Raw genomic sequence first — 72,089 nt, forward strand, 5'->3', positions numbered from 1 at the left:
TAGCAGATAATACAAGTTGAAACATTTTAAAGACATAGGGGTTGATGTAATGAAAAGGGTAAAAGTGCTGAGTGGTTGTTGTGCTAATAGACATAAAAGTCTAGTTTTAGCACATGATTTTGGACCAGACTACCAATTGCCATAACCTGAACTTGCCTCAGTGCATTAAAATAGACACCTGCAGGTTTAGCATTCAAATGCAGATTAGAAGGAATTTCCATGGAACAGTTTATATGGCCTCCATGCACCCACTTCCACAGAGGATATGGAGTCTGCTGGCTGATTCAACAGCTCAGGAGCCAAGGGAGAGAGGATGCACAGGTTTCTTGGACAAGGCACAAGGTCCTGGTGGAGAGAGATGTCCTGTACCCAGAAGGGGAAGTGGAGGGGGTAAAAAGTCCACCTTACCCATCTGTCCCTTTCCTTTGAAGCAGCTGGTACAGTTCTGACAGCTCACCATCATCTTCTCAAGGACAATTAGGGATGGGAATAAATGCTGGCCTTGCCAGCAATGCTCACATCCATTGATTGAAAAGAAAAAGTCTGGCAGACAAAAAAGTGAAGTAGAGACCACAGCTTGAATATATTAGACAATGAAATAAAGGTCATGAAATGGTGTTTTAAGGGAAAATAAAACATTAAGGCAATTAAATCTGAATGAATGCACACTTCCTTAGATGACCCAAAAAGCATGAAGTTAGTTATTTTTAGCAACGTTTCACATGCTCATCTTCCTGATTGGTATTCTCGTACGGCTTATTTCACAATATTTATGATGGGTAAAAATGGGAAACATTGTCCTTTAGCTTGGGAAGTAAGAAAATAAAAATGATTGTTAAAAGCACTCTGGCTGCTGAAACACTGGCTTTTGGTTAGGCAGTCGATATTGATTCTATGTGTCAAAAATTTTAAGTGAGTATAGAAGAAAGTATACCCATTGAATGTTATGTTGAGAATTGTTTACTGTTAGATGATATACAGTCTACAAAAACTATGGGCAAAATCATCCCAGAAATTGGCATAGTCCGATATTGGGTGAGGAAAGCAGCGTTTGATCCGCCAACTGCATTGGCGGCCCTTTCCACCATATTGAATGGCACTTTGTTTAAAAAATGCAAAGGCATGTGTTTCACGTTGGATCACTGGTGAGGCAGCCTCTGATTCGTCTGTCTAGCCATCACCTCAGGCCATCAGTAACCCAGGTGCCAAATTTAAAGGGTGCCCATGCACAGAGCAAGGACTCTCTAAGGGATCAGGAGCTGCTGAAAAGTCATGTCTGCAAAAGGGAGGAAACATGCTGCCCCCAAATTTAGCAACACCTGCCTCGAGTGCCTACTGGATGCAGTGGACACCCGCCGCGAAGTCCTGTACCCCAATTCTGGACGAAGACCAGCAAGTAAGGTCACCAATCCTGCATGGGAGGCGTGGCAGTGATGGGCAGTGCCAATGCCTTCCAAAAGAGGATAGCCATCTTGTGCCAAAAGAGAATGAGTGATCTCCATTCTGCCAGGGTCTTCTCATCACTCTTAACTCACAAACGCACTAACCCATCACATATCCACAGGGATCTCACTCACTGCCAATTCATGGGACATCGTCATTCACCCTCTCACACATACCTTCGTCTGCCCTGCGGATTGTGTTTTCATTCCATCCATGGCACCACTCAGCACCCACAAATGCCAGGCACGCTTCTCATCTAGCAGGTGTCCTGTTTACATTCTATCCAAGGAATCTTGCACACACCTGCATAAAGATCTTTTTGTGTTTGAACACCATCTACACATTAATGGAGTGGAAGATTTTGCAGTTAATGAATACTCAGGTGATCTGAGGGTGCCCTGATTGCCTTTTTGTTGCAAATTTTTGATTCTGTAATTCAAGTGTTTTAGAGATGTAACTCATGGTTTTAGGTATTAAAGTGTTAAATGTAAGATAAATGGAAGCACCTGATTGAGAAGCTGGTAAACAATCCTGAAATAAGTATAATTCAAACAGACCTTGAGAAATTACAGTTCAAAGTGCTTACTTAATGAGGTCATAATTACAAGGGAGAAAACTCATACAATGGATGACCCATTTTTGGGCTTTTGGTTGGGACAGCAGGTCTACAGTTATTTCAATAAAGGATTTGGATTATGCATGTAGTTTCCAGGTCAAAGAAGCTAAAAGTGCCTTTGTACAGAAGTTTCTTTGTGGCACCAGCAAGTCTGGAGAAGAAGGCCGTTAACTCCATTGGAGAGATAAATTATTCATGTGGGCCACAGAATCAAAGTGGCTGCTTTGAAGGTAGACCACAACAAGAATTAGCTTACATTTCTGTTTGGAACATCCCAAGTATGCCACACTGCCATAGAGATGGACTGTGGGGGTTAGGAGGTTCCTTTGTTTAAATTTATCTGTGTTTGTTCACAGAAGCAGGCAGTCATCAGTTCAAGTTGGGAACAGACAGAGTTCACTGAGAGTCGAGGGAGCAAATATAAATAAATGTTAGCCAGGCCTCCACCTTAAGTAGCAAAAGCACTAAATTTTTCAGTGTGCAGAATACATGTGGGAGCTCTTACTCAGTTTGGAGACAGAATTTGTGAGGGATAAAAAGGCTGGAAGATTTACCTAGCTAAGAGCTAGAGAAAGAAATCTATAGTAACCATCATAGTGAAAACAGTTAGCTTTGAGAAGGCAGAAGCTAGGCAGTGGGGGACTGCCAGGAGCTGTGTCTTTCCAAAGCCAAAACAAGGAGCAAAGAGGTCATTAGGAATCAGAGATGTTCCTGATTTTCAAATCACTGAGCACAAATGTAGTGAGGCTCAGTCTTGAGCTAAGGAGTCCATAGTCAAGAAAACTTGGAGTATCACTTAGCCAAAAGCTAATGGAAGGGTCCTCATGAAATTCTTCAGTTGTTCACTGGGTGTTCAAATCTCACTTTAAATTGTAATGGTCTCTACGGGGATCATAGCAAAGTGTGTGCAAGTGATGACACACTGCACCTGTGGAGACATCCAGAAATGTAAACCTCCGTCCCCCCTCATTCTGATAGGCATTAAAGAAGGAACAGCTGACATAATTGCCTGCCTGCCATACAAGCCACCTGTCTTAGGCATTTCGGGGTCACCAACTGGTGATGTCTCCAGCAGAGATCTGGAAGGATCCAAAGACAAAAAAGTTAAGAGTGGTGGTGACTTTGACAGCCACTGGTAAAGACACTGTAGCCAATAGTTTCAGCAGGTAGCAGATGTCCACCAAGGAGAGGAGGTGGTGGCGTAGTGGTAATGTCACTTGACCAGTAATCCAGAGACCCAGGGTAATGTTCTGGGGACCAGGGTTTGAATGGCCGAGTCCTAAAAGACACAACTGCTAGACTGGGTCTGTGGCAGGTGGTGAGGGAACCAACAAGAGGGAAAAACATATTTGACCTTATCCTCACCAACCTGCCTGCCGCAGATGCATCTGTCCATGACAGTATCAGTAGGAGTGACAACTGCACAGTTGTGGAGATGAATCCTGCCTTCACATTGAGGATATCCTCCATTGTATTGTGTGGCACGACCATGCTAAATGGGATAGATTTCGAACAGATCTAGCAACTGAAGACTGGGCAACCATGAGGTGCTGTGGGCCATCAGCAGCAGCAGAATTGTACTCAACCACAATCTTTAGTTGGCATATCTCCCACTCTACAATTACCACCAAGCCAGCAAATTAACCCTGGATCAATGAAAAGTGCAGGAGAGCATGCAAGGAGCAGCGCCAGGCAGACTTAAAAATGGGGTGTCAGCCTGGTGAAGCAACAACACAGGACTTCTTGCATGCCAAACAGGATAAACAGCAAGTGATAGACAGAGCTAAGGGATTCCACAACCAATGGATCCGATCTAAGCTCTGCAGTCCTGTGACATGCAGTCTTGAATGGTGGTGGACAATTAAACAACTCACTGGAGGAGGCGGCTCCACAAATATCCCCATCCACAATGATGGGGGAGCCCAGCACATCAGCGCAAAATATAAGGCATTTGCAACAATCTTCAGCCAGAATTGCCGAGTGAATGATCCATCTTGGCATCCCAAGAGGTCCCCAGTATCACAGATGCCAGTCTTCAGCCAATTCAATTCACTCCATGTGATATCAAGAAATGGCTGAAGGCACTGAATACTGCTAAGACTATGGGCCCTGACAATATTCCGGCAATAGTACTGAAGACTTGTGCTCCAGAATTTGCTACGCCCCTAGCCAAGCTGTTCCAGTACAGCTACAACACTGGCATCCACCCGGCAATGTGGAAAATTGCCCAGGTATGTCCTGTACACAAAAAGCAGGACAAATCCAACCCAGCCAATTACTACCCCATCAGTCTACTCTCGAACGTCAGTAAAGCAATAGAAGGGGTCAACAACAGTGTTATGAGGTGGCAGTTGCTTAGCAACAACCTGCACACTGACGCTCAGTTTGGGTTCCACTAGATCTACTCAGCACCTCACTTCATTTCAGCCTTGATTCAAGCATGGACAAAAGAGCTGAACTCCCGAGGTGAGGTCAAGGCAGCATTTGACCAAGTGTGGCATCCAGGAGCCCTAGCAAAACTGGAATCAATGGAAATCGGGTGGGGGGGGGGGGGGGCAACTCTCTGCTAGTTGGAGTCATACCTAGCACAAAGGAAGATGGTTGTGGTTGCTGAAGATCAATCATCTCAGTTCCAGGACATCACGACAGGCATTCCTCAAGTTAGTGTCCTCGGCCCAACCATCTTCAGCTGCTTTATCAATGACCTTCCTTCCGTCATAAGGTCAGAAATGGGGGTGTTTGCTGATTATTGCACAATGATCAGCACCATTTGTGGCTCCTCAGATACTGAAGCAGTCCATGTCCAAATGCAGCAAGACTTGAGCTGACAAGTGGTAAGTAACAAGTGCCAGGCAATGATCATTTCCAACAAGAGAGAATCTAACCATCATCCCTTAACATTCAATGGCAATACCATCGATGAATCCCTCACTGTCAACATCCTGGGGGTTACCATTGAGCAGAAACTAAACTGGACTAGCCATATAAATACTGTGACTACAAGAGCAGGTCAGAGGCTAGGAATCCTGTGGCAAGGCAGTCACCTCCTGACTCCCCAAAGCTATTCACAATCTACAAGGCACAAGTCAGGAATGTGATGGAATACTCTCCACTTGCCTGGATCCGTGCAGCTCCAACAACACTCAAGAAGCTTGACAACATCCAAAACAAAGCAGCTTACTTGATTGGCATCCCATCCACAAACATTCACTCCCTCCACTACCAATGCACAATGGTAGCAGTGTGTACCATCTACAAGATGTACTGCAGGAACTCACCAAGCCTCCTCTGGCAGCACCTTCCAAACCCACAACCACTACCACTAGAAGGACAAGGGCAGCAGAAACATGGGAATACCACCATCTGGATGTTCCCCTCTGAGTCACTCACCATTCTGACTTGGAAATATATTGCCGTACCTGGCAGGGGAAAGTCCTTGATCACGTTTCTGCCAGGGAAATGTCTTCAAGCAAAGGCTATGACCAATCGAACCCCATACTATGGGGTACCTAACACCATCCGAGTCATGGTGAAGGGCAGCGAAGAAGGAGCACCTATTGATCGGGCCTTTTTCACCAAGAGGATCCTGTTCAAGGTGTGTGGTTTTGAAGCTGCGGAGATCTACTGCCTGCAGGACTTCCCCAGCGCTGGATATTTTGATGTGACGTTCAAGCGAGTGACAAGCTCTTGAAGGTGTTCGAGGAGAAGAGAGACCTGCCAGAGATGAAGATCCTGACAGTGGAGCCACTCTTTGCTCTGCCGTTGCAACGGGACCGGATGGTGATGGTGCATCTTTACAACCCCTTCGCCCCTTTCGCCGACGTGCTCACCTTCCTCACCAAGTACTTCGATAAGGTTGGGAGCTGCACCGCATTTAGAGACGATTTGGGGATCTGGACATGCAAACACCAGGTTAAAGTCACACTCAAGACCAACGGTAAGGGTGCCATCTTCCACCCTCCTTCCAGATTCGCTATCGGGGGAAGCCGTGGCTACCTTGTCTACACTGGGCAACCCAAACTTTGTCGCTCATGCGGCAAGGCTGGTCATGTGGGGGCCAACTGCAGCGCCGTTCTCTGCAAGAATTGCAAACAGGAAGGGCACCAGACAAAAGACTGCAAACAGGCTAAGTGCTGCAACCTGTGTAGTGAGGCAGGTCACCTCTACAGGACCTGCTCCAAACGTTGCCGTATTTGTGCACAGGCAGCCAAAGACAACGAGGAGGAAGCAGAAGAAATGCTTCGTGTCACTCCAACCACCAAGGCCCCCAGGGAGAACAACGGGACAAAGGAGGACACATAGAGAGATAATGTGGAGGAAAAGATTGAGGCAACAGACAGCCAATCAACAGCACTGCCCCCTGAACCTCCCACTCCTCAGGAGAGCGAATCAATGGAGGAGGAGGAGGCAGCGGTGGAAAAGCAGCAGGGGGAGTGGTAGACGATGAAGAGACCCAAAAGGAAGAAGGGGCTAAGAAGGAACCAAGCTATTTCCCAGACAAGTGGCAAGAGGCATTTCCCATCCAACATGGATGACAAGGACAGCAGCTCTTCAGACGAAGAAGGGCCAGGCGGCACCGACAGAAGAAGCGGCAAAGCTCTAGGGAGTTGGAGGACGAGACACCCAAGCTCCAGAACATTGGAGACAATGAGGAGATCAGCGCACCCCAACTTTGCCTACAACCCGAAGAGGCCAGCTCATCACAGCCCCAGGAATCTGGGAGCAGTGAGACGCTCAGCGCACCCCAGCTGCGGGAAGCTGGGAGCAGCAACGCCCCAGAGGGGGAGAGGATTGGAGAAGCTTCTCCAACAAAGGTCATTTCAAACCCCGCTCTCTGCACGCACCCCCAGATGCCACCCAAGCAGAACACTGCCAATGGGGAGTTTCAGGGCAGTTTCCTCAGCCCATCCAAAATGAGGCAATTAGAGCACACTACGGGTATGAAGGAGCAGACTAAAGGTCTGGAACTCTCAGAGTCAATAGGTTTGGTAAGAGAATAAATGCTTTAAAATGGGTTTAAAGATTGTATCCATAAATGTGCGTAGCATTAAATCTACTATGCGATGTGTTGCAGCCTTGGACTACCTTGCCAAGGTCAAAGCTGACCTGTTGTTTCTGCAGGAGTGTGCGATACCGCACCTCAGCTCTTACAGGCAATGGTTACGGTGGTGGTCCCACGGGCCATCAATCTGGTCGGGTGGAAACGACTCTCGTTCCTCCGGCCTGGGTATTCTGCTGCGGGGAGGCAACTTCACCGTCTCCGAGGTTAAGGAGGTGGTGGGCTGGCGCCTCCTCATAGCAGACGTAATGTACAAGAATGCTCCAATCTGTAAATTAACGTGTACGCCCCGTCACAAGGGGCTGAGCGGCTCCAGGTTTTTCAGCAACTCCCACTGCTGCTGGCGACCTCCAGGCCGCTCATTCTGGGCGGTGAATTCAACTGCATCATCGATGTGGCTAGACGATCCAGCAGGGCCGACAGCAGATCGGATGCTACGTCCAGATCCCGGATGAAAACAGCTAAGGATGCCAAGCTGCATGACGTCTTCAGCAACCCTGCAGATGGAGCGCAGCGTAGATACACTTGGTCGCGGCCAGACGGGTCCATCCGTTCCAGGACAGACTTCCTGTTTGTGTCCCGTGCATTCACAGTCAGATCCACCGACGTCAAGCCGGTGTTTTTCTCTGACCACTGCCTCCTACTGGCTGACTGCCACTTAGAGAAGGACCAGAGGGTGGGCAGGGGGGCATGGAAGCTAAACGTGCAACTGCTGACCCCAGAGAACATTGAGGAGCTCAAGAGGGACTACAAAGGTTGGAGAACCGTGAAACCACCCTTTGAGTCCCTGACACACTGGTGGGAAGCGATCAAGAGAAACATCAAGAGGTTTTTCATCCTCAAAGGCACCCAGAAAGCTAGAAAGGAACAGAGGGAAATGTCCCGACTCCAGAAAAACATGCAGAATCTGCTCCGGCTGCAGTCGATGGGGATTGATGTCAAGGAGGAACTCCAAGAGGTGAAAAGCCAGCAAGCCTCACTCTTTGCCTCGGAGGCCTCCAAGATCATCTTCCATTCCAGAGTCCACTCCGTGGAGCAGGATGAGTTGTGCTCACGTTTCTTCTTCCAAAAGGTACACAGAGAGCTCTGTGATCAACAGCCTGAAGGAAGAAGACGGCTCAGTAAAGTCATCACAGTCCGAGGATTAGCAAATCCTTTTATGCCGGATTGTAAGATGTGAAGCCCACAGACAGCACGGGCTCCCAGTCCTTCCTGTCCTCTATCACGGAGGTCTTAGATGACAGTACACGGGAGAGCCTGGACAAACCACTAACTCCTGACGAACTGACTAAGGCCCTCGAGTCCTTCGAGAAGAGTAAAACTCCCAGAAGCGACGGCTTGCCGAATACAAATTCGGCTCTGTGGGACTGGATTGGCCCAAACCTGCTAGAAGTGTACGAGAGTATGCTCCTGGCCGGCAGTATGTCAGAATCCATGAGGAAAGGCATCATCACCCTCATTTACAAGCACAAGGGGGAAAGGGAGGAAATTAGAAATTGGCGACCCGTTTCACTGTTGAATGTGGGCTATAAGATTCTGTCCAAGGTCATCACCAATTGGGTCAAATCCGCTGTGGAATTGGTGATCCACCCTGACCAGACCTGCACTGTGCAGGGCAGGAAGATCTCAGACAACCTCGCGGTGCTCAGGGATAAGATTGCCTATGTACAGGACAGGGATGTGGATACCTGCTTCATCAACCTGGATCAGGAGAAGGCCTTTGACAGAATATCGCACACCTACATGGTGGTTGTGCCCTCCAAAATGGGGTTTGGGGATGGAATTCGCAATTGGATCCAACTGCTTTACACTAACATCAGTAGCGCAGTCTCAATCAATGGGTGGGAATCAGATAGCTTTCTGATTAAATCTGGAGTCAGGCAGGGCTGTCCTCTCTCGCCTGTTCTTTTCGTGTGTTGCATAGAACCCTTTGCTAATTCCATCAGGAAGGATCCAGGCATAAGAGGAGTGACGATCCCAGGCAGTGGAGGCACTCAGGTCAAAGCCTCCCTGTACATGGACAATTTTGCCGTCTTCTGCTCGGATCCGCTGTCTGTGCGCGGACTGATCCACATCTGCAACCAGTTCAAACTGGCCTCGGGAGCCAAGGTAAATCGTGGGAAGAGGGAGGTCATGTTCTTCGGGAACTGTGCTGACCGATCCTTTGTCCCTTTCACTGTCAGGGCTGACGGCCTGAGGGTGCTGGGGATGTGGTTCGGAGGGACCAGGGCATGCGTTAGAAACTGGAAGGAGGGATTGTCAATGGTGAAAAGGAAACTGGGCATGTGGGAGCGACGATCCCTCTCCATTGCGGGTAAGAACCTAGTCATCAGGTGTGAGGCACTCTCGCTGTTTCTGTACATGGCGCAGGTCTGGCCCATTCCACACTCCTACGTGGTGGCGATCACCTGAGCCATCTTCCACTTTATCTGGAGGTCGAAAATGGATCGTGTCCGCAGGGACGGGATGTACAAGCCTCTAGATAAAGGGGGGAAAAACATGCCCAACACCACCCTCATTCTGATGGCCACCTTTGTGTGTGGCTGCATCAAGTGATGCATAGACCCTCAGTATGCAAACACCAAGCGTCACTACGTGCTGAGGTTCTACCTGTCCCCAGTGTTGCGAAGGATGGGTCTGGCCATGCTGCCGTGGAACGCTCCAAGTAGTTGGACCGTGCCATACCACCTGTCCTTCATGGAAAAATTTATGCAGAGAAACACCTTTGACCACAAGTCCATCAGGCAGTGGTCGGCACATAACGTCTTAGAGGCCCTGGGGGAAAAGGAGAGGGTGGATCCGGTGGGATGGTTCCCCGAGCAGACTGTCAAAGTCATTTGGCAGAATGCCTCATCGCCAGAACTTTCCAACAAGCACCAAGATGTAGCTTGGCTGGTGGTGAGAAAGGCCCTCCCCATCAGATCCTTCCTACACGCTAGGAGTCTCACCCGCTCGGCACATTGCCCTCGAGGTGGCTGTGGTGGGGAAGAGACCGTTGTTCACCTCCTTGTGGATTGTGCCTTTGCAAAGAAGGTCTGGAGAGAGATGCAGTGGTTTCTGTCGAGGTTCATCCCGAGCCGTTCTGTGACACAGGACTCTGTGCTCTATGGGCTATTCCCAGGGACACACACCGAGACAAACATCAACTGCAGGTGGAGGATCATCAACTCGGTGAAAGACGCTCTTTGGTCTGCCCAAAACTTGTTGGTCTTCCAGGGGAAAAAGTTGTCCCTGACTGAGTGTTGCAGACTGGCACATTCCAAAGTCCAGGACTACGTGCTGAGGGATGCACTAAAGCTTGGGGCAGCTGCCGCAAAGGCGCAATGGGGAAGGGTCGCTGCCTAAGACCTTTCTGCCACAGTGCGCCAAGGGACTGGGAACTGTTTAAATCCCCTCAGGCTGTACAGCTCAAAATGAATGTCTTCAAATTCATTTATTGTATCGATGCATTTCATGATAAACGTTGTAAAAGTTGAACCTGATTGTATTTTTGTGATGGTGATTTTGAAATGGTTTGAAATGTTGTTGAAGATATTTTATGAATAAAGTATATTTTTGCAAAAAAAAAAATACTAATTTGGGTAAGTGCAAGATTTTCCATATTGGATCCAGTACGAAACTTTATCAAAACTTGTATTTATATAGTATCTTTAACATAGTAAAAATGTCCCAAGGTGTTTCACAAGAGTGTTATCAAACAACATTTTATGTGAAGGCATTAGAGTGGGTGGAGCAAAGATTCATGAGAATAGTTCAAGGGATGAGGAACTTCAGGTAAGTGGATAGATTGGAGATGGGTTAGTTTCCTTGAAGAGTTGGTAGAGGTGTTCAGGTAGTTAGGGATAAACTGTTCCTATTAGCAGAACGGTCGAGAACCAGGCGACACGGATTTGAGATGATTAGCAAAAGAAGCAACGGTGAGGAAAAGTCTTTTTTATGCAAGCAGTGCTTAGAATCTAATGCACTGCCTGAAAGTGTGGTGGAGGCAGGTGCAATTTAGAGGCCTTCAAAACAGAATTTGAAAATTATCGGGAGAAAAAATTTGCAGGGCTAAGGGGAAAGGGTGGGGGAGCGCGCCTAGGTGCGAGCGGGCACGGACGCAATGGGTCAAACGAAGGCGTCCTTCTGCCTTTTTTTTTTAACCATTCTCTGAAATAGATTCAGTCTTTGATCCTTGGAAGACATCCTCTCTTTTTGGCACTGTAACATTCTCCTTAATGACGAGTGGAGCCGGCACTAAGAGCGGGGTTGTATTTAGGAGACATTTGCAGGGCTGTCTGATTAAGATGAGTTGTGTGGTTATTGGCAGATGCTCTGTGTTGTGGGGTAGCCTGTGTTGTGTACAATGACCTAACAGAGGGACGTGCCACTCTCCACGCTGTACTGAGCGGAGTAGCCGCCGGTGCTGCAGGTGGCGCCCTCTTCCTCTGTCTGAACAGCCACTTCTGCTCGGTGCGGGAGGGAGCAGTTTGCTGCCGTCTGCTGCTCTTCCCGCCGCTTCTCTAGCAGCGCAGGTAAACTGGGGTAAGGTTAATGGAATCGGTAATTTTACGCGGGGGTTTGGAGGACACCGCAATTTCCGCAGCTGGTTGACCGGGGAGGACAAGGGTGACCAGGGGGCAGCCTGTGGGCCGCGGGACCTCGGGCTGGATCTCGGTTCCCCGCCCCCAAGCTCGAGTCTTTCAGGGACATGGCAAGATCCGAGTTGGCCCCTTGACATGATCATGTTAGAGTGGACCTTTAAGACACAGTGGTTCAGTCACACGCAGGAACAGGAACAACTTCAACCGCACCCCGCACTCTGCCCTTGTCTAATGTACTTTCAGCTCCTCCTCCCCCCCCCCCCCCCCCCCCCCCCACACGCTGGAGTGAAATCACCCTGATTCTGTCGTTATTGAGGATACAGCAGGAACTTAATTACTTGTAAGGTTTCTTTTTATCGTTTTTTTTTGCTTTAAATTCGTTTCTCTTGTTTCAGAATCAGCCTGTAATTGCAATGATTCTTCTTAAGTTCACCGCCAGGAAGCTTGTTTCGCAGGTGGGAAATTGCTTTAAGCGACCTTCCAAATTGCAAGTGACCCAGATTGAAATGAACCGCCAAAGTTCAGGTAGGTACTTTGTTGAGAGCAGTAATATAATGAGGTAAAACATCACGTAAAGCTGCGTCATGAAACATCTAATAGTTAAATAATTATTTAATGTAACTGAATTTCTCATTTATAGTGGGTATTGGGGCTTTGGAAAGGGTGCAGGGCAAGGCTTCAGTTGCTCAAAATGGCCTAGGTCTAAATAATTTAGTGACATGTAGCTTGGGGATGATTTAATTGAAATTTATAAAATAATGAAGAGGTTAGACTGTAATGTAGATCATTCATTTCAACTGATTAGGTTACAAAAGACCACAGGTTCACACTTACAAGTTGTGCATGGATAGAGTCAGATTGGATGGCGGGCAACTTTCCATTTTCCCAAAAATCTGAACTTGTGAAATAGGTTTTTGGCTCATAATGAACGTTGACTCACTGAATCCCTTCAACTAAGAGTCGAGGCTGTTCTTCGCCGGTGTGGAAATTGTCTCGTGCAACCAGAACAGAGGGGGTATTCTTATCAAGTCAGATTCAAACAGGCTGCGGTTCTTTTCTCTAGAAAAGGAACAGTTTGAGTGACCTGGGAGTTCTTTAAGATTATGAAATGGTTCAATGGCATAGACAAAGTGATGTTTCCACTTGGGGGTGGGACTGGTCCAAAACTAGGGACCATAAATTCAGTAAGGAATTCAGGAGAAATCTCTTTATCCAGAGAGTAGTGAGAATGTGGAATAGCACAGATGTATTTAAGAGGAAGTTAGATAAATATACAAAGGAGAAAGGAATAGAAGGATATAATGATGGGGTGAGAGGGGGCTCTTGTAGGGCATGAATGCTGATGCAGATCATTTGGGCCAAGCAGTCTGTCTGTGCTGTCAACTCTATGAAGTACGTATCCTGAAATGTTAACTGGACTAATTTGATGTAAACTACTTTTTATTGCTAAGTGTTGTCAAAAAAAGACTGCAGGTTTTTTCCCTAATTGGCCTGCGTTATAATTGTTTTGTCTCTTGGGATCATTATGGCTCAGGGTGAGGATTGTGTACACTTTGGTGTTTAAATCATTACACCCGTATAGGACATGCTGGTTGAAACAGTAGTTAATCATTTGTGTGTTTCGTGTTTGGAAAAAGTGCTTGAATACTAACTTAAATAATGGGTAGTTAGTACAGTAGCTCAGGCGGTGGAACATTTAAAAGTGAATTAATTGGTTGCTTTCACCTGACTGGGTCTAGGGAGAGCAACGCTTAACTTGCCTCTATGTGCAGCACTCTGTCTTGTATTGATGTTTGGTATCACTCTGTATAGATGAGTTGGAAGATTACTTGAAAGGCTGAACTATGTTCAGCGTGTTTGTAAAAGGAATGTTTATAAAAGCTCCTGCAGACTAGACAAGAATATAATGATCTGGGTTAGCAGCATCAGTGCATCAATGCAGTCAATGCACAGGCATTGGTCCCAAAATGACATGCAACAGACTGTGAATCAATGCAGAGGTGATTTATTCATCTGTACTTGTGTTATGTTATTGAATTATGCCAAAATATTGAGGTGGACAAGCAACTGAATACTTCTGGTGGGACAGAAGCAGTGAAGGTTAATCTAACAGCTGAGCACAAAATTCACACAATGGTTCTTAAGGGTTGTGTAGGCTCTAGAAATCAAGTTTATATTTGGGAGTACCACCAATGACAGAAGGAATATTTTGCTGAAGTTGATGGAGATTTAAATAATAATTAACAAAAAAGAAACTTTAGAAACTGGAGAGCACATTGTATATAAGGGACAAAACTTGTATTTATGAAATGTCTCCTAAGCATCTCAATGTGTAATCCAGCCAATGAATTATGAATGTAGCCACTGTTTTGTAGGTAAAAGCAGTAACAGATTTGTGAACTGCAAGGTCTCTCAAACAGTGGTCACTTCTGGAAGGTTAGCCTGTTTCACTGGTTAGTTGAGATCTAAATGGTGGCCAACAGCAATAACTTGCATTTGTATTTTCTTTATAGCTGGGTTAGTCAAATAACTGTTAATTGGTAAATATGCAGTTTTGCAAAATTTTGTGCAGCTTGGACACCACCAAAAAAGCAAAAATGAAGCTCAGATGTGAGTATGCCACTTGGACTTGGGGCAATTTAACATGCACTATGACTTGTGACCACGTAGTCGGAATCCTAGCAGCAAAATAATTTATTTATTCTTGAGTGGCATCAGAAAGTATTCTAATATCTCTGTCCTATATGACCCAAAACTGAGCTTCAGGCTCTGCATACTACTCATTACCAGGACTTTATTTACATCCTGCAACATCATTAATCTCTCCCTTGGCTCCCACTCAACTTCTACTGAAACATTAACCTCTACTGTGTTGACCTCCTTCCACCTTGAAGTCTTGATTTATTCAGAACTCCATTGCCTATATCTTGTTCTGCACAGTATCACAAATCACTTATTTGGCTGACCTCCATTAGCTACTAATGCCTCAGTTTCAAAGTTCCTTCAAATTTACTTAGATGGTTTTGTTCCACCTGTCTCTGCTAGCTTCTCTAGCCTCATAGCCCAGATGTGCTTAGGTGATGCATGCTGGCCGTGAATGTGTCTTCCACCCTGTCCACTCCAGCAACAGTGGCAAAGTCTTCAGTCATTGGGGTTCTATACACACTTGTATTTCTAGTCTCGGCTTTGCTACCTCTTTCCTTGCCTTTAAAATTGTTCTTAAATGTGTCTTTTCAGCCACGTTTTTGGTCAGTTCTCTCCCCTTCCTTCTGCTCGCTGTTTGTTTTCGCATATGTGAAGAACTTTAGCACTGATAGGGGAAAATTTTGACCACGGGCAGACTCGGCGGGTAGTGGCGGTCGGAAAGCCAACCGTCGCCTGCGATTGAGGCTGGAAGGTGATTTCACACTGGTGGGCCAATTAAGGCCCGTCCAGCGTGAAAGTCGGCTGGAGAACCTCTGAGAAGGGGTGGGCGGGGGCCTGTTGTCCGCCGGGTCCAATGGCAACCTGGCGGCCAACTCAGAAGCAGCTCAAGCAGCCCGTCTCGCAATAGCGACGTGGCTGCGACCCAGGAAGGTGAACACATGTGGGAGGTGAGGTCAGCGGGGCAGCCACCCCCACCAAATTTCCCCTACGAGTACCTCGCTGCCCTCCTGGAGGTGGCTGCCAGAAGGGACTCCCTTGTCTCCAGAGATGGGAGGAGGAAGCCATCGCACCTCACCAAGGTGGCATGGGAGGAGGTGGCAGCCATGATGTGGTGCGGCGCACCTGGCTCCAGTGCCAGAAGTGCTTCAATGACCTGAGGAAGGATGAGGATGTGTTGGCATGGGCCAGTGTACTAAAGTGTTTTGGGCTGGCAGTTCCCTGTGGACCTCGGGTGCTAGAGTCTGAGTACCAACCGTCAGTGACGCCGGAGTTGGCCAAGGGGGTGAGCCCTGGTTGCTTGGACTGAGTGCCTTGCAGTTCAAGGGCCACAGCTCAGATGTGCCCTGTGAGGTGTTCCTCAGGTGGGGTTGGCCAGGCTGTAGTGGCGCTGCAGGTGGAGAGTGGACTATTTAATGATCCTCTGTCCTTTCAGGAGAAAACATTCCACAACAGTATTGAGAGGTCGCGGACTGGGGGTGGGACCCCCACAGCACCTCATCCTCTCCTGTTATGAACGAAGTGCCTTGGAGCTTGAGAGGCGCCATGCACCACGGTCTACTGACCGCGGTGAGGTTGCGGTGTCAGGCAAAGGTAAGAGTGCAGTGCACTGAGGTGAAAATTTCGGCTTGTGCAACCATTCTAGTGTAGTCTCTTCATTGATGTGAGCCTCGAGTCCCCATTGATAATTGAAAGATGAGGGCATGATGCAGATCTCCGTTCTCTCACCAGGGTGCCTGGCATGCACAGTGAAAGTGCGATGACTTTCACTAATGACATGTTCTTCTCCCTTTTAGGTTCACCAGCAGGCATTCGCACTCCGGATCCTGAAGGGCCTCTCCTGACCCCAGAGAACCACCATGCTCCCCACGCACCTGCGTCACACCTTCTCTCTCAAGCAGGCACTAGTGCAAATACCAGCACCTCAGTGGGCATTAGTTCACTGTCTAGTATCTCGGTGCACGTTGGTGAGGGCACCAAAGTCGCTTGAGGTGCAGGCAGAGTGCTCAGGGCGCTGGCATGTGGAGGACTGCTGATGACCAGGACAGTGCTCAGTTGAAGGCTGATGATAGGCCACTGGAGTCGTGCATTAGGCAGCAGATGCTGGACGTCCAGCAGGGTGTGTGGGAGGATCTGGCGGAGATCCATGAGGGTATGCGTGCCATGGTCTCAGTTTTGGAGGAGCATGAGTACTGCGTTGACCCTCGTGGCCGAGCGCACTGCCTCCTCCATGGAGAGATTGGCAACTCTCGTGGAGATGCTGCTCCAGGAACAGAATCAGGTGCAGAATCAGACCTGCAAACCTTCACATAGGCAATGACCTCAGGTAGTCAGTGTCCGTGTGTGAGATGGATGGAGCATCCAGTATCCCAGCTAGATGCCCAACCATCAATGGTGAGCAGAGAGGTCCAGAGTGACCTCACATTGGGACACAAGCTGCTTGTCGTCTCTGCAGGTCCTCTCAAGGCACTCTGGATGATGGCTGCATCCTCCGCCCTTCTGCCAGTGACCGTGGCATCTGATGAGGTTGCGGCAACTGGAGAGATGTCAGCCATAGCACTGGCCGCTCCCTCCCAGGAAAAGCCAGCACTGGCTCCACTGGCCAGAGGATGACCGCCAAGGTCATCAAGGCCAACAAGACAGCAGAGTCAGAAAGCTGACCCCAAAGCTGGTGCTAGCAAGGGGGGGTACTTAGACGTAGCACCCGTAAATGTAAGTTTAAAGCACGTTAAGCACAAGAGGGGCTGGTCACGGGCGATCTTTTGTTTCCCCCCATTTAGCTTTTTGTTTTTTTTTAATGGTGCGACTACCAACACTGGATATTGTTCAGTTCAAGAATCTGAGAGTTCCAACATTAAATAACATTTGATTTTGTGTTATTGGCCTGAGTATGCTTCATTTGTTCTGTAGGTGCAGGGTAGGGCAGTATTTAATGCTGAACGTGGGTCTCTTGAAAATTTATTGCACAGGCACTCAGTGTATCTTGGGGGGCCAAGGAAAGTGTTCTTTCTGGGATCTAGGATGGAGGCTGCAGCCCTGGCATGTTGTGGTGGTTCTTATTTGGTAGCCTAGCTGAAGGAGCTTTGGATCAGTGCTTCCCTGGTGTCCCTGCCTCCCTGGAGGTTACCGAGGTCTGGCTTCGCACCCTTGGAGTTCTCCTCACCGTGCTTATTTCAAACTAACCACTGGACTCATCAGCCGTGGCCAGTGGAGCTGCGTCAACATCCTCTTCCTCAACTGGGCCCCCTATTGCCAGTGCCAGATTGTGGAGAATGCAGCATGTAACCACTATCAGTGACGCCCACTCATGAGGATATTGCAGTGCTCCCCCTGAATGGTCCAGGCTTCGGAAGCTCATCTTGAGAAGACCAATGGTCCTCTCTACCACCACCCTTGTGGCGGTGTGGCTCCTGTTGTACCGCTGCTCTGCCTCTGTTCTTGGGTGGCGTAGAGGCGTCATGAGTCACCTTTTCAAGGGAAAACCCTCGATACCCAGCAGCCATCCATCCTGTCAAGCTGGAGCACTGAAGAGCCTCGGCACCTGGGAGTATCTCAGGATGTAAATGTCATGTGAGCTGCTGGGGTACCTTGCACAGACTTGCAGAATCTGCAGCTTGTGATCACACACTATCTGCACGTTCATGGAGTGGAATCCCTTCCTGTTGACGAAGGCACCCAGCTCATCTGCAGGCGACTTGATGGCCATGTGTGCAGTCGATGGCATCCTGGACGCGGGGGAACCCAGCACTCGCTGCAAAGCCTCTGGCTTGCTCAGCCTGGCTGGCCTCGTCTATGCAGAAATGAATGAAAATCAATGTACACCTGAACAGAGCTTCTGTAACTAGCTTGACGCAACTGTGGACAGCTGCTTTTGGGAGACTCCACACAGATCCCCCACTGAGTCCTGGAAAGAGCTGGAGGCATAGAAGTTTAGGGCCGCTGTGACCTTCAGAGCCACTGGTATGGGGTTTCCGCCCACACATCTCAGGCTAGATCATCTGACAAATGGAGTTAACGGTCTCCCTGGAGAGCTGGAGCCTCCTTCAGCATTGCATCTCAGACATATTGAGGTAGCTGCATCGCCGCCTATAAACCCTGGCAGCAGGAAAGTGCTGCCTTCTGTGGCCTCTCCCGCCTTGGACTTACTGCTGGCCCTCTGCCCCTTGTGCCTCTCCTCCCACAGGTCCCTCCCCTGGAAGCTGCATTGGGACACCTGGCCTACTCTCCCCTCTGCCCTTCTGTTCCTCAGAAGAGGTGCCTCCAGCAGAGACCACAATACCCTTTACCAGGGTAGTGGAAGGCTGTCTGATACCTGGAAGGGCCCAAACTGTCCGAATCCTCCAGGGACCTGGAAGTCCTGAAACGAAGCCTAGAAATGCTCAGAACCGAGATGGAGCGGTCCAGTTCAAATAAGCAACCAGCGGCAGCACGATCTCCAAAACTTCTCATTACTCTCATTGACAATGCCGCTGACCCCCCCCCACCTTATCCCGGTTGTGGATGAGCTTTGGCAAATTGTGGGCTGCTCGCCTGCCTGTTTTGCACATGCAACGGGCAAGAAATCACACTGGCAATGTTAAATCGCCAATAATTGGGGTGTCAAGGGCCTTAACTGGCCTCTTAATTAATGGCGGGTGCGACTCCATGTGTGTGCCCGCTGACCAAACTGTTGTGTGGGTGCGCGTTGCCATCGGGCTGCTCACCTGACGGCAATGTGTGTCATTTTAAGCTCAATCGGGTTGGGCGCGCACCAGCCCACAGAGGTCAAAATTCTGCCTATAGAATTTTACAGCACAGGAGGCCATTCAGCTGATCAGGTTTGTGCCAATTCTTTGACAGAGTTAGTCCCACTTGCCTGTTTTATCATTGTCCTGTTTGTTTTTCTCTCAAATATCCAATCCCCTTTCGAAAGCCACTATTGAATCTGTTTCCGCAACTCTTTTCAGGCAATGTATTCCTGATCTTAAAACTAGCTGCGTTTTATATATGTTTTTAAAAAAAAATTCTCATCACCACACCTAGCTCTCATGCCAATTATCTTAAAACCTCTGCCATGTGGTTACTGATCATTCTACCACTGGAAACAGTTTCTCCCTATCTATCCTTATCAAAGCCCTTCATAGTTTTGCAGACCTCTGTTGAATCTCTCCTTCACCTTCTCTGTTCTAAGGAGAATAATTCCAACTTCTCTGTCTTCATAGCAGCAGTCCCTTATCCTTGGTAAAATTCCTCTGCAGTCTTTAAAGCTTTGATGTCCTTTCTAAAATCAGTGCCCAGATTTGGACACACTACCTCGCCTAACCAGGGACTTATAAAGATTTAACACAACTTCCTTGTCTTTCTATATTAAGAGGTGAAGAATATTTTATAGGATGGAAATATTGTTGAGTTGTGGGAGAAGTTATTCAATGTGACTCGAATTGCTTCCTCCAAATAAAAGATGTTGCTATGAGAACCTTTGTATGGATCCTAGCCAGGCCTGCTCTATTGTGGGATAAGAAAAAAAAGCTAGCTTTTACATCACAGGATGCCCCAAAGTGCTTGACTGCCAATGAAGTACTTTTGAAGTGTAGTTACTGCTGTAACTTTGGAAGTACAGTAACCAATTTGCCCACATCAAACTCCTACAAGGAGCACTGTGGTAATAACCAGATAATCTGTGTTTGTGATATTGAGGCATAAGAATTGGCCAGGACACTGGGGATAATTTCCCTGCTTTTCAAAATAGTGCCATTAGATCTTTCACATCTACCCCAGAGGGCAGATGAGGCTCAGTTTAATGTCTCATCTGAAAGACAGCATTTCCAACAAAACAGCACTCCACCAGTACTGCACTGGAGTGTCAGCTTAGATATGTGCAACATTCTTTATTCCAGTCCTACTTGGATCCCCTTTTTTTTTTGTTCCCAATACATTGAAGACTGTATTGAAATCAATTTCTGCTCCCATCCTGAATGGGAATGTTTTGTCAACTTTGCTTCTCATTTCCATCCTTGCCTTCATGTGGTCCATCATTGACTCTTCCATTCCCTACCTCAACTTCTCTCTCCATTTCTGGGCCATCAGCCAATATCCACTATAAGCCCATTGACCCTTGACTCCCACAGCTACCTGAATTGCACTTCCTGAAGCCACACACACACACACACACACACACACACACACACACACACACACACACACACACACACACACACACACACCCCCCCCCCCCCCCAACACCTTGCAAGGACTCTATTTTATTCTCTCTCTATCTCCTCCTCTGTCGCACCTTCCATACCAACGCTTCCACCATGTCTTTTTTTCCCCTCCTGCCTAGGTTGACTGTGTTGATTTCTTTTTCTGCTTTCACTGCCACAAAACCTGTCTTGTTCTTCACTTCCACTCCTCCAGTCTTCACCTTCAACAGGTCATTTTCCACCACCTAGTTTTGAACACTTTCCTCTCTCACATCCCAAGTGCAAATATCTTTTTGTTTATCCTTTCAAACCCTTCCTGATTTTTTTCCATAGAGAAAAGGGCCCCAGCCTCTTCAGTCTTTCCTGATTGTTGTACACTCAGTTCTGTTATCTTCAGTTCATTTCAATATGACAAATGCCATATTGTACTTTGAAAGATAATTCAATACAACATCATTAGAATTGTGTAGTAGATCTACTACTGGAGTTTCCTAAGTGGTTCTGAACATAAAGGCAAAATCCTTTTTTAAAAAAAAAATCCATAAACGCACTCTTAATCTTTTTGATTTTTTGACATCATTTGCAGGAGTACATCCACAGAGCAGAGGTAAGCTGAAACTGGTATGAGCAATGAACCTGTACCATTTGTACACAGAACTGTAAATTGATACAAAACATTAATTGTGATTGGGACTTTCAAAATGCCAAATGGGTAATTTTGAGTCTGCTGCCAACTGTGAACCTTGCCTGCTAGAAGTCATTAGCAGCAAGTGCCTGAATATTTGATGCACTTGGCATCAGATGTGGCCCCTCCAAAACCGTGCAGCCTCATGAAATTATGCTTTGAACCTTTATTGTACAACACCTGTTTCTTGATTGGAAATTTTATGATTATTTATTTTTTTGTTTAAAGATCTGGCCGAATTTCGGGAAGTCTTTGCAAAAGCTAAGCACATAACCATTCTCACAGGTGCTGGAGCTAGTGCAGAGAGCGGAGTCCCCACCTTCCGTGGAACAGGTGGCTTCTGGAGGAAATGGCAAGCTCAGGTATGTCCCTGTGATCCACAAAACTAGTAACAGGATATTATAATACATTTGGTAGCTTCATTTCATGTTAAAATGCAATCCTTGATGCCTGTAAATATCCCAGATAGCTAGTTAATTTATTGTATATAGATTGCTATAGCAGCACCATTTCAGCAACAATTGGGTGTGTCTTGCATTTGTGAGAAGAGACTACAAATCCCCTGACATGAAGGAAGGCTGAGGATTGATGTTATTGCTATAGCTCCTATCTTGAGTTTATAAAACCTAGATTAGTATCTTTATTAATAATTGGACGTTAACTATTTGCATTTTTGTAATGTCAACAACCTTTTATAAAATAGATGCTGTTTGACAGGGAGGAAAAAAATGTACATGCGCTGCAGCTTTTATCTGCCATTGTTCAGTGGGTGATGGGCTAAAGTGATGTATACATTTTTTTTCCTCTTATATCCTGTAATGGAAGTGATGCTGTGCAACCCTTGATGAAACATCCAAAACCTTGGAACCAACTCTGTGACCATGAGCTGTTAACTTGTGTTTCAGCACCAATGGAGTTAAATATCATTTGGCTCTCAGACTATATATTTTGTTGGAAATGATGGTATTTTGCGCTGAAATTTAAATTTATAAAGTGCTGGAAGTGCATAGCAAGAAGCTGAAAGAGTAAAAATAAATGAACTGAGTCCTTCTTGTGACTGCTTCCAAGTGATAATGGTACCCTTTCCATATATTTGCTGCAATTTTCTCTCTCTTTCAGATTCCAGTATTTGTTCTTTTGACTTCAGAATATATTTTGTCAGGTTAGCAAGTTTTCCCCTAGGTTTGTGATTTTACTATAGGATAGGATGAGGAGGCAGGACCCGAGTCTATATCAGCCAAAACAGGGATCAAACCTTGTGCTGTTGCCGTTACTTTGAACCACAGGCTAGTCACCTAGCCAACTGAGCTAACTTAGCTATTTCACTTTAATTAAAACGTTCTTGATTTAAGTTTTTAATAAAGTGGCCAAATTGAATTTCATGATTTGAGATGTTGTGTTTGTGCCTTTTTTAGATATGGTTTCCAAAATCAGGGCTAGACTGATGCCATAAAATCTTTGTAAGGTGCTATACAAAATAATTTTAGGGAACCCTGACTCAGGGTTATGGTTGTCCCACAGCAAACATGTGCCCCAATTTTTCACTGAATTGTGAGATTCACCAAGGATTGGCTGTAATGATTAATTCACACGGGACAGAACTTTACTAGTGTTGAAGGGTGCAACATTACAGAGAGAGGATTTTGCACCTTTTTTATTCCTGGAGAAAAAGTAACAAACATTTCTTCAAATTACTGCCTGTTACCTGTTGAACACAAAAAAAACTAAGTTGTCTAAAACATTCAAATTGTAGCCTTATTACTGTGGTTAAGTATTATAAAAGTCCAGATGTATTTAATCTGCCTTTTTCATGGTCACTGTTTTGGAGAAACAGTAATTTTCATTTGCTGGAACAGATTGCCTGCTTGGTATAACATTCAACTGATTGAAATTGGTCAAGGCAGCAAAGTTTACTCACACGAAGTTTACTACTTTGTGTAAATTGCTTATTGATTTGTAGGATATTAAAGCATGTTTGAAAATAGCTTATAATTTACAGGGTTGAAATTTGCTTGCAAGTACCCATTCAAAGCAGTTGTGTCCAAGCTTTGTCTCCAGGGGCCATTTTGCTGCATACCTTGGAACATTAGGGCCACCTGTGAAGTTCAAAACTGGCTTGGACCAGTTGAGTCAAACATTGTTTCTGCACTGTAAGTTCTATCTTCCAGTTAATTTGCATGTGTATCAAGTTGCTGAGATTAACAATTTCACTGTTCAGATTTAGAATTTGTCAATGAGACAGCAATACTAAACAGCACTTTCCTAATCTTCAAGCCCACAAAGCACAAACTGAACAAACCAAATATAATTTAGGTGACTGGCCCTCGTGAGCTGCATGTGGCCAATGGAGGCACCAGCTCATACACCCCTGATGTGTATTCTTAGACGAGGAGTGTTTTGCATGTGTACTTGTCTATTAACAGGACTTGGCTACCCCAGAAGCATTTTCAAGAAATCCTTCTAGAGTATGGGAATTCTATCACTACCGCCGTGAACTGATGCTGAGTAAAAGCCCAAATTCTGCACACATTGCTATTGCTGAATGTGAGGCTAGACTGAGCAAGCAAGGCCGAAAGGTTGTGGTCATCACTCAAAATATTGATGAACTTCATAAAAGAGCAGGATCAAAAGATATATATGAAATTCATGGTATGTGGCTGCTTTGTACTCTGAAAGACTTGATTTGTAGTTATTGCTATTCATCTTTATACTTGTAATGTCTGTCGTGAGGGGGAAAAAAATAAACTGCATTATTAATAAGGTTGGTGACAGCACAAGTTGATTAATGACCACAGTGAATCTGAGTTTTGCTTGGGTACCCTAGCAGATAAGTGACTAGAGCAGGAAATCCCAATTATGTTCCAACCAGGGCTGTTTGCCTCTGTCACCAATTTGACCAAGGTTCAGATTGGATGTGATTGTTGGTTTTCATACTGATAGTTGGAAAAGAATAACACACATACACATGCCAGTTAGTCTTCCCTCTTTATTTTACTTCATTGCTCTTTCTGCTGCTCTTTGCATTCTTCCTTTTCATCCTTTTTCTTTGTTTCTCTGCTTTTTGCTGAATTTCTTTCATCTCTTTCTGTATTTTAGCCCATTTTTCTTCCCTTATTCTCTAATTAGCTCTTTTATTCTCTGGTTTTTCTGCATGTTTTCCTTTTGGGTGATATTAATAAATTGCAGGCAATCATCTGACACAAAACTCATTGGCCTGGATGATCTTGTCAACAGCGAAGCTGTGGCTTACACTGCTGACTCCACAAAAGAAGCTATCTTACCTGGTTTGTAGTTTGCAGGGGAAACTTTTCTCCTGCAGCAGGGCCTACCATCGGAACAAGAGATGTGGCCTTCCAGCATGGCATAATGCAGGCAAAGGACAGTTTTCAACTGTTAGAAACTATGACTGGAATTTTCCAGTCCCGCCTGCAGCAGAAATCGTCGCAGGTGGGACAGAAAAATTAATGGACCAGTGAAAGGTCTATTGAGTTTGTGCAGGCATTTCCTGCCTGGACCAGAAAATCCCAACCTATAAATTATGCTTAGCACTTTTTTTCACAATTTTTAAATTTGAGCAATGTAACCTTCAAGGTGACCAGTGAAAATCCATTCCATAACAAGGTGGAGTTCATGCTTTTGAATTTAAAGTATCATTTACAATTTACTTTTTAATTTTATATACTAATAATTATTTAGTCATCCATATATCTAGGCAGTTTTTCTGTGTTTTTTAAATCAGTGAAAATTTGTGTGGCCATAACATAAGTTTTAAAACTGCAATTAAAATGAAAAGCTGTTCCACTTTACTTCAGAAAAATATGTGTAACTGGTGCCAAACTAATATAAAAGCAAAAAACTGCGGATGCTGGAAATCCAAAACAAAAACAAAAATAGCTGGAAAAACTCAGCAGGTCTGACAGCATCTGCAGAGAGGAATACAGTTAACGTTTCGAGTCCATATGACTCTGGTGAAGACTTGAAACGTTAACTGTATTCCTCTCTGCAGATGCTGTCAGACATGCTGAGTTTTTCCAGGTATTTTTGTTTTTGGTGCCAAACTAACCCTGAGGAAAATTAATTAATTGTTAATCTTTTTGCTTGAGTGACATAACTGTGGTGACATGATCTCCATGGTCATATAATATAAAAATATGAAATGTTCACAATGACAGACAATTCAACATGTTAAGCAATTCATCTCAACAGCCTTAATGTCCAAAAATGCATTCAGCTTGAAGTTTGTTTTAAAGCAAATAGAAGTTGTTTGGTTAGATCATATTTATATTATGTTGTTCTTTTCTTGATTATTTTAATTTGGTAATTGGTGCTTTTCAATTAAATTGGTGCTTTTAGATGGCGTGGATTAAATAGATGGAGCCAACCAGATTTGAAGATCTGTCACTTTTGTAGTGTACAGAGGTTGGCATTGATCTGGGTTGTTGATTTGGGTTTAAAGGGAAGCATTCCTGAGCAGGCTGTGCACCTGCTAGTAACGGCCCTAAAATGTTTCCAAAAAAAAGTGTAACTTCTGGGCAGTCAGCCAAATTACAGGTCTCTGCCTCTTTAGAAACCAGCCTGACAGAACCATCAGCACGTGCTCCACCAGAGCTCATTTGAGTGCAACTTCTAGTTTTCAACGCAAGTACAATCGCTGGAAGTTGCAGTGCCATTGCAACTGTGAATAGTGGCAAACGTCTCACGACTTTGAGTCTGCAGTCTGTATTGTCAATACAGGACAGAGCCTCCTACTATTAATATAATTAGTATTGTGAACACCTTTCTAATCTGACGATGATCATTTCAAAATTTAAGCAACTAAATGATGTCCAAATTAAATTCGTCTTCAGCAATTATAAAAATTGCAAAAGTCCCATTTTAATTCCTGCTACCCTTTATATTGTTGTTCCAGTTCTTCATTTTTCTCCTATTTCCCTCCTCACAGCCTGCATGTTTAAGAGTCAGTGGTATAAGATGAATACATGCATTAAAATATTTAGTAAAATTAGCAATAAAGTACATGAAAGAAAAGATCAACAATAATTGAGGCACAGACAGTGCTACATTTCTCTTCCCCTACCCCCCACCCCAGCAGTCTTGTATTTTTCTGGCTGCCCTGATTTGACTCTCATTCACATTATTTGCTTCTCATTTGTTCACCCTGGATTTTTTCTATCCTTAAATTTAATCGTTTAAGAAACCATTAAACTTGATGTTCAGGACCTTCCAGGTACACAATTATCAATGACTACATCCATCAGTCTGAACCAAGTTCGCTGTGCTAATCAGGAGATGCACAGCTCCAGCAGTTTCTGGGGTGTAGCAATCTGCAGTGATACTGCTTTCTCTGACTACCTTCTGAAACAAAATTATTTTTAGAAGATAGGCGAATATATATGATGTGTTCCTAATGTCAGCAAATATTCTGTGGTATCTCCTGCATGGGCAGAGGATAGATAAGGTGTAATTGAAGTGTATGCTGCATATTTAGTAACTGCCCATGGTCTTGCCCACAGTCATCAGATGAATATTTTTTCAATTCATGGATACATTAGCAGCAGAGTTGCGCGGAAAGACTTCAGAAATATTATCTGCAGGGCCAGCTGGTGGCCAAAATACTCAAACTATGTTATTAAAGTTGGAATAGTAATATAGAACAGTTGATTTAGTAATGTATAATGGAAAATACTGGCCTAAAAGCAGGACCAAAACCTTTTATAACAAGATGTAAAGTTTTGCATAGGAAGTGCATGCCCAACACTATTTATCGTGCATAGATAAATTATTAGAAACTAGTAAAATTTTCCATACTTCTATCCATCTTGTACATATACACTATCCCTACGTAAGCCTCTGATGGAACCACTTCAATGCAACTAGTTTCTACAAAATGGCTTTGGGTCTATGGTGTGGTGTGCTATCTAAAAAAAAGCTCAACAGTGGAGCATTGACCTTTCCCTAGGCAATCTGTCTGTGAATCCCACTCTTAATTGATGCACTGTCTAGACTTCCTAGTCTGGAAATCTATTGCTTGGAAAGACCAGTTGTCTGGAAATCTTTTGAGCAGACCTAAGCAATTCATCGACTCACCAATCAAGTATTCGAGTGCTGCAACAAAATGAGAAAGCAGGCTCATTAAAGATAATGAGCATGTAACTCCTTATTGTAGGGCACAATATTTTTGGATGCGCAGTTTTGAAGTAAGAGCAGGTATGAAGTACAGTATTAAAATATTAAACATAATTCAGAAGATGATTTGTTTAGTGCACCATTGTATTATCCAGAAAATTCTGAAATCCTGAAATGACTTGACCCCAAGCATTCCGGACCAGAGAGATTACTGTTCTTGCTAATAGGCTACCAGTTAAAATGGCAATATCCTGTGAAAGTGGTGTCACCATACTTGTTTGTAGTTGCGCTGGCATATGAACCCACCATGTATTCACCCATCTTTCCTCTGATCTTTAGGATAACTGTGACTTATTCATTGGAGGAAAGGAAAAAAATTTAACATTAACTCAGCAGATGTATTTTTTTAATCTGTTTCTTCAATGTTTTGCTGCATTTGTAAGTTGATGTTTTGATGTATATTTTAAACTATTTAATTTTGTTCCTTTAGGCAGTCTATTCAAAACACGCTGTACAAACTGTAAGCACGTAGCAGAGAATTACAGAAGTCCAATATGTCCAGCGTTAGCCGGAAAAGGGTAATGACTTAATAGAACTAACTTTGAGATGTATGTGATGATTCTTTAAAGCTACTGAACACAGTGCAGCTAAGAAACCCAAATTGCGTCTTGACTGTTGTTTGTACTCAGCCTTCCTTCAGAGTTGGAATGCCGATTTTTGCCGGCATGTCTGAGGGGTAAAAAGATTAAAAACCAGCTTAAAGACTGGGAATACTTTTCACTGCCTTGTGCATGTTCTATCGAGCTACTGATTTCTCTTGATATCTGTGGTTTGCAATGTCCTACCTAACTCTAACCCTGGATTATTAACTTTTGGGAGTGAAGTGAAGAAAGATATGACAAATAATTTCTTTGGAAATTGGATTAGAACTTGTTTACTGGAAGTAAACATGAGAAATTGCTGTAAATTTTGGCAGGTGCACATTGAAATACTGTGTAGAAAAGTGCTTTAAGGAAGCTGAAAATGTTGCTATAATATATTTACATGTATATTTCTTATTTCTAGTGCACCAGATCCCAATACAGAAGATGCCAAAATTCCAGTTGAAAATCTTCCCAGGTAAAAATTTCTGTACCCTGATCATAGAACACATTACTATACAAAATGTAACGACACACCAGAATTAGGCTCAGGAGTAAGCTATTCAGCCCCTCAAACCTGCTCCACCACTCAATAAGATCATGACTGATCTGACTGTGGCCACAACTCCACTTCCCTGTCTGCACCCTATAACCCTTGACTCCCTTGACAATCAAAAATCTATCCAACTCAGACTTGAATATATTCAATGACTCAGATTCCACAGTTTGCTGGGGAAGAGAATTCCACAGACTAACAACCCGCCGAGAGAAGAAATTACACTTCCTCTCAATCTTAAATGGTAGATCCCTAATTTTTAAACTGTGTCCCCTAATTATAAACGCCAACACAAGGGAAACACCCTCTTGGCATCTATCCTGTCAAGCTCCCTTAAGATCTTTTATGTTTCAATAAGATCACCTCTCATTCTACTTATCTTCAGTGAGTATAGGCTCAACCTTTCTTCATAAGATATCCCCTTCATCCCAGGAATCTATCAAGTGAACCTTCTCTGAACTGCTTCTAATGCAGCTATATCCTTTCTTAACTAAAGAAACCAAAATTGTACAAAGTACTTGATGTGATCTCAGTAAGGCCCTGTACAGTTGTAGCAGCACTTCCCTACTTTTATACCGTTATGGCATGGTGAATGGTAAATGCCGAGCTGCTTAAATCCCAGGGGAAAACTTGAAACAGCTGCCAAAACGTTTTTTTTTTTTTTGCAATTTGTATATTATGAAGAGTGGTTCTGAAATCGAGAAATGATTTCCCCAACTAATTGTGATGATTTTATAGTAAAGATTTATTAAAAGAATGAAGGAAAAAAGACACTTACATTTAAACACAAGAATGGCTTCACACAGTAAACAGTACTTTAAAACAGTTCCACAAATCTTAACTACTTTCAGAGCTAACCTCTCCCTTTTCTGTTAAGCAACAATCCTTATAGATTTAAAATCTATAGCAGTCCAGTAATTTTGCCAGAATGCTATTTTTTCTTGGGGTGTCCCCTGAGGCTGACAGCAACTGATTCTTTGTCTGGCCTTGTTCACACTGTCTTCTGGGAGTTCTGGCCAGCTACCCTCCTGTCTTCTGGGAGATCTAAGCAGCAGCAGCAACACCTACCCCCCCACCCCCAACCTACCCACATAGGCTTCAGGATTTCCTTAAATGCATTTCTTCCCTTTGATCTCGTCTCAACCAGTCTCTTCAGAAATGCTTTCTTCCCAGAATTGATTAAATCGTTCTTTACTTTAGCTCTTAGACTTGTAAAAGCAAACTTACCCTATATTTACCTCATTTCCTTATACCTTTTTACAACCTGCATATACCCGCCTTTGAACTAAAACAATACAATCAAACTATTCCTGTTGTTGCTTTTATGTCAAACTCTGAAGTTCTTCTTGGTTCATTAACATATCAAAACTTCTTATTGTTGACTTTAGACCCTTGCTGTCACTCTAGCTCTTAATCAAATTACAGCCCAACTTCCAGTATATAAGAAAATATGCCAGGGTTATTACTAGAAGAAAAATATTACAATTTCTTGTTTTCTTGACAGTACCCTGTTTTGCTTGCAATAATCACCAACATTCCATTTGCCTTTCTAATCACTTGTACCTGTCTACTATCTGTATATATAAAAAACAACTTGCTGACAAAGAACAACTTGAATTTAGGTGGCATCTTGTCACATCTCTTGGAGCTTTTCAGAATGAATTCCTTTTTTAATATGCTGACTTGTTTAATATAGACTTGATCCAGTGTAGTTTTCAAGTATCCTAATGGAGCACCTCCATAATTCAGTTTTGCAGGATTGTTAAATCTGTTTACCCTGCAAGGAGGGCAAAGTGCCTCTTGCTGCTTTTGCCTACCTCAGGAACGGAATTGGCAGAGCCCTGGGATATTTGTTGCTTGGCTAGTTGGCTGGCAAAAGGTATATGATCAAGGGATGATAAAGATTAAGGCAAGGGAGGAAAGAGCATTATCTGCGAGAAACAAATTGTTAATTCTGTGTTGATTGATCAGAAGTGCTGGGTGAAAGGTATGATCTACAATACTATTTCTCTGCACATTTTAGTCCTCCAACCCCAATTTGGTTTCTGCTTTTCTCAGCCTCATGTATTATAGACGAATGTGTGGAACGTGTTACAAATGCACAAGGAGGAAGTAATTTTAATGGGCTTTTTTTTTTAAGGGGCAGGACTATTGGCTCAATACATTGAGGTGCCACTAAAGAATTGGACATAGGTTTTGTCCCTATTCTGCTCTCGCTTTACAATAATCCGTGTGCTGGATTTCCATCTGTTAATTTGTGGTGGTCTTCCAGGGTCTTCTGGAAGCTGGTACAAAAAATCTGAGTATGGAACAGCTTTTCTCTACAAATGGAATATCAAAACACCTATATATGATGCTAAAGAACTATTTGTTGAAGAGTTTCATTTTCTATGTTATTTCTTTAGGTGTGAAAAATTTGGTTGCAATGGTCTACTTCGTCCACATGTGGTGTGGTTTGGAGAGACCCTAGATTCTGATATACTGATGGAAGTGAACAAAGAGCTTGAGATCTGTGACCTCTGCCTTATAGTAAGTATATATTTTCTTCAGTTACTGCATAGACAGGATTGTTTTCTGAATGTGACCCCATTTCAATGGGAATGATAAGCCAATGTTCCCTTAATACTGAAAAATATTAACAAGTGCAAGAGCAGGTGGTTCACGTTTGACTCACTAAACAAGTAGCATGGTGACCAGTGCCTGTTGTAGCTGATAATTGCTGAGACTCCACATTTCAGTAGCATAACTTGTAACTGGCATTAAGTACTATGAAACCCATCCTAGAAATTCATGTTTGTCATTTATAATTTTCGCAATGCTTGCTTTTAAAAACTCAAATCAAAGACAGAAAAGGACACCATGAAGTTATGCAATGACACAGCTTTATTTCTGACTGGCCAACTATTAAACAGGAAAGGGTCTTTGGAAGGTATCTTCCACATTCAGTAGCCGAAACCTCGTAGGTTCTGGATAAGGTAAACACAGATACAAAGTGAAAAATGTCTTCCTTTCAAAATCAAACTGATCATCCTACAAGATATTGCTGATATTGGAATACTCCCCCAGGAATTAATAGACATCTGCTGCAAACCAAGGTCTGCCTTTGTTCATTCAGTGCTCATATTATCTTCCCAGTTAGGAGTCTTTATGGAAATGAACTACATATATGTCCCTTCCTTCCTATTTCCTTTTTTGTTACAGAGCAGACTTGGAAAAACAACCTCCACCATCAATGCCAACAGAGTTTTTGAATCTGGTATTGCATACTTGTCTGTCAAGCAAAATGCCCCCAGAAATACTTTGTTGGTCCACTTTGTTTCAGCTAGACAAGTCAGTGAACTGGTATTGAAATGGAAGACTGATCAACAGTGATGTTTCTCAATTTCATTTCCAAGATGTATACTATGTGCACTTTTCAGATGGCTCAGTGAATTTATCTAGTGAATGTTGAGCCATACAGAGCAGGTAGATCCTGATGTTTCATTCGACTAAAAGGTGCAGGAAAATAACTGACTTGGATTGTGTTTTTTTCATCAAGTGAAAACTAGAACTTACTGTTGTGACAACGAAGACTTAGATTTGAGAGAGATGGGATGTAAAGTAAATATAAATTATCTCTTGGACTTAACATATGAATTGAATAGTGATTCACTCTCAAGCCTGTTCTGTCATTCAGTTAAATCATGGTTAGTCAGTATCTTAACTCAATTTACTTGGACTGGTTCCATATCTCTTAGTCTTTGTTAGACAAGAATATTATCAATCTATGTTGAAATTCAATTGACTTAATTTCAGCAACTTTTTATGGGAAAGTTACAGATTTCCACTTCTCCATTATAACATCAGAAGAAATAGTTTGTCTCCCTATCAATTCTTCCTTTTAATCATAACCTCAATTAGATCACTCTTTAACCTTATATTTTCAAGGAATTACAAGTGTACTCTATGTAACCTATCATCAATTTAACTCTCAACTCCGGGATCATTTTGACAAATCTGCACTGCACCCTCACCAAGAATATTGCTGAAAAAGACATGCTATCAAAGCTGTCTTTTTCAAGACAGCTCGTAAGAAATTACCAACAGTAAAGGGGGAACTGTAATTTATACTGCATGTGTAGAGTGCTGATTGGTGGAAGTGTTTCCATGGAGGATGCAGTATGGAACAGTTAACTGCCCAACTTTGTTCAAATTCAAACCAAACAGATTGACTCTGATTAATCAAGGCATTGCCTCAATGAATGAACCAGGGAATGACTGTTCCCCAAGCTTTTGTTTAGTTGAAAAAGGCTCAATGTGTAGACATGTTCCTTCTGTCTGCAAAGAACAGGGCGCTATGTGTGTAATCCACACTGCAAGCCTGACTGATGATAAATTGTTTTTCAATGTAATTCTTAGCACAATGAGGATTGTTTAGCAAATGTTGTCCAGTGGCAGAATCACATCTAATGTTGGACAATGTATTTTGAATTTTGCAAACACGGGCTCCTTGGGTATAGTCAGTACTTGCTTGTTACGAACAGCTGGAAGAACGCGCTGGTTGAAGCGATCTGCCAGTTGTCGGGATGTATAGCCTATATACCTGGCATCACACCAGCACTGAAATTTCTATACAATGTTACTTATTTGTGTGATAGGCAGAACATCTTTTTGGCTTAACAGCATAGTAACATCATGCAACAGCTAGCTTCACGAGTTGTTCAAGTTACCTTTGCTGCGGTGCAATGCCTGGAACTGAACGCAAATGTGTTCTAACCAGAGCTTTACACAACTGTCGCATAACTTCCATCCTTTTATTACAATCCTCTTGATGAAAGCTAACAGTTAATTAGCCCTTCAATTTTTTTTAACCAGTGCACTAATTTCTGTACATTGACTTCTAAATTTCTCTGTTCATTCACGGTCCCCAGCTCCTTAGCACTTGGATCAGAATATTTTCTCTCTTGAGCCCAAAGTGGATGACCTCACACTTCTGCACTTTGAGCTCATGATTTTGCCTTATTGTTCAATCTATCAATGTTCCATTTCCACTTGCTGCTCTCGCCTACATTGCTTACTGTGCTAGCTACCTTGGTGTCATCATTTGGATAAGTAGTTCTCTCTTCCTTCAGCTAATTATAAAAATAGTAAAATCTGAGGACTCAGTACAGATTTGGGAGACATCACTGGTCACATTCTGCCATCGAGTGTACATATGCATTATCAATACTGTCATCTATCTCCGAACCAATTCCCTGTCCATAGCAATAAGTTGCCTCCAATTCCATGGGCCTCCATTTTTTCTAATGGTCTGTTCTATGGAACCTTATTGAATCCCTTCTGAAACTATAACATTGAGAGACATTACTATAGTGGTCTCTTCAAATAATTCAGCTAGATTAGACAAACGTGACTTGACCTTGACAAACCTATGCTGGATCTCTTGAGTTTATATTTGTCAAAATTCTCTGGCACTCTGTCCCTAAAGCAGACTTAGAAATATTATTGCAAGGCTAGGTTAACAGCCCACAATTTCCCAACGACAGACCTTAAACTATAGTCTATAGTTTCCTACTTTCTGCCTCCCCACTTTTTGAAATAAGGGTGTTTATATTAGCATTTTTCCAATCCACTGGAACCTTTCCAGAATCCAGGGAATTTTGAAATATTATAGCCAATGCATCCATTATCTCCGCTGCCACTTCCTTTAAGACCCTGGGATGTAGGCCATCAGGTCCTGGGACTTGTCACCCTTTAATCCCAATAGTTTGCTCAGTACGTTTTCTCTAGTAATGGTGATTGTTCTGAGTTCCTCCTTCTCTATATCCTCCGCACTACCTATTACTATTGGGGTGGTACTAGTGTCCTCCACTGTGAAAACTGAGACAAAATATTGATTAAGCGCCTCTGCTATTTCTGTGTTCCCCACTATTAACTCCCCAGTCTTGTCCTCCAAGGGACCAACATTCACTTTAGCTACTCTTTCCTTATATATACTTGTAGAAGCTTTTGCTATCAGTTTTTACATTTTGCACTAGTTTTCTTTCATAATTTACCTTTGCTCTTTTTATTATTTTTTTAGTAACCCTTTGTTGATCTTAAGTTTCCCAATCTTCCAGCCTGCCACTGACCTTTGCAATTTGGTATGCCTTAGTTTTTACCTTTAAGTTATCTTTAACTTCCTTGCTAAAGAGATGTTTCTTGTATGCTTTCTCTTCTGTGATATACCAGGATTGAGTTTCAAATATGCCACATTAAATATGTTTGACCTGCACGCTAATAAAACTCTCCACTTCTAATCCTATCAGCTAATGAAAGGGAGGTGGTGGCATAGTGGTATCGTCATTGGACTGGTTCAAATACCGCTACGGCAGATGGTGGAATTTGACTTCAATAAAAATCTGGAATTAAAGGCCTGATGACGACCATGGAACCATTGTCGATTGTTGTAAAAACTCATCTGGTTCACTATTGCCCTTAGGAGAAGGAAATCTGCCGTCCTTACCTGGTCTGGCCTACATGTGACTCCAGATCCACAGCAATGTTGGTTGACTCTCAAATGCCCCCTGAACAAGGGCGGTTAGGGATGGGCAATAAATGTTGGTCCAGCCCACATCCCATGAACAAATATTTTCTTTTAAAAAAAAGTCCAGCAGCTTGTCCTCTGAAATTTTCTGTGGCAATTTAGTCTTGCTCCAGTTTCAATGCAGGTGAAGGTTGTATACTTAAATAAATCTTTTGAAATTGTTCTAAGGTTGGGACCTCATCGATCGTTTATCCCGCAGCATTGTTTGCTCCCCAGGTAGCTTCGAGGGGTGTGCCAGTAGCAGAGTTCAATACTGTTGTCACAGAAGCCACCACAAAATTCAGGTATGTAGATTTTCCAATACTATGTTGCAGACATGGCGTGTACAATTTTTAATCCACTGGTGTGAAGAAAATTAGTCCTTTCAAGGCACTGGCCTGATTCTGCTGATCTAAAGGATGGAACTCTGCTATGGCAGGAATCTTCAGTAGTTTGGTGAGATCAGGACTTTCCACTCACAAAGCAGCAACAGACTTCCCATTGGCGATGATGCAAAATGCCAGTGGGATCTGAGAACAGGAAAGCAAAACACCAGTGAGGACTAGATGGGATAGATATAGAAAAATAATTTCCACTGATAGAGAAATCAAGAACGATGGGACATAATTTTAAAATTTAAAGTTAGTCTATATAGGAGGGAAATCGGCTCTTTTTCACACATGACAATACAATTTTCCTTTATTTAGCAACCCTCCCCACCATCTCCACCCAAAAAAAAACTGCTGTGGATGCTGGCACAATCAAGACATTCAAGATTGATTTTTTTTTGGATAAAGGTATTAAGGAATATGGTGCTATGGTAGGTAAAAGGAGGAAACATACAGATCAGCCATGATCTAATTGAATGGCTGAGCAAGCTCAGGGACTTGAAAGACCTGTTGATCCTGTGAATTGTAGGGAATTGCCTTTTAAGTACTATACCCCCTTATCAATGCACACTTAAGCCCTATATACTTTTAAAATATCATGCTGTTTGACTGACTGGAAGTTCTCCATCACAGTTAAAGTATCTTAAAAACAATCAGAACTCATGCTATAGATTTGCATGATCCAGCAGTATCTAGAGAATGCCAGGGGTTGAAATATACCATTGACTTTGTGTTTAACGTAAATGAAGCATTAGAATTAATAACAATGTTGGAAGCATTAGACTTTATGAACTTGCAGCAAATCTGGTTGAAATTTGAAAGCATATAATGTAATGGAAACATCAGACTACTTCCAGTCTCTGACTAAAGAAAGCCCCATTCAGTTAGTTATAATCTCTCTGTCCTGGTACCATCTTGGTAATTTTTTTTGCACATATCATTCTATGTCTTATATGCAGCTCAGAACTATGTACAGCACCCACCAAGCGTGAGCTGACCAGGATCCTATACAAGTTCAATAAAATTTCTCTATTTTTGAACCTGCCCCCTGAAATAAATCCCAGTGGTTTAACATGTTTAATTGCTTTTCTGACCTATAATGGTGCTTTTCATATTTTGTGCACCTGTATCCCTAGAACCTCTTGCTCTTTTACTCCGTTCGCTTGTTAAAGTTCATTTGTCACTTAACTACCCAGCCTGCAAGGACTGCGGCCTAGAGTGGAGAAGGTCAATTCGCACAGGAGGTCATTAGGTCTGTCATATCTGTGCCAGCTCTCTGCAGGCTAGTCCCACTCACCAACCCTTTCCCCATAGGCCTGTGATTTTTTTAACCCCTTCAGGTGCTTGTCAGATTTCCTTTTGGAAGCTATGATTGAATCTGCCTCTGGTACTCTTTTCAAACAGTACATTCCAGATCATAACCACGCACTATTTAAAAAAGAGTTCACCCTCTCACCATTGTGAACAATTTCCCCCTCCATTGTCTGGGCCCCTCATGACTTTGAACACCTCTATCAAATCTCCTCTCAATCTTGTGTCTTCTCTTGTCATCTCTTTGGAGAACAACCCCTGCTTCACCAATCTATCCATGTAACTGAAGTATTTTAACCCCTGAATCATTGTGTAAATCTTTTCTGCACCCTCTTTAAAGCCTTTAGGCCCTCACGTCCTTCCTAAAGTGTGGTGCCCAGAATTGGACACACTAGTCCAGTTGAGTTATGATAAATGTCCATAATAACTTCCTTAGTTTTGTGTTCTATGCCTCTATTTATGAAGCCCAGATCTCACATGCCTTTTTAACCACTTCTTCTCTATCTGCCCTGCCACCTTCAACAATTTGTGCACACGCACCCCTAGGTGTCTGTTCCTGCACCTGCTTTAGAATTATATCCTTTATTTTATATTGTCTCTCCTTTGCACACAGAAATGCTTCACTTGGCACTTCTATGTTAAATTGCATCTGCCATATGTCCACCCAATCCACCAGGCTATGTCCTCTTGAAGTCCTATCACTATCCTCTCAGTTCACTATTCTTCAAAGTTTTGTATAATTTGCAAGGTTTGAAATTCCTAAATCTAAGTCATATTAATATGGAAAAGCAGCAGTCTTAGTACTGATCCTCGAAAACCGCATTGTATACTTTCCTCCAATCTGAAAACCAACTGTTCACTACCTTGTTTCTTGTCATTTAACCAACTTTATATCTGTGCTGCCACTGTCCTTTTTATCCCACGGGCTTCAACTTTACTGACGGCCTATTATGTGGCACTTTATCGAACCACCTTTTGGAAGTCCATGAGCACCGCAACAACCACATTACCCTCATCAACCTTCTGTTTACTTCATCAAAAACTTCAAATCAAGTTAGTTACACTCAAAATAAAAAAAACAGAAAATGCTGGGAATACTCAGCAGGTCAGGCAACACCTCTGGAGAGAGAAACAAATTTAACATTTCAGATTGATGACCTTTCATCACAGATCCTGCCTGGCCTGCTGAGTATTTCTAGCATTTTCTAATTTTATTTCAGATTTCCAACATCCATTGTATTTTGCTTTTGTTTTTGTAATAGAAGTTTGACACAATTTGCCTATAACAAATCTGCCTACATTTCCTAATTAATCCAAACTTGTCCAAGTGACTGTTAACTTTTGTCCCAGATTATCATTTCTAAAAGCTTTCCCACCACTGAGGTGAAACTGACTGGCCTGTAGTTGTTAGGTTCATCCTTGAGTCCTTTTTCTGATCAAGTGTGTAACATTTGCAATTCTCCAGCCCTCTGGAACCATCCTTATATCTAAGGAGGATTGGAAGATTATAGCCAGTATCTCCTCAGTTTCCATCTTTATTTTTCTCAGCATCCTCGGATGCACCCCATCCAGTCCTGGTGATTTGAGTACAGCCAACCTGTCTGGTGGTACCTCTTTTTATCAATTTCTAGTCTACCTATTATCTCATCTACCTCCTCTTTCATTATGACTCTGGTAGCATCTGCTTCTGTGGCGAAGACCATGTGTAGCTCTTGTTTTAATCCGTAATCAGCTCCAGCCCTCCTGTTATGAACCACGTACTAAATATTTGCCAATGGAAGACTTTTGAATTATTCCTTTGTTAATTGCCAGTCTCTTCTCATTCCCTTTAGGTCTTCTTTTTCACTTCCTCTCTGACCTTTATATTCAGTTTGGTTCTCACTTGTATTATCAGCTGGTCTTTTTCTGCTTCATATTACTCTCTATCAAAAAAGGATACAGTAGCATAGTGGTTATGTTGCCACATTAGTAATCTAGGGAAGGTGAGCTCAGATTCCATCATCACAGTTTGATCATTTGAATTCACTTTCTCATAGGATATTTATCATTTGAACCATGCTGGGACCCATGTTCTGGTGAGTCTTATAACTAGGGCAGTAGAGGGAGCTTTAAACTAAATGATGGGGAGAAGGGATCATGTGAGAAGAGATGTGGTAAATCAAAGGGAAACAATGAGGTAATAGGCCAGGTAGCAAATTTGGCTAATGATAACCAGAGTGTTGCAGGAAGGGACAGAGTGTACAAACTTAAGATTGCACCATCAGATAAAGCCAGGGAGATCGCAAGAATGGTAAAAGACAGAGTTAGAGGCTCTGTATCTGGATGCACACAGAATTTGTAACAAAATGGATAGATTGTGAGCACGGATAGAATAAATATATATGACTTGATGGCCATTACAGAAAAATGGTTGCAAGGTGATTAACATTGGGACCTGCATATTCAAGGGTACATGACATTTCTGAAGGACAGGAAGCTAAGAAAATGTGGTTGGATAGCTTGGTTAATTGAGGATGACAGCACAGTAATGAGAGATGACCTTAGCTTGAAAGAGCAAGATGTAGAATCAGTTTGGGTAGAAATAAGAAATAGGAAAGATAAGAGGTCACTTATAGGAGTAGTTTATAGGTCCCCTAACAATGGTTACACCGTAGGACAGTGTACAGTAAGAAATAAATGGGATGTATAAGGCAAAATACAGGAAGAAATAAATGGGGCATGTAACAAAGATCATGGGTGATTTCAATCTACATGTAAATTGGACGAAGCAGATTGGTAAAGGTAGCTTGGAAAATGAGATTATGGAGTGTATTCAGGGCAATTTCTTAAGAGCAGTACAGTCAAGAGCCAACCAGAGAGCAGGCTATTCCAGACCTGGTGATATGCAATGAGACAGGATTAATCAATAATCTCATGATAAAGGAGCCTCAAGGTGACAGCAATCATAGCATGATAACATGAATTTCATGTTCAGTTCAAAGGGGAGAAGATTGGGTCTAAGACTAGTGTTTTAAACCTAAAGGTAGGTAACTATAAGGGTATGAAGGTAGAGCTAGCCAAAGTGAACTAGGAAACTAGGTTAAAAGGTAGGACAGTAGAGGTGTGGGAATTTTTCCCTCAGCAGGCAGGTGACCCGAATGGAAGAAAAATAGTGCGCAATGACATCGGGCAAGCATCCCAACGTCATTGTGCACTCTCGCGAGTGTTGCAGTTCATGATTCAAGCTGGCTGGCTTTTAATTGGCCAGCCACCGTGAAATCGTGGGCGGCAGTCAGTTTTGCGGCTGCACTCAGACCCGCCCACTGCACCTGCCCGATGAGGTAAAAATCCTTCCCGTAGCGGCAGACTTTTAAGGAGATATAACACTCAGCAAAGATTAATCCCAATGAGAAAGAAAGACTCTTTGAGAAGGGTACATCATTGATGGCTAAATAAGTAAGTTAACATTTGTATCAAGTTGAAAGAAACACTACAAATCTGTAAATATTAGTTGTAGGTCAGAAGATTGGACAGATTTTAAGAACCAGCAAAGAATTACTAAAAGAAATATTAGAGGGAGAAAGTAGAGTATGAGAGAAAGCTCGCTATTAATATTAAAATAGATAGTAAGAGTTTCTACAAATATTTAAATAGGAAAAGAATAACTAAAGTTAGTGTTAGTCCTCTATATATAGAGAGAGAGTCTGGGGAATTAATAATTTGAAAACAAGGAAATGGCAGAGGCTTTGAACAGGTTTTTTGTGTCTGGCTTCACTGTAGAAGACTTAGAAAACTTCCGAAAGAAACCTTGAAAATCAAGAGGCGAAGGAGAGGAAGGAATTTAAAACAATCATCACTAGGGAAAAGGTACTACAAACATATGAATTAGGAGCAGGAGTAGTCCACTCAGCCCCTCGAGCCTACTCCACTGTTCAATAAGATCATGGCTGATCTGATTGTAACCTCAACTCTACATTCCTGTCTACCCCCAATAACCTTTCACCCCCTTGTTAATCAAGAATCTCTTTACTCTTCCTTAAAAATATTCAAGGACTTGCTTCCAATGCCTTTTGAGAAAGGGAGTTCCAAAGACACGCTACCCTCAGAAAATTTCTCCTCATCTCTGTCTTATATGAGTAACCCCTTATTTTTAAACGGTGACCCCTAGTTCTAGATTCTCCCACAAAAGGAAACATCCTATCCACATCCACCCTATCAAGACCTCTCAAGATCTTTAATGTTTCAATCAAGTTCCCTCCTATTCTTCTGAATTACAGTGGAAACATACCTAACCTGTCCAACCTTCCCTCATAAGGCAACCAGCCCATTCCTGGTATTAGTCTAGTAAACCTTCTCCGAACTGCTAATGCATGTACATCCTTCCTTAGATAAGGAGACCGTATAATAAGTACTAAATAAGTACTGAACACATTACTCCATATGAGGTCTCACCAGTGCCCTGTAAAACTGAAGCATAACCTTCCTAATTTTGTAATCAATTCCCCTCACAATAAATGATAACATTCTATTAGCATTCCTAATTACTTGCTGTATCTGGCTACTTGTCTTTTGTGATTCATGCACTAGGACACTCAGGTCCCTCTGAATGTCAGAGCTCTGCAATCTTTCACCATTTAGATAATAAGCTTTTTTATTCTTCTTGCCAAAATGGACAAGTTCACATTTGCCCACATTATATTCCAGTTGCCAGATCTCTGCCCACTCATTTAACCTATCTATGACCTTTTGTAGCCTCCTTATGTCCTCTTCACAATTTACTTTCCTTTCTATCTTTGTCATCAGAAAATTTAATAACATTCCTTTGGTCCCCCTCATCCAAGTCATTTATATAAATTGTAAAAAGTTGAGGCCCCAGCACTAATCCATTTAGCACACCGCTTGTTACATCCTGCCAACCAGAAAAAGACCCATTTATGCCAACTCTCTGCTTCCTGTTAGCTAGCCAATCTCCTGTCCTTGCTAATATGTTACCCCCTACATCTTGACCTTTTATTTTCTGCAGTAACCTTTGATGTGGCACCTTATCAAATGCCTTCTGGAAATCTAAGTACAGTACATCCACCAGTTTCCCTTTATCCACAGCATATGTGACTCCTTCAAAGAACTCCAATAAATTGGTTAACTTGATTTCCCTTCTACAAAACTATGTTGCCTCTGAATGATTGTCTATAACTTTTCTAAGTGCCTGCTATAACATCTTTAATAATAGTTTCTAACATTTTCCCTATGACAGATGTTAGGCTAACTGGCTTGTAGTTTCCTGCTTTCTGTCTCCCTCCCTTTGAATAAAGGAGTTAAATTTATTATTTTCCAATCTAATGGAACCTTCCCTGAATCTAGTAAATTTTGGAAAATTAAAACTAATGCATCAACTATCTCACTAGCCACTTCTTTCAAGTCCTTGGGGTGAAGTCCATCCGGACCTGGGAATTTGTCAGCCCCACTTAGCTCAATACCACTTGCTAGGAAAACTATTAGACCTAAAGGCAGACAAGTCTCCAGTACCAAATAGCCTGCATCCTAGGATGTTAATAGAAGTGGCTGCAAAGATAGTAGTGGCATTGGTTATAGTGTTCCAAAATTCCTTAGAGATTCTGGACGGTCCCAGTGGATTGGAAAATAGCAAGTATATCTTTATTCAAGAAAGGAGGGAGACAAGAAAGCAGAAAACTATAGGCCAGTTAGCCTAACATCTGTCATAGGGGAATTACAGATTCCATTATTAAGGAGGTTATAGCAGAATACTCAGAAAATCATAATGTGATCAGGCAGAGTCAGCATTGCTTTGTGAAAGGGAAATCATGTTTAATTAATTTGAGTTTATTTTGAGGAAATAACCAACAAGGTGGATAAAGGGGAACCTGTAGATGTGGTGTACTTGGATTTCCAAAGATATTTGATAAGGTGCCACATCAAAGTAAGAGCACATGGTGTAGGGGGAAATGTAAGCAGGAATAAAGAATGGTTTGCTAACAAGCAGAGAGTAGGGATAAATGGATCTTTTTTGGGTTAGCAAGCTATAAGTAGTGGAATGCCACTGGGATCGGTGTTGGGGCCTCAACTATTTATAATCTATCTAAATGACTTGGATGAAGGGACTGAATGTATTAAAGCTAAATTTGTTTGATGACACCATGATAGTTAGGAAAGTAAATTGTCAAGAGGAGGTAAAGAGTCTACAAAGGGATATAAATAGGTCAAGTGGGCATAAATTTGGCAAATGGAGTATAATGTGGGAAAACATGAACTTGGCCACTTCAGCAGGAAGAATAGAAAAGCAGCATATTATTTAAATGGAGAGAAATGACAGAACTCTGGTACAGAAGGATTTGGGTGTCCTGATACATTAATCACAAAACGTTAGTATGCATACACAGCAAGTGATTAGAAAGGCTAATGGAATGTTGGCATTTACTGCAGGAGGAATGGAATATAAAAATAGAGATGTTTTACTGCAGTTGTACAGGGCCTTGGTGAGACCACACCTGGAATACTGTGTACAGTTTTTGTCTCCTTATTTGAAAAAGGAAATAAATTCATTAGAAGCAGTTCAGAGGAAGTTCACTCAGCTGATTTCTGGAATGAAAGGGTTATCTTATGAGGAAAGGTTGAGCTGGCTGCGTCCATACCCAGTGGAATTTAGAAGAATGAGAGGTGATCTTACTGAAACATGTACAATCCTGAGGGGACTTGGCTGGGTGGTTGTTAAGAGGATGTTTCCTCTATGAGGACTCTAGAACTAGGGGACACAGTTTAAGAATAAGAGGCTGAGATGAGAATTTTTTTTCCCTAGAGGGTCATTAGCATTTGGAATTCTCTTCCCAGAAAATAGTGACGGCAGCATTTGACTGAGTGTGGCATCAAGGAGCCCTAGCAAAACTGGAGTCAATGGGAATCGGGAGAAAACTCTCCACTGGTTGGAGTCATACCTGGCACTAAGAAAGATGGTGGTTGTTGGAGGTCAGTCATCTCAGTCCCAAGACATCACTGCAGAAATTCCTCAGGGTAGTGTCCTTGGCCTGACAATCTTCAGCTGCTTCATCAATGACCTTCCCTCCATCATAAGGTCAGAAAAGGGGATGTTTGCTGATGATTGCACAATGTTCACCATTCCTCAGATACTGAAGCAGTCATGTCCATATGCAGGAAAACCTGGACGATATTCAGGCTTGAGCTGATAAGTGGCAAGTAACATTTGCACCACACAAGTGCCAGGCAATAACCACCTCTTAACAAGAAGAATCTAACCATCTCTCCTTGACATTAACAGCACTACCATCACTGAATTCCCCACTATCAACATTCTGGGGGTTTCCATTGACTAGAAACTGAACTGGACCAGCCATATAAATACAGATTACAAGAGCAGGTCAGAGGCTGGGAATTCTGCAGCGAGTAACTTGCTTCCTGACTCCACAAAGCATGTCCACCACCTACAAGGCACAGGTCAGGAGTGTGATGGAATACTCTCCACCTGCCTGGATGAGTTCAACTCCAACAGCACTCAAGAAGCTCAGCGTCATCCAGGGCAAAGCAGCCCGCTTGATTGGCACCCCATCCACCACCTTCAACATCCACTCCCTCCTCCAACGAGGCATGGAGTCTGTACCATCTAAAAGATGCACTGCAGCAACTCACCAAGGCTCCTTTAACATCACTTTCCAAACCTGTGACCTCTACCACCTAGAAGAACCAGGGCAGCAGATGCATGGGAGCATCTCCACCTGGAAGTGGAAGTGGGAACTATATCGCCACTCCTTCATTGTCACTGGGTCAAAACCCTAGAACTCCCATCCTAAAACAGCATTGTGGGTGTACCTATAATACAGAGACTGCAGCAGTTCAAGAAGGCAGCTCACCACCACCTCAAGGCCAATTTGGGATGGGCAATAAAAATACTGGCATAGCCAGCACATTGTGTGAAAGAATAAAAAAAATCCCTCCCCTGTTCTTCCCCCTCTTGAATACAGTGAATCCAGGAATATTTAGTACCCAGTTTTACCCCTTTTTTTTGAGCCAGGTTTTTTATCGGCATATTGTATTGTAAACCTGAATTAGATCTTATTCTATTTACATTTAGTCTTGCCCTGCATAACATTTTATTATTTCTTACTCTAGTGCTGTATGTCTCTCCCAATCCTTTGTGAACTTTGCTTCTCCTTTCTAATGCTACATCTTGGTTCCTATTCCCCTGCCAGATTAGCTTAAACCGTCTCCCAACATTAGTCCCAGCTCTGTTGAAATGGAACCCATCTGACCCACCTCCCCAGAATCAGTCACAGGAACCTAAAGTTCCTGCAGTGTCTAGGGGAGATTTAAGAAGTGTTCAAAATTTTAAAGGGTTTTGATAGAGTAAATAATAGTTTCCACTGGCAGGAGAGTTGGTAAGCAGAGGTCAAAGATTTAAGATAATTGGCAAAAGAGCTAGCTGGAAAACTTTTTTTTCATGTTAAGTTATAATAACCCAGAATGCACTGCCTGAAAAGGCAGTGAAATCAGATTCAGTTGTAACTTTGAAAAATAATTTGGACATGTACTTGAAAGGGAAAAATTTAGAGCTGTGGGAAAAGAGGGAGGGCACATTTAGAATTTAGCTGGCACAAACAATGGATTGAATGGCCCCTTTGCTGTATGACCCATGAAAATATCACCATATCTGCTCATTAATAATATTTTTTCTATGGGTGGTCTAAACATAATTTGAGCAAATTAAAACATTTAGAATTTTTCTTGTGATTCTTCACAGTCTTTGATTCTCCAAGGATTAATCCATAGAATGCCAGTGTTGCAAAATCTGAACCCTTTGGAACAAACCCCTACCCCTAATTTTACTTCATAAAATCTGTTTTAGGGTTGGAATTAATGGTTAAGTTTAGAATCACTTTACTTTTGCTGGGAGTTTTTTAGCAGAACCTTTTTTCAAATAGTCGCTTGGTAGTACAGAACTTGAGTATTGCTGAAAAATGTCTTTATTGATGAAGACTATATTGGGTTGAATTTCAGGAGCTTGGGGATTTTTTGCCCAGACAAGGGAGTGTATGGATCTGTTTTGCAATGATTAATAGTCATGACATCAACAGCTTTCAAACTCTCCATGGTGCTTTTGGAGAGGGGTGCTGACAGTTAAATTACTGTAATGCGAATTTTGTGTTTAATATACAATTTAAAAATCCTATTTTAACCTTAATTATAAAAACTACAAATGATATTTATTGACCAGCTTCCTACCTGCTTTTCTGTCCTTTTTTTCTATATCCTGTCAAGCTGGGCACAACTTAAAATCATTACACAATTAATTCTCAGTGCTGGTTGTGGATTAAGTGGTTGACATTTTGTTTGATCTGGGTGTGTTCGAGTGATCAGTCCAAACAGCGATCAAAGCAATTGGGCTAACATTTGGTAGTGCAACCAGCTGAGAGTGATTGTTGGTGGCAGAAGAAATTAAACTGTTTAAAATCCATTTGCTTGGTGTCAGAGCAAGAGTTCAGTAAGATTTGACATTAATTGAAGCAACTTCACTAAATTCCCCCATATGTATATGACTCTTTTGGCCACTAAAATTTCAGGTTGGAAATGAAGACTAGCTGAAAAAATGTCTGAAATGTCATGGAGACAGAAACATTTTGATTCTTCCTATATTAATCTACCTGTAATGGGTTGCTTAAAACAACAGTAAGATGAAAATGAAGACATATGACATTTGAGCTAAGATAAGTCAGACTCAGTTTGCATGCTGGGCCTAATCCAACATTTTGGCAGAGGCTACATTTGGCAAAAGGTATTTCTACTAGTGTGTCCAAATAAATTATATCCAAAATATGTACCAATATAATTTCTGGCCATAAGATCATGCATCTAATCTGTACGAGTGCATGGCTGCCACCAAATTGATCCTTCCTCTTTTTAGGCATACCTGGTGGCTGCCTGAAATTGGTAATGAGTCAATTAAAATGGGTAAAGGGCCCCTTCTGTGACATGTGTGGAAGCATTAAGTGGAAAATATGTTGTGACTAATTTGCTAGTTTTACAGTGACCCTTAAAGGTTTGGAGAAGTGTTGTTTGTTTGTCACCTTTTGTAGAATGTGGAGGAGCTGTAGTGCCTTCTTCCAGCACAGTCCTGCCTCTCTTTCCATCTCTCCACCTGCCTGCCCACAGAGATAAATTGATCTAATTGATGGAATATATTCTCTTTGCAGATTTTATTTTCAAGGCCCCTGTGGAACAACACTACCACCAGCACTTGCTCGTCATGAAAGTGAAGTCATTTTTTAAGGAACGTATAAATATTCACCGGTCTTCCCAAACAGTGATGAATAGGTCAAGTTATGTTATGTAATGTAGCACTTTAACAAATTGTGGTGCTTTCAGCATTAAGAATCAGTGAGTGACAAAGGACTTTTATCAACTCATGAATTTAATTACAAGATTAACTGTTTTGTGCTCCTTTGGATTTATAAGGTTGTTCCTTATAAATGCCTGTCAGCTGAATAGTACTGTCAGAACATTCAATCATTGTATTGTACAGAAATGCCTATAAATAAAACAGTTGAATAATTTAAATTATTGATGACTCCATTTTGATTGGTCTTTACCTGTGCAATGCTACTCCATATGAAATCTTCATTTAAACTGATCTCCAATTTCTATTGAAAGTAGATAGTATTTATCTGTTCTATTAGTGTACTTTGCGAAGGTTTTTTTTTTTCAATTGCTTGTAGAATTTGTAACAAGTGTAGATTTTTACTACTGTAACATATAAAACTAAATTTAGGTTGCTTTCAGTGTATTGAGTGGAAAGTTAATTGGGAAAGAAGTGATCAAGTAGGATTAGTTTTGTATCTCATACTGCCATTGTACTGCAATGAGTTGCCTGTAGAACATAGATTACAGCAGGACTCGCAGCAAGCAGATTATTTTACAGCAAAGACCGTCAGCAAACAATCTACAGAAGCAATACCAGTCTCTACAAACTGGAGTAAACAAGTATAAAAACAAAATAACTGCGGATGCTGGAAATCCAAAACAAAAACAGAATTACCTGGAAAAACTCAGCAGGTCTGAATTCGGTCGAAGGGTCATGAGGACTCGAAACGTCAACTCTTTTCTTCTCCGCAGATGCTGCCAGACCTGCTGAGTTTTTCCAGGTAATTCTGTTTTTGTTTTGGAGTAAACAAGTCATGACCGAAACTGCAGCAACTTCATGTGAAAGCGGTAACGTGCGGAAAATGCTGGAAATAGTCTCAGCAGGTATGGCAACAACTTTGGAGAGAGAAACGGGCTTCACGTTTCAGGTCTCTGACCTTTCATCAGAACTGGGAAAATTAAAAAATATAATTGGTTTTGAGCAAGTGAAAGGGGGAGGATGTGAAAAAACAAAAGGGAAGGTCAGTGATAGGATGGAAGGCAGGAGAGATCATCCTGACTTGGAAATATATCTCAGTTCCTTCACTCTCGCTGGATCAAATTACTGGAACTCCCTAACAGCGCTCTGGGTGTACTTAGACCACATAGACGGCAGCAGTTCAAGAAGGCGGTTCACCATCACCACCTCAAAGGCAATTAAGAATGGGCAACAAATGCTGGCCTAGCCAGTGACATCCACACCCCATGAATAGAATTAAAAACAAAACAGCTTTGTGAGAGCTTCCTTGAAAAGGTATTGTAACATCTTTGATTCCAGGATCTGTGTAATCTTTGAAATGGTATTCTCTGAAACTGAAATTTAGGAATATCAATGGGAAGTGTGCAGGAGAGCCGACCATCAGGTGAAGAACCTGGTAAGACTAGGGACATGAAGGCCCTGCTGACCTTAACCTCATGGCTTCCTTAGAATATTGACGGACAGCAGGGGAAACTAGCAGCAGATGATTGCAGTCAGGGGGGTTCGATGGTGATGGTCCCTAATGTTCTGTAGCATGGCTAGCAGTTGAGGCCAAGGGAGAGCTGAATAGTCTGATATCAGAATAGGAGAGGCCAACTGATTTCTTGAGGCCATTCGGGGAGCAGGGTGTAAAGGATAGCACTCCTAGCCCACAAGGAATATGAGAACAATAAATCTTTATTGTTCTGGCTAGTTGGCACCTCCCATCTAATCAGCTACCAATACAGGCCTCCCCCTCACTTGCAGCTAAATTGAAGTGCCGCTGATGTGTTGATGCCACAACTTTGGAATGTTACTAAGGTTTTGCAAGAGCCTCATCAATGGCCTGATATCTCCAAAAATTTAGAGGTCAGGCTGCTCAATCTTGATATTTTAACTCCCCCAAACTCAACAATCTCCAGCCCCATCAAGGATGGGATAAAATAGTGACTGATTATTTCTATTATAGAATACTGACATCTACTGACTGAAATCATTTATTGCACATCATCTACTTCCAGATTCAGGTTCCCATTTTGACCTGAAATTTAGAATTACAGATTTTTTTTTTGGTTTCTCAGGGAATCGAGGGATATGGGAACAGGAGGGAAAGTGGAGTTGAAGCCCACGATCAGCTGTGATCGTATTGAATAGCGGAGCAGGCTTGACAGGCCCTAGGGTCTACTCCTGCTCCCATTTCTGATCTTGTATTATAGCATTAAAAAAAAAGTCATGCATCCTTATAAAGTGGTTTGGAACCTCAGGACATTACACAAATGCTTTCCAACCAATTAAGTACTTTTCAATGTAGTCTCTAACGTATGAAAGGAATTTGACCCATCAGTTCTGAGATGGTATTTCCTCTGTGTGAGTCGCTTAGTCTAATCCCGCTCTCTGGCATACCATTTACCTTTTTAATCAGAATCTCACAGCACAGAAAAGAGCCTCTTTGGCCATCGTGTCTGTGCCGGTTCTTTGAAAGAACTATCCAATTAGTCACATTCCCTACTTTTGTCCCATAACCGTGGAATTTTCTCCCCCAGAATTGGTCACACTACTCAGCTGAGGCCTAAAATTTATAGTTTTAAGATAATTTCCTTGCTTTTGTACCAAATGCCTCTTTAAAGTCAGGACCCTGTATGCCCTTAACATTTTAATAGCTACTTGGGGGAAAAAAAGGGGACTATGATGGATTTGCCTGTTGTTTTTACAAATGATTGTTCAGCAAGGAGATGTCATCTCATATGTGATGTTTAGCTAAATCTTGATTTGCAGATCTGATCGCAAATATTGCAAATGAAGTCATTTTTGATACAGGCTTTGTGGTGTGCTCACTTGGAGGGACCTGACCCTGTCCTCAAATGTTGAGATTACTTAATGATAGAAGCTTCTCCATTTGGAGCTATCCAGGGTTGTTTTCTTTTCCCATGTGGTGGAGTTCAGCTTGCAGGCTCTGAGATTAGCTTTTAGGATGCCTTTGTATCAAAGCTTGGAGAGTCCTTGCTGTGGGTTCCTGTGCCCAGCTGACTGTAGAATAACACTAAGTGGGTTTGGATAGTGATTTTTAGTAAAACTTGACAATGTTTGAACTAGTTTCATTTTATATTTACGGAAATAAGCTAACTGTAATATGTGGCCCCCTGTAGCCATTTCACATTCTGTACCATATTTTTGTTAACTGCTATATTGATTTTGTATTTAGATACCAGTAAAACACGTGATTAAATAAGTACCGATCCTCAATTAATTGTAATTCAAGATTTAATAATTAACCATTAACCACAAAAGATTGGGTTATACTTAAAACTCTAAGCTGTTTTTACATTCCATTCTGCAGTTTTTTTTTAATATTCATTCACGGGATGTAGACTTCGCTGGCCAGGCCAGCCTAATTTCCCTTGGGAATGTGGTGGTGAGCTGCCTACTTGAACCGCTGCAGCTCGTGTGGTGTAGGTACACCCACAGTGCTGTTTGGAAGGGAGTTCAAGGATTTTGACCCAACAACAGTGAAGAAATGGAGATATATTTCCAAATCAGGATGGTAAGTAACTTGGAAGGGAACTTCCAGATGGTGTTTCCATCTATCTGTTGCCCTTGTCCTTCCAAATGGTAGCGGTTGTGGATTTGCAAAGTGCTGTCGAAGGAATCTTGGTGAATTCCTGCAGTGCATCTTGTAGATGGTACACGCTGCTGCTACTGTGCACTGGTGGTGGAGGGAATATTTGTGGATGTGGTGCCAATCAAGCAGGCTGCTTTGTCCAGGATGGTGCCCAGCTTTTTGAATGTTGTGGGAGCTGCACTCATCCAGGCAAGTGAGGAGTGTTTCCTCATCACACTCCTGACTTGTGCCTTGTAGATGATTGACAGGCTTTTGGGAGTCAGAACCCACAGGATTCCTAGCCTCTGGCCTGCTCTTGTAGTCAGAATATTTATATGGCTAGTCCAGTTCAATTTCTGATCAATGATAACCAGCAGGATGATGATAGTGGGGGATTCAATGATGGTAACATCAAGGGGCAATGGTTAGATTCTCTCGTTGGAGATGGTCATTGCCTGACACTTGTGTGGCATGAATGTTACTTGCCTCTTGTCAGCCAAGCCTGGATATTGTCCAGGTCTCATTGCACTTGGACAAGGACTGCTTCAATACCTGAGTAGTTGCAAATGGTGCTGAACATTGTGCAATCATCAGCGAATATCCCCACTTCTGACTTTTTTTTTTAAAAGAACGGCAGACTGCCACGTGCAGTGCCTGACTTGGATGTGTCTGAAGTCTTGGAGCTTGACTTCCCTACGTCATCCTACAAATGGTCTTGGAGGTTTAGCCTAGCAGGGGAGTGTAGCTACGTCATATACCCTAGACCGGCAGAGCGGTCCTCTTCTAGGGGGTCATCCTCTATGACCGAGCGCTGAGCTTCGGGAGGGACGCACATGGAGCTGTGAGGGAAGGGGGACACCCGCCTAGCCAGCCAGATCAGCCGAATCAACCCTAGCGATCAATGGGGTGACAGATGTCGCAGCCAGATCGCCCTCACACGGAAGGTCATTGATGAAGCAGCTGAAGATGGTTGGGCTGAGGACACAGCACTGAGGAACTCCTGCAGTGATGTCCTGGAGCTGAGATGACTGACTTCCAAAAACCACAATCATCTTCCTTTGTGCTAGGTATGACTCCAACCAGCCAAGAGTTTTTCCCCCTGATTTCCATTAACTCCAGTTTTGCAAGGGCACCTTGATGCCACACTTGGTCAAGTGCGGCCTTGATGTTAAGGGTAGTCGCTCTCACCTCACCTCGGGAGTTCAGCTCTTTCGTCCATATTTAAACCAAGGCTGTAATGAGGTGAGGAGCTGAGTGGCCCTGGCGGAGCCCAAACTGAGTGTCAGGGAGCAGGTTATAGCTAAGCAAGTGCCACTTGATAGCACTGTTGACCCCTTCCATTACTTTATGATGATGGGGAGTAGACTGATGGGGCGGTAAATGGCCAAGTTGGATTTGTCCTGCTTTGTATACAGGGCAATCTTCCACACAACTTGGTATATACCAGTGTTGTAGCTCTACTGGAACAGCTTGGCCAGGGGCATGGCAAGTCCTAGGGCACAAGTCTTCAGTACTATTGCCAGAATATTGTCAGGGTCCATAGTCTTCGCAGTATTCAGTGCCTTCAGCCGTTTCTTGATATCATGTGAAGTCAATTGAATTAGCTGAAGACTGGCATCTGTGATGCTGGGGACCTCTAGAAGAGACCGAGATGGATCATCCACTCGGCACTACTGGCTGAAGATTGTAGCAAATGCTTCAGCCTTAATCTTTGTGCTGATGTGCTGGGCTCCCTCATTATTGAGGATGGGGATATTTGTGGAGCTGCCACCTCCAGTGAGTTGTTTCATTGTCCACCACCATTCATGACTGGATATGGCAGGACTGCAGAGCGTAGATCTGATCCGTTGGTTGTGGGATTGCTTAACTCTGTCTTTCACTTTCCTCTTTTGCTGTTTGGCACACAAGTAGTCCTTTGTTGACACCTCATATTTAGGTATGCCTGGTGCTGCTCCTGGCATGCTCTCCACTCCTCATTTCTGTAAGAAGGTATGGAGTTTCAGTTACAAGGAATGCATGATCTGATGCGAACAGTTAGGACTGAGTTTATCTGGCCTTGATGAAACCTTATTTAGAACTGAACAATGAATAGTACACTTGTACAGAATCAGATAAGAGAGGTAAACAAACATTTCTATTGTATCCCTATCTGAGACAATACGCGCAAATGGCTAAAACCAATCGAATCAATTCAGAATTGTGATAGAATAAAGGAATCTAACTAACAGAAGGTTAGAAACAGATCCAAATGATTGAAATAAAAGATAGGAAGGGATCAGTCATGCTAAAAAGGATATACTGCAGATCATCTAAATGTGGAAGGAGGTGGAAGAAATAGGTGAGCAAACATGTGAAATGAATAGAAGACAATAATATGGGATATTTTAACTGGGGAATAGAGTTTTAACTATATGTGCAAGACGGTATATAAAAAGCCCAACAGGGGATGAAGCACTGCTGGATCTAGCAGTGGGAAAGCAGTCAGATGATAAAAGTTGATGTAGAATAGCACCAAGGAAATCATGTAAGATTTTAAATAAAGATTGAGAAGGACATAAGACAAAATGCAAAGTAATAACTGGCATTAAAAAGCTGATTTTAGGGATATGAGGTCAGAACAAGGAAAAGTAAACCAGAAAAAGAAAAGAAATAGAAAGGTGATCAATAGCATCCAGGAGAAATATATCCACTAAAGGGCAAGGACAAACTAACCAGTAATGACACACCCTTAATAACTATGAAATTGGAGAAATCTGAAATTAAAGAAAGTCGTACGCTAGACAACAAAGGATAGAATGACAAAAGGAGAAACATTAGGATTGAAGTCAGACAAAATTAAGGAGAAACCATGAAATTAAATTATCAAGGAATATTGAAAGTACTGTTAGTAAAGTATTCTACAGATACAGAAATAACAAGAAAAATCAGGATAGGGCCCAGGGCCACTAAGAGAAAACACACTAAACTCAGTGAATGGCAGAAATATTAAATAATTACTTTTTAATAAATAATTAAGAGCCCAAAATGGATATAAAGACATATAAGATAGAGGGAAGGGAGAGATCATTGATAAATCAACCAAATCTGGATAGGATTAAAATCCCTGGTCTGGATGTATTGCAACCACGTGTAGGAAAGGAAGTTGGAGAAGAGGTAACAGAGACACTATTATATACACACAAATTTATTAGAAGAAGGAATAGTGTCAGAGGACTGGTGGATGGATACTCTGATTCCTATATTTAAAACAGGAACTTTGGCAAGCCGAAAACCCAATTACCTTAGGATTTGCGGCAGGAGTGATAATGGAATCCTTTGTCAAAGATGTAATAGAAACACATCTTGAAACTGAAAATGTAATAGTAGTAGTCAGCACAGATTTCAAAAGTGAATATCATATTTGACCAACTTTGTTGAATTCTTTAACAAAGTAGCGAAGGATTGAGAAAGGTATTGCGGTAGCCATAATAAATTTGGATTTCCAAAAGATCTTTGATCAGGAAGTCTTATGACTAAGGTCAGAATATGTGGATTCAGGGAAGAAGTAGCAGAATGGATAGCGAACTGGCTGCAAAACAGACAACAAAGGCTGGAATTTTACAGGACCTCTGGGGAAGATCTGGGAGGTGGAAAGCTGGAAAAACAGCAGACGAAGGCATCAGGTGCCTTCCTGTTGTCATGCCATTTTGCCGGTGACAGGAAAGGTGGAAGATGACCATGTTCAGGGCCAAATCGAGCTATTTAAGTGGCCACTTAAAGGCTCTTTTTGCCTCCCCTGGCATTTTGCCAATGGCGAGAGGGCCCATTGTGGGGAGACCGTCAAGTAAAGTCCAGTGGCTCTGGGAGGTCTCCTTTTTGGGCACTCTTTGGTCCATGGAGGACCACCTCCAGTGGCAATAGCCAGTAACATGGCATCGATACCACCTACTCTGTGACTGCTGCCCTTCCCAACCATTACCAGGGCCTGACTAACTGTTCCAGTGTTTCCAGACATCATGGTCCCCGGTGAGGTAAGTGTGATTGCCCTTGACATTAAGGCAGCATTAGACCAAGTGACATCAAGGAGTCCTAGTAAAACTGGAGTCAATGGGAATCAGGGGAAAACTCTCCGTTGATTGGAGTCATGCCTAGCACAAAGGAAGATGGTTGTGGTTGTTGGAGGTCAATCATTTCAGTTCCAGAACATCATTGCAGAAGTTCTTCGGGAGTATGCTAGGCCAAACCAGCTTCAGCTGCATCATCAATAAACTTCTCTCCATCCTAAGGTCAGAAGTGAGGTTGTTCACTGATGATTCAGCACCATTCACACCTCCTCAGATACTGAAGCAGTCAATGCATCCATATGCAGCAAACCTGGACAATATTCAGGCTTGAGCTGATAAGTGGCAAGTAACTTTTGTGCCACAGAAGGGCCAGGTAATAAGCATCTCCTACAAGAGAGAATCTAACCATCTCCCCTTGACATTTAATGGTATCATCATTACTGAACCCTCCACTACCAACAACCTGGGGGTTACCGTTAACCAGAAACTGAACTGGACCAGTGATCTAAATATTGTGGCTAGGTCAGATGCTTGGAATTTGTGGAGGGTAACTCACCTCCTGACTACCCAAAGCCTGTCCACCATCTACAAGGCACAAGTCAGGAATGTGATGGAATACTCCCCACTTGCCTGGATGAGTGCAGCTCCTGCAACACTTGAGAAGCTTGATACCATCCAGGACAAAGCAGCCTGCTTCACTAGCACCCTATCCACCACACTAAACATTCATTCCCTCCACCACCAACACAAAGTGTCAACAGTGTGTACCACCTACAAGATGCACTGCCGTAACTCACCAAGTTTCCTTCGACAGCACCTTCCAAATCTGCAACCTCCACCATCTAGAAGAACAAGGACAACAGACACATGGGAACAGCACTGCCTGCAAGTTCCCATCCAAGCCACACACCATCCTGATTTGGAACTCTACCATTGTTTCTTGACTGTCACTGGGTCAAAACCCTGAAATTCCCTACCTAACAGCACTATGGGTGTACCTACACCACATGGACTGCAGTGGTTCAAGAAGGCAGCTCACCACCACCTTCTCAAGGGCAATTAGGGATGGTCAATGAATGTTGGCCTAGCCTCCGATAATAAATTAGCATGGATAGAGGATTGGGTAATAGATATGAAATAAAGAGTAGGGATTAATGGGGCATTTTCAAGTTGGCAGGTTGTGACTAGTAGAGTGCCACAAGGGGCCTCAGCTATTTACGACCTATATTAACAACCTAAATGAAGTGGCAGAGTAATGTATCTAAGTTTGCTAAGCTAGGTGGGAATCCAAATTGTGAGGAGGCTATAAAAAGATTTAAACAGGTTAAATAAGTGGGCAAAAAGGTGGCAGATGGAGTATAATATGGGGAAGTGTGAGGTTATTCACTTTGGTCATAAGAATAGAAAAGCAGAATATTTTTTAAAAGGCATGTAACTTGTAAATGTTGATGCTCAGAGTGGGACTTGGGTATGCTCGTACAAGAAACTCAGAGTCAGCAAGCAATTAGGAAGGCAAATGGCTTGTTAGTCTTTACTATAAGAAGTACAGGAATAAAGAAGTTTTGCTACACTTGTGCAGAGCTTTGTGAGACTGCGCCTGGAATACTGTGTGCAATTTTGGTCTCCATATTTAAGGAATAATATACTTTTGCCTTGGTGGTGGTACAATGAAGGTTCACTAGATTGGTCCCTGGGATGAGAGTATTGTAAGAGGAGCATGATCAGTGAGTGGAGACTTCGGCCTGAGTGAGACAGAGACTGACTGAGTATATTTGGGAATTTGGTTCAAGTGAGAATTCGGTGCATAATGGGGAAGAGGAGCTTTAAGTAAGGTTTACTGCAAGAAGTGTGACTTAGAATAGAATGCTGGGAGTTGGGTAATTAAGGAAGGAAGGAAAGGAGGTGCTCTTTTGCTTTCTGCTTTCTAACTTTCTCAGCCTTCAGAAAGTAGTCGTACTCTGCTACAGGAGAAGCTAGTTATTCGGTGAGTGTCTATCAAGTGACTAAGGTTTATTCTATTCCTCAGGTTCAAAAGAGTTGAGCAACTAGTGGTAAGGTTAATAAAATATATAAAAACAAAAGTAAAGTATATAAATGAATAAAATAATTAAATAGTTAATTAGAACACATTAAGCATGTCAGAACAGGTGATGTGTCACAGCTGCAGCATGTGGGAGCTCTTGGATGCCAGTTGGATCCAGGGCAAACAGGTCTGCAGTAAGTGTTTGAAGTTTGAGCAGCTTCAGCTCAAGGTTTATGAACTGGCGGCTGAACTACAGACACTGCGATGCACCAAGGAGGGGGAAAGTTACCTGGATTCTTTGTAACACGAGGCAGTCACACATCTCAAGACAGGGTCTTCTGATTTGGTTAGGGACAGGAGAGTGTGACTGCGAATGAGGCAGGTAAGGGGACTCGGGGTAGGAGTGTGAGCCTCTGCAATTGTCCAACAGGTTTGAGGTTTTTTTCAGCTTGTTTGGATGAGAGTGGGGGTTGCAGGATGGATGAGCTAGCTAACCATGGCACCATGGTACAGGAAGTCATTCACGTAGGGGATAGTATAGTCAGAGGGATTGACACCGTTCTCTGCTGCAAAGAGCCTGAGTCCAGACGGCTGTGTTGCCTGCCCGGTGCCAGGGTTCAGGACATATGCTGGGGGCTGAAGAAGAACTTGCAGCGGGAGGGGGAGGATGCAGTTGTCGTGGTCCATGTAGGTAACAACGGCATAGGCAGGACAAAGAAGGAGATTCTGTATAGTCAGTATGAGGACCTGGGCAACAAATTAAGAAGCAGAACCTCAAAGGTCATAATCTCTAGTTTATTACCTGAGCCACATGCAAAGTGGCATAGGACAAGTCAGATTAGGGAGATGAATGTGTGGCTCAAGGAATGGTGTGGGAGAAGTGGGTCCTGGTTCATGGGGCACTCGCACCAATACTGGGGAAAGTGGGATCTGTACCTTTGGGACAGTCTACACCTGAACCGTGCTGGGACCGGTGTTCTTGTGAGCCGCATAACTAGGGAAGTAGAAAGGGTTTTAAGCTAAATAGTGAGGGCAAGGGGTCAAATTTGGGCAGATGTGGTAAACCAAATAGTAGAGACAATACAAAAGAAAAAGGTATTATTATGAGAAATGAAAGTCAGACCATTACAGGAAGGGATAGAGAGTACAAATCTAACAGTAAATCAAAAGATGAAACTAGAGGTTATAAAAAGAATAAAAGGATAAAACTAAAAGCTCTGTATCGGAATGCTTGTAGCTTTCGAAAAAAAAACGGATGAACTGAGAGCACACATAGAGATAAATAATTACAATTTGAAAGCCATTACGGAGGCCTGACTGCAGGAAGACATGGATTAGGACCTGAATATTGAAGGGTACAGGATATTAGGAAGGATAAGAAGCGAGGAGAAGGTGGAGAGGTGGCTCTGTTAGTTAATAATGGTATTAGCACAATAGAGAGGGATGACCTAAATTCAGCAAACCAGGATGTGGAAATGGTTTGAGTAGAGATGAGAAATGATAAAGGCAAGAAGTCACTTGTGGGAGTTGTGTACAGGCTCCCTAACTAACGACATGGTAGGGTGGAGCATAAAGGAAGAAATAATTGGAACTTGTCGGAAAGGCATGGCAATGATCACGGTAGATTTTAATTTACATATAGACTGGAAAAGTCGGATGGGCAAAGGTAGCCTAGATGAGGAGTTCATTTAATGTTTTTGGGATAGTTTCTTGGAACAGCATGTTCTGAAGCCAACCAGAGAGCAGGCTATACTAGACCTGGTATTGCGCAAAGAGATGGGAATAATTAATAATCTCATAGTGAAGGCGCCCCTAGGTGGCAGCAACCATCATATGATTGAATTTTGCATTCAGTTTGAGGGAGAGAGGAGTAGATCTGAGACTAAGTTTTTTAAAAACATAAATAAGGGCAATTATAAGGGCATAAAAGCTGGGCTGGCTAAAGTGAATTGGCAAATTAGGTTAAGGGATAGGTCAATAGCAATGCAGTGGCTAACATTTAAGGGGATATTTCGGAATGTACAAAATAGATACATTCCAATGAGTAAGAAAAAGTACAAGGGATGGACACACCATTCCTGTTTAACTAGAAAGGTAAAGATAGTATCAAACTTAAAGAAAAAGCATATAATTGTGCAAATATAGGTGGAAGGCCAGAAGATTGGACAGAATATAAGGAACAGCAAAGAATGACTAAAATACTAATGAGGGAAAAATTAGAGTAGGAGAGAAACCTAGCCAGAAGTATAAAAACAGATAGTAAGAGTTTTTATAAATATTTTAAAAAGGAAAGAGTTAACAAAGTGAGGGCTAGTCCTATAGAAAGTGAGTCTGGAGAATTGATAATGTAAAACAAGGAGATAGCAGCTGAATTAAACAGACATTTTGCATCTGTTTTCGCAATAGAGGTTACAAGTAACATCCCAGAAGCAGCTATAAACCAGGAAGTGGGGAAGGAAGTCAGGAAAATTACAATCACCTGAGAAGTAGTACTGATTAAATTGTTGGAGCTGTGGGCTGACAAGAGCCCGGGACCTGATGGACTTCATCCTGGGGTCTTAAAAGAAGTGTCTTGTGAGATAGTTGATGCATTGGTTTTAATTTTTCCAAAACTCCCTAGATTTGGGGAACGTTCCATTAGATTGGAAGATAACAAATGTAACTCCATTATTCAAAAAGGGAGGGGGACAGAAAGTGGGAAACTACAGGCCAGTTAGCTTAACATCTTTCATAGGGAAAATGTTAGCTTTTATTAAAGATGTTATAGCAAGGCACTTGGATAACCTCAAGGTCATCAGGCAGAGTTGACGTGGTTTTTTGAAAGGGAAATCATGTTTAACCAACTTATTGGAATTCTTTGAGGAAGTACATGTGCTGTGGATAAAGGTGTTGATGTACTTAGATTTCCAGGAGGCATTCCAGGTGCCACATCAAAGGTTATTGTGCAAAATAAAAGCTCGTGGTATAGGGGTAACATATTGGCATGGATAGAAGAATGGCTGGTTTACAGGAAGCAGAGAATAGGCATAAATGGGTCTTTTTCAGGTTGGCAAGATGTAACAAGTCCCGTGCCACAGGGATTAGTGCTGGGACCTCAACTGTTTATAATTTATATAAATGAATTGGATGAAGAGATGGATGGGATAATTGCTGATGACACAAAGATAGGTAGAAAGAAAGTTGTGAAGAGAACATAAGGAGTTTACAAAAATATATGGATAGGTTAAGTAAGTGGGCAAAGGTTTGGCAGATGGAGTTTAATGTGGGAAAATGTGAAATTATCTGTTTTGGCAAGAAGAATAAGAGAGAAGCACATTATCTAAATGTTAAGAGACTGCAGAGCTCTGAGGTGCAGAAGGATCTGGGTGTCCTAGTGCGTGAATCACAAAAGGCTGGTATGCAAGTACAGCAAGTAATTAGGAAAGCTAATACAATGTTATCATTTATTGTGAGGGGAATTGAATACAAAAATAGGGAGGTTATGGTTCAGTTGTACAGGGCATTGGTGAGACCACATTTGGAGTACTGTGTACAGTATTGGTCACCCTATTTAAGGAAGGATGTAAATGCATTGGAAGCAGTTCAGAGAAGGTTTACCAGACTAATACCTGGAAGCTCAAGTAGCTGCAGCTGGTGGCACTTACTGCACACGTGGTTGGTCAGAGCGCAAGGAGCATTTAGGATTTCCCACATGTTGCAGGAAATACATAACACAGGACTGAGCTACCCTGCCATGCCTCTAGTTGGAAAAAAACCCTTCCTTCAAGTTAAATACAGTAAAAACAAGTTAAATTATTTATGTACTTTAAATAAAAACTAGAACCTTTACCTTTCCTTAGCTTAATCTATTTTAAACTGGAGAAAAACTGGAGGAAAAAACTGGAGAAAAACATTTATCCACTACTCACCAATCAGCTCTCACCTTTGTGCTGATGTCACTTTTTGAAGCTTCCCTGTACCTGCACTGGTTCTGATCTCTCTGCTGCTCTCACGCGCTGTCTTGTGATGTCATTCTTGTTATTTTCAACAAGAACTGACTGCAGGACACTCCTCCCAGACTGCTTCACCATGATGCTGACTGCAGGACACTCTTCCCAGACTGCTTCACCATGATGCTGACTGCAGGACACTCTTCCCAGACTGCTTCACTGCGATGCTGACTGCAGGACACTCATTTAGGACTGAGATGAGGGGATATTTTTTTATTCAAAGTCTTTGGAATTCTCTACCCTAGAGAGTTGTGACTGCTCCATCAATGAGTATATTTAAGACTGAGGCAGAGAAATGTTTGGTCTCTCAGGGAATCGGGGATATTGGGAGTGGGTGGGAAAGTGGAGTCAAAGCTGAAGATCAACCATGGTTGTATTGAATGGTGGAGAAGGCTCAATGGATTGTATAGTCCACTCCTGCTTCTATTTGTGTTCTTCAGTACCTTCATCAACCCTTGCTATTACTTCATCAAAGAACAAAATCACTTTAATTAAACGTAACTTGCCTTAAACAAGCCTGTGCTCACTGTCCCTTATTAACCCATGCGTCTTTGTGAGAATTACTTTTGTCCTTCACAATAGTCCCCAGTACTTTTCCCACCACTGATGTTAGGGTGCTTGCCCATCCCCTTTCTTGAACATGGTTATAATATTTGCAATATTGCACTGCCATATCCAAGGAGGATTAAAAGATTAGTCATTGTTTATCACCATCCTAGCTTCCCTCAAAAACCTAGGATTTTTAATGGGTTCTTGGGATGTGAGCATTGCTGGCAAAGCCAGCTTTTATTGCGCATCCCTAATTGCCCTTGAGAAGGTGGTGGTGAGCAGTGGTTTTGAACCACTGCAGTCCATGTGTTGTAGGTACACCCACATTGCTGTTAGGAAGAGATTTACAGGATTTTGATCCTGCGACAGTCAAGGAAGAGTGATATAGTGCCGAGTCAATTTGGTGAGTGATTTGGAGGGGAATTTGCAGGTGGTTGCATTCCCATGCCTTTGCTGCCCTTGTCCTTCTAGGTGGTAGAGGCTATGGGTTTGGAAGATGCTGTCAGTGAATTGCTGCAGTGCATCACATTTATGGTACACATTGCGGCCATTGTAGGTTGGTGGTGGAGGCAGCGTACATCTAAGGTGGTGGACAGGGTGCCAATTAAATGGGCTGCTTTGTCTTGGATGGTGTCAAGCTTCTAGACTGTTGTTGGAGCTGCACTCATTCTAGCAAATGGAGAGAATTCCATCACATTCCTGGTTTGTATCTTGTAGATAGTGGATAGGATTTGGGGAGTCAGGAGGTGAGATAATCTCCATGGTATCCATCAGCTCATATATGCTACAGCTGCAACACATCACCTGCCTTGCCACCTTTATTGTGTTTAACTTATTGTAATTAATTAGGTTTCAAGTTTACAAATATCACTCAACTGTTGTCTGTAGTCTGTAACCAAGTAGTTTAACCAGTTAAGCTATAAATTTAATGCCATACTTACATCTCCCCAGTAACAGTTTAAACTGCCTGCAGTTTAAAGGGATCTCACAAACTCACCTACTTTAATTACAGTCTTAAACAATCATCAGTTTCTGAAGGCTGGAAAATAGGTAGAAAAAGCAGCTAGGGTTAAGGACATCTCCACAGGGCTGGAGAGGAGCTTGGAGTTTAGGGGAGAGGTGAAGGAGAGGGTGTAAGGATCCAATTGGCATGGTCCACGTGGGTACCAAAGACATAGGTAGGACTAAGAAAGACGTTCTGTTGAAGGAGTATGAGCAGTTGTGATCCAGATTAAAAATCAGAACTACAAAATTAATAATCTCTGGATTATTACCTGAGCCACAATATTAGCGAAGATTAGAGAGTTGAATGCATGGCTCAAGGATTGGTGTGAAGGAAATAGCTTTAGATTTGTGGGACACTGGCACCAGTACTGGGGAAAGAGGGAGTTGTACCATTGGGAAGGCATTTACATGAACCATGCTGGACTACAGTAAATCCTCATTAAAGCTTCTGAAGGACTTTCCTCATCTGAAAAATATTAAACAAAAATTAAAAATCTGTAAGTTGAAATATTTAACAAATTGCTTAATTCCTATTTTGGTAAATGAAATTACTTTTAAAATAAAATAAATTTAAAATTTTAAAATATGGTAACTTTCTGTTTGCCTCTCACTCGCTGCCAATCCTGTTTCCCAAACATCCTGCTCACTGTTGATTCTGCTTGTCACCAATCCTGCTTCCCAAACCTTGTGCTCACCACAAATCTGGCTCCCTGACCCTCCTGGTAACTGTGGACCCTTCTGCTCGCTGATCCTCTGGTACAAGGCATCTCCCTTTCCCTAACCCATCCTCTCACTCCCAACTCCCTGACATATGGCCTCTCCCTGGCTCACCCTCTCACTGAACCTCATGCTCCCCAACACTGCTGCTTGCCGCTACCCTCCCCTGAACCTGCATCCCCATTCAAGGTCCAGATCTAGACCCAATCCAAAGCCAGAGTCCAGGGTGGTGTAAGTGTGGGTCCTGGAAATGCAGAAGTGCCAACCTGGGGCTGTAATCAATGTTTTGTTTTAAATGCTTTCATTCGCCGCTTCCCTCTCCTGAACCCTAGCTGTGAGTGAGGACTCTGGAGATGAGTGGAGAGGCAGGAGGAGCAGCTTCAACTTAAGACTTTGAATCCAATCATCTAAAAAAAAAAACTCCAAGGTGTATTTAGCCTTAAGTATCGAAAAGAGGAGGATGGTTTGCACAGGGCTAGCCAGTTTTCGAGTTGGGACCTTGGAAATGTGTATCTGTGACGGTGCTAGGACCCTGGCAGTGAGGAGTGCTGGAAATATGCACAGCAGACCGTGATATGGAGTGGAAGTAATCTCATTCTTGGTATGCAGTTTAAAAAGAAATTGATTATAACAGCCCCAGCTCAGCACTTCTACACCATCGGGACCCATACTTCCACAACACCGAAGCTCCAGCTTCAGATCAGATCTGAATCTGGGCTTAGGACCTTCCTTGAATGGGAACGCAGGTTCAGGAAAGAGAAGCGGGAGGCTCGGTGAGAGCTTAGGGTTTAACCCCTGTTCCAGCTGAAGTAGACTCAGGGCCTGCCTCATCACTCTATCTGTAGTAAAATAACTTTATTGTGGTTTGGCAAATAATTGTCAAGGACCTGCATTTAGGCAGAGAATTCAAGCAGAACTTTTAAGTAAAAATTCAAGTGAAAAAAAAAACAACTGTGACATCACAGGAAACCAGTAAGTTGTTGTCTGGTAAGTGCTTGGTGTAAGGGACAGTGTGTTAATACACAATTTAAGACATGGGATTTAAGGTAAATCTACAAACAATAAAAAGTGAAACTTTAAAATAAAGTAAAATAAAAAATAAATATAAAATAAGAGGGTGAGTCAGGGAGCGGAAGCAGCCGCAAGTTGGAGGGTTGGCAGCAAGAGGCAGGGAGAGGGAAAGGCCACTCTGAAATAGTGCCGATCAGGTCACGCTGCCCCATGTCAAATTGTCAGGAAACAACTTTAAAATGAATCTTGCGATGCTAAATAAGAAGGGAAGATATGGTTGCAAAGTGACCACAGCTGAGAGCTAAATATTCGAGGGTATTTGACAATTCTGAAGGAGAGGAAGAAAGGAAAAGCAGGTGGGATAGATAGCAGGCAAAATGAGATCAATACAGTAATGAGAAATGATCTAAGTTCAGAGGATCAAAATTAGAATCAATTCGGATGGAGATAATAAATAGTAAAGGAAAGAAGTCATTGGTGGGAGTGATTTCTAGGCCATTTGACAATAGCTATGCTGTAGGACAGAGTATAAATTGAGAAATAATGGGGGCTTATAATAAAGGTACTGCAACACTTGTAGTAGATTTTAATCTTCAAATAGATTAGAAGAATCATGCTGGCAAAAGTAGTTTGGAGGATGTGTTGATAGAGTGTCTCTGTAATAGCTTCTTAGAACAATATGTTCTGGAACCAATCAGACAACAGGCTAAAACAAAAACAAAAACAAAAATACCTGGAAAAACTCAGCAGGTCTGACAGCATCTGTGGAGAGGAACACAATTAACGTTTCGAGTCCATATAACTCTTCAACAGTTCAGTTGCACAATGCTGCAAAAAGCCCAAAAGATGCTGAAAATTTTAGAAACCAGCAAAGGATGACTTAAAAAAGGGAGAATTTAGAGTATAAGAGAGAACCAGCAAGAAATATTTAAGAAGACAATAAAAGCTTTTACAAGTATATAAACAGGAAGAGAGTAGCTAAAGTAAGCATTGCTCCCATAGAGAGTGAGACTGGGGAATTAATCGGAACAAGGAAATGGCAAAGACTTTGAACAAGTCTCTTGTATCTGTCTTCATAGCAGAACTCACAGAAAGCACCCCAAAATAGTAGAAAATCAAGAGGCAAAGGGGGGAAACTAGGAAAAAAAAATACTACAAAACTAATGGAACTAAAGGCTGACAGGTACCCTGGATCCTAGGATTGCCTGCATCCTAGGGTCTTAAAGGAAGTGTCGGCAGAAATATGGATGCATTGGTTGTAATCTTCCAAAATTCTCCACATCACAGTGGATTGGAAAACTGCAAATGTAACACCTCTATTCAAGAAAGGAGGGAGTTAGAAAGCGGAAAACTATAGTCTAACATTTTGTCGTGGGAAAATCTTAGAATCCATTAAGCAGGACAGTTGGGGGGACTGTTAGCTCAGGTGACTAGACGACTAGGGTGTGGATGAGATTAATGTCAATAGCTTAGGGTTTAACCCCTGTTCCAGCTGAAGTAGACTCAGGGCCTGCCTCATCACTCTATCTGTAGTAAAATAACTTTATTGTGGTTTGGCAAATGATTGTCAAGGACCTGCATTTAGGCAGAGAATTCAAGCAGAACATTTAAGTAAAAATTCAAATGAAAAAAAACAATTGTGACATCACAGGAAACCAGTAAGTTGTTGCCTGGTAAGTGCTTGGTGTAAGGGACAGTGTGTTAATACACAATTTAGGACATGGGATTTAAGGTAAATCTACAAACAATAAAAAGTGAAACTTTAAAATAAAGTAAAATAAAAAATAAATATAAAATAATTAAAATAAAATAAATGCCTGAAACACATACTTGTATAATTAAGAAACATACTAGCATTTAATGAGCACAGTAAATTGTAGTATACACATAAATTATTCTAAATTAATTAAGAAAGTAATGAAACTAAATTAATAAATTACTGTTGTAAACACTTTCTATAAAGGTTAAGGTATGTCAGTGCAGCCTGGCTATATGGAATGTGCATTCTGTGGGATGTGGGAAGTCGCCAGGCACAAAGTGCCCTTGCTGATTACATCTGTAGGAAGTGTCACCAACTGCAGAAACTTGAGCTCCGGGTTGCAGAACTCAAGTGGTGGCTGGAGCCACCGTGGTGCATCTGCAAGTTTGAGGATTATGAGTATAGCACATTTTTAGAAAGGTGGTCACACTACAGCTAAGAAGTACACAGGCAGAGGGGGAATCAGTGACTGCCAGAGTACCTAAGAGAAACAGCTAGCTAGTGCAGGAATCCCCTGAGGCTATTTCGCTCTCTAACCCCTTTTCTATTTTGGAAAGTGGTGAGCGAGATTGTTTATCAGAGGACTGTAGCAAGAGCCAAGTTTGTGGCACCACAGGTAGTTCAGCTGCACAGGAGGGGAGGAGGAAGAGTGGAAGTGCTATAGTGGTAGAGGATTCCATAGTTAGAGGAGCAGACAGGCATTTCTGCAGCTGTAGACATGACTCCCGGATGGTATATTGCCTCCCTGTTGCCAGGGTCAGGGATGTCACAGAACGGTTGCAGGACATTCTTGTGGGAGAAAAACAGCCGGAGGTCATGGTCTACATTGGGACAAATAACATATGTAGAGAAAGGGATGAGGTCCTGAAAGCAGATTTTATGGCGTTAGGAAGGGAATTAAAAAAGCAGGACCTCAAGAGCAGTAATCTCAGGATTGCTTCCAGTGCCACATGCCAGAGAGCATAAGAATAGGAAGATTGAGCAGTTCAACATGTGGCTGGAGAAAGGAGGGAGAGCTTCCAATTTCTGAGGCATTGGTACAGGTTCTGGGGCAGGTGGGACCTGTACAAAAAGGATGGGTTACACCTCAGTGGGACTGGGACTAATGTCATCGTGGGGATGTTTGCTAGTGCTGTTGGGGAGGGTTTAAGATAGATTGGCAGCTGAATGGGAACCTGAGAGGAAATTCAGAGTGAGGAGGAGAAAAACTGGCAGTGGGAAGTAGAGAAGAATCAACTGATAAGGCGGGTATATCAGAAAGTAGTATCAAGGTAGATAGAATACTTGGGAGAGTTTGATAGAATTAGAGTAATAAATAATAAGTAATTAGATGGAGTCAGAATAAAGGAGAAAGTTAAAAAGCCTAAATCAGGGTTAATGTGCATGTGTGTGAATGCACAGAGTGTAATTAATAAGATTAGTAAACTACAGGCATAGGTTGACAAATGAAATTATGATATTATTGCTATAACAGAGACCTGCTCAAAGAAGGGCAGGATTGGGTGTTCAATATTTCTGGATACAACGTGTTTAGGAGAGACAGGAAAGGAACACTGTTGATGTGGTATATATGGATTTTCAAAAGGCATTTGATGCAGTGCCACACAACAGACTTGAGAGCAAAATTCTAGCTCATGGAATAAAAGGGAAAGTAGGCACTTGGATAAGAAATTGGCTGAATGACAGGAAACAGAATAGCGGTAAATGGTTGTTTTTCAGTTTGGAGGAAGGTTTGTAGTGGAGTTCCCCAGGGGTTAGTGTTGGAACCCTTACTCTTTCTGATATATATTAATGACCTAGACTGTGGTGTTCAGGGCATGATTTCAAAATTTGCAGATGATACAAAGATTGGAAACATTGTCAACTGTGACGGGGATAGTCTTTAACTTCAAAAGGACATAGACATGGTGATGGAATGGGCAGACAAGTGGCAGATGAAGTTCAATGCAGAGAAGATGTGAGGTGATTCTTTTTGACAGGAAGAATATGGAGAGATTGTATAAAACAAAGGGAGAAACTCTAAAGGAGGTGCAGGAACAGAGGGATCTCGGTGTGTATGTACATAAGTCATTGGAGATGGCAGGGCATGTTGAGAGATCAGTTAATAAAGCACAGAGTATCTTAGGCTTTATTATTAAGGGCATTGGGTATAAGAATAAGGGGGTCATGTTGAACTTGTATAAGACACTAGTTAGGTCTCATCTAGAGTCCAGTTCTGGGCACCATACTTGAGGAAGGATGTGAGGGCATTGGAGAGAGTACAGAGGATATTCACAAGAATGATTCCAGGGATTTAAAAAAAAACTGTAGCTATGAGGATAGATTGGAGAGGTTGGGACTGTTTTCCTCAGAGAAAAGAAGGCTGAGAGGGGACTTGATAGAGGTTTTCAAGATCCTGAGGGGTATGTGGCAAGAAAGTGTTTCCACTCAAGAGAACCTCAAAAGCTAGAGGTCACAGATTCAAAATAATTGGCAAAAGGAGTAGCAGTGATGTGAGGATTTTTTTTTCGCCCAAAGGGTGGTTGGAGTCTAGAACGAGCTTCCTGAGAGGTTGGTGGAGGCAGGTTCATTCAAAGTATTCAAAAGGGAATTGGATTGATATCTAAAAAGAAAGAACATGCAAGGTTACAGGCATAAGGCAGGCGAGTGGGACTAGTTAGAATGCTTTCTCAGAGAGCCAGTGCAGACTTGATTAGCCGAATAGCCGCCTTCTGCACTGTAAAGTTTCTGTTATTCTGTGAACAATTAGAGAATCATAATAAAATCTGACAGAGTCAACACGGCTTTGTGAAAGGGAAATTGTTCTTGATAAGTTCATTAAGAGTTCTTTAAGGATGTAACAAGCAGGGTGGACAAAAGGAACTAGTAGATGGAATGGATTTGAATTTCCAAAAGGCATTCAATAAGGTGCCACATAAAAGGACGTTACTCAAAAGATAAGAACGCATGGTGTTGGTGTGATATATTAGCATGGATAGAGGATTAGCTAGCTAACAGGAAACAGAGTGTCAAAATAAATTAGTTATTTTTGGTTGGGAAAACTGTAATTATAAAAGTACCACAGGATCAGTGCTGTGGCTTCAACTACTTACGTTTTATATTAATGATTTGGATGAAGAGCCAGACTTTATTGTAACCGAATTTGCTGATGAAAGAAAGAAAGATAGGAAAGCATGTTGTGAAGAAGATTACGAGTATGCAAAGTGATATACATTGGTTAAATGATTGAGCAAAAAATTGGCATATAGGAAAATGTGAGGATGTCCACTTTGGTAGGAAGAATAGAAAAGCAGAATATTATTTAAATGAAGAGAGATTGCAGAGTGCTGTAGTACAGAGGGATCTGGGTCAAAATCCTGGAACTCCCTCCCTAACAGAACTGTGTGTCTACCTACACCACATGGACTACAGTGGTTCAAGAAAGCAGCTCACCATCACCTTCTCAAGGGCAATTAAGGATGGGCAATAAATGCTGGCCTAGCCAGCGATGCCAACATCCCATTAAAGAATAAAAAAATCTGGGTATCCTTGTACAGTAAGTCCCTGTTTTAAGTTGCCCCATTTTAAGTCATTTCACCTTAATGTTAGTAAGGTAATGGGGCCTGTATTCTCATTCAGCATCACAAGTTTCATTTTAAATTTGTTTGGTGGCAGGTCTGATGAAGGACAGTGTAACCCGATCATTTTGGAGCGGCCACTGCTGGTCCCTGACCCTCCCTCTCACTGCCGACCCTCCAGTTCACGGCTTCTGCTGCTCCCTGGCCGTTCCTTTTGCTGTCAACCCTTTGGCTTGTGGCCTCTTCTTCTCCCTGACCTTCCCACTCACTACTGACCCTCCGGTTCAATGCCTCTGCCACCCCCTAACCCTCCCTCTCACTGCTGACCCTCCAGTTTGCGACTTACCTCCTGCAACCCAAAGCTACTCCTCCTGCCACTCACCGCTCATCTCCAGAGCCCTCAGAACTGCTTTTGCATCCAGAGGGTTAACACAGACCAAACAATTTTACACCTGGATTGAGAAAGAGTGCCTGGTTATTGTCTTTGCTTGCGAGCATTTCAACCAGTCCCTGTTTGGGAGAAAGAAAATGATGGTAGAGTCTGACCACAAGCCACTTCAAACGTCTTTCTCAAACTGCTTCTATATGCTCCAAGGTTTTTGCAAAGGCTGTTATTTCATTTGCAGAGATATCATTTGGAAGTGAAGTACGAACAGGGGAAGCAGATGTACACTGCCAGCATGATGTCAAGAGCCACACTCCCTCTGAAGGAACTGATAATACTAGTACAGAGTGCAAAATCTTCCAGATTCAACAGGAAGCGATGGCATGCTCTAGAAGTCACCAACCCAGTAGAGACATTGAATCTAACAGACAAGCATCTTGCTCAGGTCAAGCAAAGTACACAATGAGATGCAAGTCTTCAAGTGTTACAGGAAATTGTGTTGAAAGGATGGCCTGAACCCATGAAGGCAGGGCCAGGGAGAGAAATCATGGGCCCTGGTGCTTCTCCTCTTTCCAGGCTCCTTATTCCCCATACGTTTCCCCACCCCTCACCACCCGTCCCATGCTCAACCCCACCCCCCTCAATCATGCATGATACTTTTCCCTCTTTCAAGATTCACCAATCAGTTCACCAATCACAGAAAGATACTAATAAAATGATGACACCCATTGTTGGCATCTCATTACAAATATTGTCTGATAGAAATGCAGCATGGGTCATTAACATTAAGAGCAGCAATGTTATAATGCAACGGTAGTTTGTATGCGTTCTTTAAGTGATCCCACCGTGACTATTAAACAAACAAGAGTGTACAAATGTTACTTATTCAGCATCATGCAATATGGTTATTTTGACAGGAAAATATCCCATTGGTTATTTATAACACTGTGCAGATGATAACACTGATTTTGGTGACTGCCTCGACCCTCAGGAACATGTTCTGCACATTACACTATATGAACATGGTGACAGTAAATTCATATTTGGGGGAAAGATTCAATACGTGCAACCTAGATAAACTGCACATGATCTTTTCCATTCTGTACAAGAATGAGAAGACTTTCTTCTCCCTGGGTGTATGATATTACTCAATATAAGTATTTCATACAAGGGATGTAATTAGATTCTATTTTATCAGTGATCTCAGAGAGTAGAAAGACCAAATGATTCCTGAGCAACAAAGTAGAATGACTGAACAACATAGGTCTTCACTGTCAGTGAAAAGCATTGGAGCCCTCAGGTGCAACACAATTTTTAAGAGACCAAAAGACGAAGACTGAATGGTTCACAATCGTATCTGTATTTTCTTGATCAGCAAGTCTGAAGACTCTGCCGATTGTTGCTTCTCACCACAATATATTTTCAATATTGACTATGCAGCACAACTTTATCACGATATTTCAATACCTCAAAAATCTTACAAAAGCACCAAGGTAGAGTGGAATAATAGGTAAGTAAGACAAAAGGACAAGATTGAATTCAATGGAAAAGACTCCTGAGAATCATGTGCAGGATAAAACAGGTTACTGATTCACTATGAGCCCATTACACACTCCAGTCCTGGCAATTTCACCCCACAAAGCCTGCTCACAGTAAACTTCCATCAGCAATAAAATATAAAGAACTCCAACCATGATTCCACTCTCTGTTTGCAAGATTATTATGAATGGCAAAGGCCATCTAGCCCAGCTCATCTTATGCAACCAGAATCACATACAAACATATGTATTAGAAGCAGGAGTAAGCCATTTGGCCCCTCATGCTTGATCTGCTATTTGATAACATTGCCTATATTATACCAGTGACTACAACTCAAAGTATTTAATTGGCTATAAAGTGATTGAGATATCATGAAAGGTGCTGTATAAAGGTGGGTATTGTCTTTCATTACACCTGCATTTAGTAGGCAGAGTGACTGTAGCAACGGTGAAATTGGAAGCCCAATGCTGATTCTCTGAGGTTAATTAATCACAGAGCAATCAACTAATGTTAGGAAAGTGGTTACAAAGAAATCACTACATTTACAAAACAATTCAACTCTGTAGCTAATACAACCATTCTTTTCTGACTTCTGTGACGCCACCCACAAAATACCATAAATGGCATCTGCTTTTTTTACACTAATGACACTATCACCAGGATTTGCCAATTAGATACTGATCAGCAGTTTAGGAAAAATGTAGATTAAATTGTTGATCTAAATTTTCCAAAGAATGATACAAGGTACATAAATTCAGTACGGCCTTAATTCAAGAACT

General features: G+C 42.4%; 1 protein-coding gene across 3 annotated transcripts; it reads left to right on the forward strand.

The window, feature by feature from the left end:
* Positions 1 to 10,904: 10,904 nt before the first annotated feature.
* sirt5 (sirtuin 5) lies at positions 10,905 to 47,338 on the forward strand. Of its 3 annotated transcripts, none has more exons than XM_041184404.1 (9): positions 10,905 to 11,035; positions 12,097 to 12,226; positions 21,437 to 21,570; positions 23,632 to 23,857; positions 27,825 to 27,912; positions 28,400 to 28,453; positions 30,937 to 31,060; positions 35,265 to 35,380; positions 46,972 to 47,338. In XM_041184404.1, the coding sequence occupies exons 2-9, from the start codon at positions 12,115 to 12,117 to the stop codon at positions 47,045 to 47,047; spliced, it is 930 nt and encodes a 309-aa protein (XP_041040338.1). In that variant the 5' UTR covers positions 10,905 to 11,035; positions 12,097 to 12,114; the 3' UTR covers positions 47,048 to 47,338. The 3 variants fall into 3 exon arrangements, with proteins under 3 accessions (XP_041040338.1, XP_041040337.1, XP_041040336.1); XM_041184403.1 differs by lacking the exon at positions 10,905 to 11,035 and adding an exon at positions 11,519 to 11,632; XM_041184402.1 differs by lacking the exon at positions 10,905 to 11,035 and adding an exon at positions 11,554 to 11,642.
* The last annotated feature ends 24,751 nt before the right edge of the window (positions 47,339 to 72,089 follow it).

Source organism: Carcharodon carcharias, chromosome 3 (genome assembly GCF_017639515.1).
Source record: "Carcharodon carcharias isolate sCarCar2 chromosome 3, sCarCar2.pri, whole genome shotgun sequence".
Classification (NCBI taxonomy): Eukaryota; Metazoa; Chordata; class Chondrichthyes; order Lamniformes; family Lamnidae; genus Carcharodon; species Carcharodon carcharias.

Bases quoted from the DNA above. Each gene is read 5' to 3' on its own strand.
- sirt5 (XM_041184404.1), top strand. From the start codon at position 12,115: ATGATTCTTCTTAAGTTCACCGCCAGGAAGCTTGTTTCGCAGGTGGGA. The intron at 23,858-27,824 runs GTATGTGGCTGC...TTGTTCCTTTAG, and splicing joins AGATATATATGAAATTCATG to GCAGTCTATTCAAAACACGC. The intron at 28,454-30,936 runs GTAAAAATTTCT...TTATTTCTTTAG, and splicing joins CCAGTTGAAAATCTTCCCAG to GTGTGAAAAATTTGGTTGCA.